Source organism: Dromaius novaehollandiae, chromosome 8 (genome assembly GCF_036370855.1).
Source record: "Dromaius novaehollandiae isolate bDroNov1 chromosome 8, bDroNov1.hap1, whole genome shotgun sequence".
In the NCBI taxonomy this organism is placed as follows: Eukaryota; Metazoa; Chordata; class Aves; order Casuariiformes; family Dromaiidae; genus Dromaius; species Dromaius novaehollandiae.
The window spans coordinates 41,260,939-41,332,406 of NC_088105.1; the positions used below are offsets into that span (position 1 = coordinate 41,260,939).

A 71,468-nucleotide genomic window follows, 5' to 3' on the forward strand; every position below is an offset into this window, starting at 1 on the left:
AGGGACTGTGCAAAAATGTTCTACTTAGTAATTTGAAAATATATCCTTGTAAGTGTTGTGGGATAATAATTACCTGCTCTTGAGATTGCTTCAGATTTGCGTTATGGAAATGAATGTTCTCCGTACTGGATGCCTCTTTATACACTCGCGCAGGCCGCCCGCGGTGCCGGGCTGTCGGCGCAGCCTGGGCTCCGTGCCGTAGGGTGCCCTGAGCTCTTGCCGCTGCTCAGCAGAGCACGGGGGCAGGCGCTTGGCTTGAGCGCTGCCCTGCTCAAACGGAAGAGGCAGCGTGCTGAACTGAAACGCATGCCTGTCCGCTTTGTTGGTTTAAGTCCAGTACCTTTTAAGATTAGGCCTCTAGGACACAGTTAAGGAAGAGTTCTGTTACAGCTTTCTGCCCAGCATGTCTCAAGGAATAGATAGGAATTACGGCTCTCAATAGTGATAAATAACTGAAACACCAAGGAAGAACCAGGAAAAAATCAAAGTACATGAAAGCTGTCGTGGTCTTCCAATGGATGTTTCTACAGAAAGAAGAATTGCATGCATGAACTGTGCAGTTTCCACGCTCCTTGCACTGAGCACACTGTGAATGTGGAGACAGAGGGAAGGAGCTGGGAGCACGGTCAGGCCACCCACACCCTGGGACAGGGCACGTGGCTGACCGTGAGTCCTGGTCCGGATCCCCAGCAAGCCCGTGGCTTTCCACACTGCCCAGCCGCCTTCGCGCCAACAGAGTTGCTCCAGTTGATCACAACCAAGTACTAGGTCCGATGTTAGTATTCTGTAGGGCCTTTCAGTAAATATAACTCTTATTTTAGTGTGTCTACTTTCTCTATGGAAAAAAAATCAAATGAAACCTTAAGAAAAGAGCTATTAAAAAGAGAATCAAATTCCTATTGTGCATGTTATGTAATGGCAGTTTCAGAAAATGTAAATTGCGAGCACTGGCGCTTTTTTTTTCCTGCTGCTGATGGTGGAGTAGACTTTGAGGTGATTACAATGGGAGAAGGAGTCACTTAGTGGTTTTTTGTACTAGCTTTGTTCAACAAAAGTGAGCAGAAATAAGGAGAGCTATTTGAGAAAAGAACTGAAGCATTTAAGTGGAGCTGAATCTCTGATGTGGGTGGCGGTGCTCGGCAAGGCAGAGAGGAGAAAAGGAGCGCTACGAAGTGAGGTCACTCTGGCTTTTCCATTTGGGATACCTCTGATTTAAGCAGGTCTGGATTATCTTCACCTTAGTTCTGAAACTGAGGGCAGAACCCAGTTTTAGCACTGCGTATTTCCTCCAAGGAAGCGTACAGATACCTAATGCCACAATCCTTCACACACCCATCAGTCTTACAAACTAAAATGTCACCAGGTTGTGGGTTCAGTCTGCTTCCCTTTTAGACCAGGTGTAGCACGCAGGCTGGTGCCTCTGCATGAGTGTGAGCGCTGTCCTGTCTCCGGAGGCAGGGTCTAAACTGATAAAGTGGTAGGTTTGTGTTTGGGTATTAGTGAGTACTGGGTATTGTAGTATTAGTGAATGTTGGCAAAGTGCTAGTGCTTTGGATCCCTTTAGTCAGAATGGATATTGTTAGTCACTTTTTGCTCACCCCTTGTCTTTCTGTGTAGAGTGTAAACTTTATGCAGTGTGTGTTTGCAGTGCTTGACATGATAAAGACAGTTGCAGCTGGAAATTCTAGGCAAAGATGAAACAAATAATAATGGCTGCAAGTGCTCTGACAGTATTTTTAGAACATTTAATGGACTTCTTAAATTTTGCATGAGATTCTTGGGCATTAATTTACTCTTTTTTTTTTCCTTTGCATTTCAATGTAAAATGTACATGAGCTTGATGTTGAAATACAGATTAAAAATTGTTCTTGGCTGTAGTAACCTGTAGTAACGGAGGGGCTGCCGCCCAACAAACGAGGGACACGGGGAGTGCCGTTCGTTATCGGAATGCAGGATCAAGGAGAAGAGTTACAAAAGATTGGCATTTTAAATAGTTATTTGCCACATTTAATAGCAGATAGACTGTCTGTATATCAGCATTCTTGCTGGCTCTCTACGGGGCCACATATTTTCACTGATGTCGGTGGGGTTTGGAGTGAAGCTCCTCATTCGCAGGGGTCTGGGGAGAAGGCAGGACCTGTGGCCCCGCGCTGCCGCAGCCCTGTCGCTGAGGGAGGGATCGCCGCCTCCTGCCAGCTGTGCCGGACCAGCGTCCAGCTGCTCCTTTTACAGTGTCAGCTGCGATCGTGACCTGCAATGCTGCGGCTACCGTCTGAGGTTGAGCAGTCGCCAAGAGACTGCATCTCAGTGCACTGACACATGTTTTCCTCTCTAGCTGGAGATGAGAGGGAGGGAGTTTTGCTACTCATTACCCTGCCCACACTGTATTTAAGTCAGCACTTAGCGGTACTTCGTTGCCCAGATGGATCGGTACACTCCAAAGTGGCAGACTGACTAATGCGAACAGTGGTACCGGGGTTGCTGAGAATCCCCTTGCTTCCAAGAATCATATAATTATCTTGAGTTCCACCCATGAGGCTTGTTTATTGCCTTTATTCTGATTTATTCTGTGTGCTCTCACAGAGTACAAACAGTTTGTCAAATGTCCGTTCCTGTGATAGCCCTGCTTAGTTATTACCCTGAGGAGGGGAAGTGGATCTGATGTGATGGATGCTGTGTGCGTGGTACGAACTGCCTCCTTTCGCTTCCTCCATACACAGGGTGGTTTTGCAGTAGCACTGAGGAAAGAAGCTAATGTTATAGAATAGCTGGGAAACAGAGAAAGCACTGAAATATGGCCTGACCTGCCGGGGAGGACGGAGGTCTCGGGCAGCTAGAGGGAGAATGCCTCAGCTTGGTGTTTGGGTCAAGTTTCATGTTTGGTATTTTAAAGTTAGAGATTGATGTTGCTTCTTCGTTGGACTGCAAAAGAGCCGTGTTGACCGATGGGAACAAGGACAGCTCCCCAGGTCTGGCGGCTGGCTGCCGCTCGGCACCCTCCGAGTCCGAGGACTTGTCCCGGGCAGTGGCCCCTCGAGGGTGGCAGCCTCCAGGGAGGGGCGGACAGCGGAGAAGACCTGGGGGGAGACCAGGGATCGTGCCCAGCACCATCCCTCCAGACCCGAGGGGAAGGCTTGCTTCCCTCCTGCAGCGCGGGCAGGTGCTTTGGGAGGCTGAGGGGACAGCGATGCTAACGGCCCTCGCTGTTCTGGAAAGGTGCTGGGAAGACGGCTCTTGCTGACGCTTTGGAGAGACTCGTGCATGTTGCGCAACAGCGGCCAAGGCTGTCTCGGCCTGCATCTGCATGGGGAAGTTCGCCGCCTCCTCAGCAGCGAACTGAAGATCTTTACTTTGGCAGCACACAAGGGATGCCTGGAGAGGCTGGAGTGGGTTGGGTGCCGGCAGGCAGGCTGGTGAGCAGGGGTGCTTCCACTCGGCGCAGGCAGGGGCTGGAGCTGGCCCGTGGCCTCGCGCTCGCGGGAATCTGACGCAGCGGAGCCCAGCTGCAGCGTTACTCACTGAATGGAGCCTTAAGGACAGGGAAATTTCCAAAAATGATGACAAACTGATTAGAAAGCTCATGGGATGTTGGCTTCCCAAAGCATCTCTGAAACTCCCAAAATAGAAAAATACTGGAAAATTTTTGGTGCAGGGACTGTAGAAGAGAGAAACCGAAGCCGTGCGGGTAGGAGAGGGGAGAGGAGGGAGAGAGGCTGCCGAAGCTCCCAGCGGAGGAGCGGGGACGGTCGCCTTGCGCTGGCCCCTGGCAGGAGCCGTGTCATGGGCCGTTGCTGGCGCAGTGGTGGCAGGGCAAGCCGGGGGCTGCAGGGCAGCGTCCTCCGACGGGCCCCATCCTCCGGCCTGAACACGGAGAGCAGAGCAGGTCCAGCAGCGGTAGTCGGGGACTGGAGGAGCCCGAGCGGGAGGCAGGTCTGCAAGTCGGCCCGCAGGAGGGCTGTGCCGTGGCCCGGGCTGGAGCGTGTGCCTGGGCGCTGCCCTCGCAAGCGCCGACCAGCCCCCTCCGCCTTCGCTTCTGAGAAATTCTAGCTGTTTCCTGGAACTGCAGCCCGCACCCTATGATTTATTTAGCAAGTGTTTCAAAGCTGTGATTCAAAGTCTCATAATTATATCATAGTTGAATATTTATATTTACATATGTCGTTATTGGAAATATCAGCTCCGGGGTGCAGCTTATTCTAGGCAGCCATGGCACCGTGGCTCCCGCCGGCCCCTTCCCTCCGCGTCCCGGGGCGGCGCTGGAAGAAGCCCCGTGCCCCGGGGAGAGCTGGGCTGTGGGCACCGGCGATGACGCCTGGGGCAGACGCCATGGGGCCGCTGCGGCTCTCCCAGCTTGCGCAGCCTGACAAAGCCCCGTCCTTTGAAAGCGGGAGCGCTCGGACAGCTTCCACTGGTGCTGGTGGGATTTACGGTGACATAAAACTGAGAACTGAATGGAAGCTGCATCTCTCACCTGCAAATTAGTTTCGGACACCAGAAGTTACCAATGATTTAGAGTGAAAAATGCAGGAAAGATGCAACAACAGAGGGAAAAGCTGGGGAGCTTTTAGCCTCGGGAATCTAAGTCATCTGGGAAAATTAAATGGTGCCTGTTAGGAATAAAATTACAGTAGTTCAGTGGAGCCGCAGGATAGAGGTTCCCTGCTGCTGTGCAGTCACTGTCCTGTAATCCCTGCAAGCAAAACAGGATTTAAAATATTTACGTTTACAGTACAAAACAAAAATCATGTAAATCTAATATTAATGCAGAGCTGAGCACGCAACTATTACCAACACTTTCAAAAGAGGTGAAATATTTGCATGTTTTTATTTATCATACTGCAAATCAAAGCAGTCTTGCTTCCACATGCTGTGAAGCAGCAGAAGGTAGCTGGGGTGCTTTGGCCAAGTCTGGGATATGAGTATGGGGATAAAACGCTCCCTGTGCCTTGGTGCGAATCCATGGAAAGTTCTCACCCTCAAGCTTTTCTTCGTCTAACTTTGTAATAAAAAAGGGGAAATGCATGTGATTTGTAAATCAGAACATATACCATGGATTTCAATCCCTGAATTTTGTAATCCCAGTATTTTTTTCTTAAAGACCTCAAAATGCACCAGACAGTAGCCTAGAGGGATTTTCAGAAGTGTCCCAGTGCCTGAGAGCCTTTAAAAGCCATAGCACGATTCAGGCTGGAAGCGACCTCAGGCGTCGCCTGTGCCAGCCCCTGCTCCGTGCAGCGTGAGCGGGGTGAGCCCGGAGTCAGGCCGGTGCCAGCCCCTGCTCCGTGCAGCGTGAGCGGGGTGAGCCCGGAGTCAGGCCGGTGCCAGCCCCTGCTCCGCGCAGGAGGAGCAGGGTGAGCCCAGAGTCAGGCCTGGCTCAGGGCTTGCTCTGCCCTGAATGCAGACCCCGAGCAGCTGCCGCGGCATCACTCGTGTGAGCGGCACTGCGGGGTCTCGCCTGGCGTTACAGCCGCGGAGCAGCCAGCCAGCGACGGGATGCGCCAGAGCCCCGGCCCGTCCTGTTCCCCGCTGCAGAAACCCCTTTTGGTCAGGCCACGGAGGGGAGAGGCTTTGCCCGGTGGAAGCGGAGGCTGGCCTGGATGCTGTGCACAGCCACACGCACACACACACACACACGCACGTGTGTGGCTTCGAGAAAAATAACCAGAGGGAAAAACTGCTGCTCCAGAAAATATGACAGAGAGACAGCGTGAGCGCCGGCAGCAGGGCTATTGCAAACAGGAGACGTTACCAAATAGCCTACATTTAATGGAAAACTGATGATAGGATTAATACGTAAATATTCCCTTATACATAACCATCTGTCTCCAAATTCCTAGCAAGGAACTAGAGAGAGCAATCATTTTCTCTCTTCTGGCTCTCTCAGTGCTGCTGTGACAGCCAGGTATCTGCTTTCCAGGAATGTAATTTAGTTTGTAGAAAGGAGAGCGTGTCAGACTAATGGAAAGGGAGTCAGGAAATGGTCCCATTTCTTTTTTGTGTGTGTGCGAGACATAATTCTGTTAGGAAATGCAGTGGCCATCCTTACTTACAGATGCATATCTGTCCTGTCTTTGAAGCTGTGGTGTATTTTGAAGTGGGTATTCTAGAGGATTTATGCCGTATTTCAGATTCATCACGTGAAAACCAAGCTCTCCGAGAGGAAAAGGCAAAGGCTCCTGCAGGGGACTCCTGTGCAAAGGAGGGCAACTCTGCTCCTCTTTATTAACCAGTTCTCTTTGAAAATCAGTTAGCTGGCAGAGGCAACCCAGCCAGTCTAATGGTAACTATGGAGACAGACTTAGGAGCCAGGGAAAAAAGTACAGCTTTTTCACCAAAAGTCGAAATTTTGTGTGCTAGTATTTTTAACCTTTTAGGGAAAATTATGAACTGTTTTAATTAGAAATGTTTGTCACCTACTGCAAAGTGATGCTGATTGCTGTCTAGACAGAAGAAGTCTTGCATGTTTTTCCTCAGTTCCCCACAGCTACGTTTATTTTCTAGCAGGCAGGAGGAAGTTTTAAACAGTCGGTTCCAAACCGACAGACTGACGGGGCACAGGCCGCTTAGCTTGGTCTTGTTTTCATAGTCCCATCTCCTGCGTCAGAACTAGCAAGGACAGGCAGAGGCTGAAGGTCAGAACATCTGCATGTAAAAGGACCAGAACAGCTGAAGGTGCGCCACGTCCGTCCGGTGTGTGCACGTATCCCACTAGCTTGCTCCAGTGTTACTTCCTCTGGAAGACAGAAACGAATTTATGCATAAAATGTGCTTAGTACTTTTTGTTCTCATTAAAATAACAATAATTTTGCACTGAAAGCCAAATGAGAAAAGCTGATGATTTAAGCATGAAGCATGATAATTAATGCCTGGTTCATGTCATGTTTCATGCAGATTCCTCCCAGCTCCTAAATCTCCACGCTAGCACCTGGGTATTTTTTTTTCCTCTAACCCTTTGCTATCTGTGATTAATCTATAGGTTTGACAGGCTGTGCTAGCAGCTCTGCCTTTACTTAAGGCTGTCTGATTCTTCCCATTTTACAAGCTGGGACCTAAAGGTCTGAAACACGCCAATGCCAGCTGTCAGCTGAGACCCCGATGGAAGTGGTTTATTCAGTTTGTCTTTAAGGAAGCCGGCAGGAGCATCCTGCTGCACCGTTCTGCGCAGTCCTGAGACGGGGAGTGGAGCACTGCTGAGCTGCTCTGCGGGCGCCCCGGGGCCTCGCCAGGCCCCTCGGCCCCTTGCGCAGGCGGCTCGGCGCTGCCCCATGCCGCCTCCCGAGCCGCGTCGCCTTGCTGCTGCCGCGCAGGTGGGTGACAAGTGGTGGCACACGCGCCTGTCACTATGGAGACCGTTACAGGCAAGATCGCAAACGAACCTTTGCAGAAAGCATCATTCCTAATTTCATATCTGCGCAGTGTAATTATCTGAGCCTCCACCAGTCTGTACGGCCCCGGCCTCCTGCCGGGGCAAAGTCCTGGGGGCAGTGAGCTGGCCCTCCCGGAGGGCGCTGGGGGCCGCCTCCCCGCCGCACGCCCCTCGCGCCAGCAGGACCTAGGGAGGCGATGGGGCGGGCAGCCGTCGACTCCTCCGACCCCCTTGGCTGGGGATGGGGCTGCGCCGATGTGAGAAGACGGTGCCGCGTCATGGACATCTTGCAACATCCATCTGCAAGGGGCTTTGCGACTGCTGCCCCCGTTGCTCCCTTCCTGAGGCAGAATCAAGCATATCTAGAGCATTTCTGACAGATAGAGACTTACTTAAAAAAATTAAAATAAATGAGGTTCGATAGTCTCCTTAGAGAGCCTGTTCTAGCGCTTTTCTGTCCTTATATTAAGAAAGGGAGGTGTCCACACCTCCAATGACCTGTAAAGGTGGCAATAGGCATTTAAAGGTGTCGCTGAGACCTGCTTTCAGAGCAGTCCGTGGTCTGGTACATACACGCTGGTGTATGCTTGCCCTTCGCAGTGCTGCAGGGCTGCGTGAGTCTGGTTCTGGAGGCAGAACAATGACGTAACCCTCAGGCAAAAAGTGTTTTCTCTTCTGGCAGGAATCCTGCAGCCCCGTCACTGGAGGAGCCGTGTCTGCTCCTCTCAGGCAGTGTCCTGCAGGCATCTCTCTTGGCCAGAAGAGATCGCCCCTCGCTTGGCAGAGGGGGTTGTGATTCGAGAGTCTGAAGAATTCTTTAGCATTTTCCAGAAGAAAACTGATCTAGTAATTGAGAAAACATTTTGTTTTAAACTTGGCAAAAATCTTTGCAAAATCTTCCGTGCAAAACAAGTTTGAAAGCAAATATCTTCATTTTGAAAATCCCACTGTAGAAAAAACTTCAAAATTGTGGTTGTTACCTTTTAGATGCCTGTATTTTACATTATTTGGTATATCAATAGTAATGTGCAACATGACATAAGAGTTCCTGATAATTTGGATGGTCTGCCTGTGGAATAGCTCTGAACCTCGTCCCCAGCAGCTGCTGGAGTGCGCACAAAGGAAAGGCTGTGTACAGGATAGCAGGGAGACCTTCTGGGGGAGAGACATGGCCAGCTCCGGTCCTGGAGGCCCTAAGGAGCTGGACAGTGTGGGGCTGTTTCTTGGAATTTATCAGTGACGCAATGTTGTGTCTGGGTTGCAGGCTGAAGGGACCAGGCGTGAGAGAGTGGTGAAGCTGGCTGCTGTAAGAGATGCTGGAGTTAGCATGGTCTGTCGTGGTGGGACCCCACAGAGCCACGAGAGCCACCTCTTGGCCTCTCGCACAAGTAGAAGTTATATTCTGTCATCCTTAGGATGGGAGGCTGAGTCCGGGCTGCCTTGTCACAGGAGTGGAAAAAGGAAGGGCAAAGGCAGAGAAGGCTGTTGCTCCTTCTGCCACTGAACGGAGATGGGAGGGATGGAGATGCTCGTCAGCTGCCAGGGTGGAACTGCTGGTTTTATAAACTGCTTCCTGCTGCCAACACATGAGCATAAATGTATTTGTGGGCATCTCGGGAAGTAAACGGGAGTAAGCCTTTCTTCTGCCTAGACAGCAATCTATGATTTCAGAGCAGGCCGCAAACATTTCTTTGAGTCACATCTCTGGGTAGCTATAGCTCTGGTCAAGGAAACGGCAGCCAAGCTACACGAGCTGGGGTCCAACTCAGCAGCTGGCTTGTGCTTGGTGCTAGGTAGGGGTCCGAGGCGGGACAGAAAAGGCCGGTAGTTCCAGCCTGACAAAGCTGATCGGTGCTGCGGTGCAAGAGGTGTGAAGGAGGTCAATGCAGAGGTGTGAGCGGGAGCAGAACTGAGGACTTTGCAGAGGGATTTAAAGGGAGACCATGTGTCATGGTGCTCAGGGAGCTCAGGCAGCCTCGTAGCCCGCCGTAGCACAGAGCCTTCTGCAGGAAGGGGACCGCGGTGGCTCCCTGCTACCTGTCACACAGGGCAGACAGGGATGGTACCAGACCACGCGCTCCTGGCAGAAAGAGAGGACTGAGCATGACCCTCCAAGAATCAAAATTTAAAAATCCAGTTCAAATCAGTAAATACCATGAAACTCAAACCGCAGCTTGACTGAGGCTGTAGCAAAGAACTGACAGTGAAGGTGACATCTCAGGGTCCTCTAATTATTCAGCCAGTGATTTCTACATCCATTCTGACTGCTTTGCAAGGCAAAGCATATTTTTTTGGCAGCTCACTTCCTGCATTTTAACCTAGCCATAGAAAATCAAGATATCTGATTCACACTTATACCTCTCCACCAGCAAGATACATGCTAGAAGCCAAATGTGAGTGACAATTTTGTTGTTAATGCAGGAGAACCACAGCATGGAGTTCATTTTGCAGATACAGGTCCTGAATCTATTCTCTGTTGCACACCAGTGTCACTCAGGAATACCAATCCAATCCAGTATAACACAGCTACCGGAGATATTTCAGCAGTGAGCAAGGTCAAAACTAGACCTAAGTTTGTCCTTGTAGGATTAAAATCAACAGATTTTTCCTTGTAAAAACAAAGTAGCTAGATATCCAGGAGGCAGTTGCATGTGCATTTCCAAGAAGATATTTGTAGACCCATTTTCTAGCAAACAATTACCCAGATTTACCGCTGAAGACCTCCTCAGGAATTTCAAGCTTAAAGAGCATGTGCTGCAATGCCTCGCCACAGCAGGTGCTTTTCTTTTTAACCAGGACAAGAAACTCAGGAAAGGGCCTATCAGCCCAGAAGCTTGTCTGTTTTTACTGTTGTGCTATTGGAAGTCTGTGGCCCTGAGCAGCTGCCTCCTTACCTGGGCCCGCAGCAGGCCTTGGAGACCGGGAGCGGGGAAACCAGTACCACTGCGGCTCGGCACGGCAGCCCCCCTTCCTGCTCCTGCTGCTTCCGCTGCGAGGATGCTGTGGCCCTCCCAGAAACAGCTTCTCCTTCTTGGAGAAACTTTTATTCTGGGATATCATTCAGCACTATTCTTGGTTACTGCCTGTGCTGAGACATGGGCCCAAGCCTCTCATCCCACCAAGCACAGGTAGGAAGCGGGGACCGCGTCACAGCTGCGTGTGCTGATGGGGCTGCTCCAGGGAAGTGTTTTGCAGGACATGCCCCAGCATCCAGCTGCTCTAACTGCAACACAGCTGCTCTTTACTGCGGTCTACTTTAAAACAATAGGAAAGGTTATTCTGCAAATGGTCATATGGCCATTTTCAAGGTTTTCACTTTGCTGGTATTATTTTATCTGCTACTGATTGCTTTTTGTTTGACTGCTGGAAGGAGCTCGGTACCTTGTCCTGCAGTGCTCCCAGAGGCTCTGCTCGTCCAAGGTGTGCGATGCCTCCAAGACACGCTTGTGTGCTCTGCGTGTCTCCAGATGTGGCGGCTTGTTAGGGGAGCTCAGAATTCACTCCAGCTGGATCACCTTCTTGTCTGGATTTGAGTGGCAACGAGAAAGGCAAAAAACTTATTTTTCAAACAAGAAAGCAATGCAAATACGCTGAAATGCTCAGCCCTAGCTGGTACCTGAAGGTATGCAATCAAGCCTCTACAGAGCCCTCTCTCGAAATATATTTGACAGAACATCCTCTACGGAAAGCTGTACTAATCCCCCCTCACCCTGCCTGCCTCTTTTTTATTACCTGCCTCTTTTTTATCTCAAACTAAGTAGAGAAGGAAGGCTCAAGGAAAATGCCACATTAAGTGCTCCTCAGGAGACACCAATTTTCTGCTGTGGGAAAAATCACTCAGTCCTTTGCTGGTTTCCATTTGCTTTGTTTTATGTGAAATCAATATGCAGCAGAGGCTTGTAATATCTGCAAGTCGATGAGCAAAAGGTGCGTTCAGTTAGTTTGTAGCTGTGAGTAAGGATCAAGGAGTCTCTTTCGAGCCTGAGGAACTCTGCTGATACAGCTGCTGACAACCAACACGTTTTCCTCCTCCAGCTCCAGTGAGTCTGGATGCACACGCCGCACGGTAGCCCTGAGAAGTCTGCTTGGGCCGGACTTTGGCTTTCTGCACAGGTTCTTTGCTTGTGTCGCCTGCTTGCTGTTAGCAGATCCTGCGAAGCAAAAACGTCCCTCCTCACAGTGGCTACGTAATTGTCTAGGATATACCTCTCTGGACCTCGCACGCTGGGCTTCTCAGAGCTGCTCAGCAACCTCTGTGGCCTTTGATTTCAGTGATGGATTTGCTGCACGAGAACTGGAGAGTGGAATCAGCCTCAGCTCGTATCTGTAGCTTTCTATCTTACCAGAAGCGATGGAGACAAGTTGCAAACAGTGCTGAAATGGGTGATTACATTGTATTGATGCTCCTGGTGCAAGTTTCTTCCTCAGTTTGCCACTTAGAGTCTGGTGTATTGACTTTCCGAATATCGCTAGTAACATCTTTTTCTGCATATTGCTGTTTTTGGAAAATCTTTCTGATTTCTTGGCTCCAAAAATATCAGTGAGGTCCACTGAGCAATATGTGGTGTTTAAAGGGGGAAAGAGCCTTTTTACCATTTTTTCCAGTTTTGTGCAGTGTCCTCTACTATTTCTGTAATGACCAGCATCAAACGAGGCAAATATATGTCCTTCTCTAGATGAGATTGTGCAGTGTTTTTAGGCTTTCATCTTGTCTTCTCCTCATGCATTCAAAAAACCTACTGTGCTTTTCACTCTCTTTTGGTATGCATTGTCCTTCTGCCCTTAATCCCTCTTACTGCCTGCCTGGTCCGCTCTAATTCTGCTGATGATTTCCCAAGAGAGAGAATGAAAATATCTGTGGATGTCTGTGGGAGGACAAGTTGCCATTGAGTGACAAACCTATGACATTTTGTATAAAATCTGCAATTTCATCCTCACAGATCACTCTTTTTTTAAGCCATTAATGAGTACATTCATATAAATCTTGTCCCCTTTCACTGTTAACCCTTTGTTATGATTTAACCTTCGTTGTTTCCAGCATCTTGTTTTCTGTCTCTCAGCCTGTACCCAATCCATTATGTATTTGATCTATCTTCCCATGACAACATACATCCTCAGCACAATGCTGCTTGCTGCTTTTAAAAGTAAGCCTCAAACAGTCATCCAAATTGAATGGATTATAGAAGGAGACCTCAGCACCTTCCCCAGTGCGCGCGTGGCAATGCCCTGGTGCGTACTGGAAGGCCACTTTCCCACTTCCTTCCTCCCTGTGCGTGGTCTGCAAGACTGTCTTTCGATCACAGAAAACAGTTGTTGCATTATAATGCAAGGCAAGAGAAGACTGCAAAATACAAGAGAAAATGGTCTGATCCTGAGTCTCATTTCCTCTCTTTCTGATGGTTATTGATGAATATTTAAAACGAACTGCTTGAAGACTGCGGGGAGTCACTCTCTTTTCGGGGTAAGCAGACGATAGCTGGCCATCGGTGACTGCTCCTTATAATTGCAAGACTTGGCTCTGGTTAGAGCTCATTCCGCGACACAAAGCAGGATTTGGGTGTTGATCTGTGGAGGCTTTTCTGGTACCAGAAACAATTAATACTTTAGACAGAGCCTTTGTGGTTCATATGCCTATAGCGTCCATTAGTCAGGAGGAAGTGAGGTGGGGGATGGCTGAAGGAACCACTCAAGACTTGTAAAACCTCCGTGGGATACAGTAACCTTTCAGGTCTGGTGCTTGCGGCCTCCCAGCAGCGTGGTACCGGGGCTCCGACCAAGGCCCACCTCAGCCCCTTCTGACGTGTGCACGGGTTTATTAGGAGAAACTCAGCTCTGCTGAGGGAAGGGCTTGTACAGGGCGATGCCCAGCACAGTGCCCCACTGCTTGAGTTTACAGGTCGTCATGTAAAGCCCAGGAGGGATGGCAGGATTTTTGCATGAATGGCAACACGAATGCAAGTTATATAATGAGAGCAAATACAGTTAAGTATCGAAGGGTATTACCAGGAATTGGCGCACATTATGTCCTTGGGCCAGCTTTTGATTCCAAGGCCACCAAGAAAAGAAAAAAGCTGCAGTGTGACGGCAGCGGTGTGAAGCAGCACTTGCTGGGGCACTGATGATTCGTGCTGCACCGCTATTGTCAGGTGGAAGCAGCTTGATGACCTTGCTGCAAGTGATCCTCCTGCCTGCTTTATTCTGCTAATTGCTTTTGACAGGAACTGATGATAAAAAATTACATTTTTTTGTGATAACCTTTTGCTACAGAATTTGAAACACAAAATTTCCTCATGAGCTTTATATCCTTTAATAATAAGTTGTAATTTTAGAGAAAAGCTGTGCAAGAGAAGAACCCCTATGCCGGTGCAGCAGGGGTTGTTGAGGTGGCTGTGAAGTGTTTGGCCAGGTCTCCTTCCGCCCGTGGCGTAAAGGTACCACGTGCGCGCGGGTGCCGCACGGGATGGAGCCTGCAGGCAAGTGGCAATCAGAGAAAACCATTTTAGTCTGAGGACGTGTCCTTTGGATTTTAAAAGGTTGAAGTGATAACTGGCAGCTTGTGGGAAGGACAGAATAATTGCTCTAGTAATGCTTGGAAAGATCCTTGTGGTGTGTTCTGGAGAGAGAAGGAGATCAGAGACTCAAACCAAGAGTTGGAGTCCTAAGCTGGGGACGGCGGGATCTGAGACCAGCTGGGTGTTGGGATGCCACACTGTTTACAGACCGGCTTTATCATAAAATAACGTTTTCCCAAAGGCCCCAGTTTTTTGTTCATTCTTCTGTCAGTTCTCTGAATCTACTCCAAATATTTCAAGTCCTGGCCTTGAATGTGGGATTGATAATTTTTGCTTTCCTCCTATCTTCTGTGTTTTTAATATCTCTATTCAAATACTCTGTCTATACTGTGTCTTTGAGACAGTGTAATACACCCATTTCTGAAAGAAATTGGAGTATATAACCCCCTCTGGGGAGCGGTAGGACCCCGTGTTTTTAACGTAGTAGAGACCAGGCAGTATCTTCCAAGGAGAAGGTGTTGTGACTTACATATATCGTTTTATCCTGTCAAGCCATTTTTCATTTGCTGTACTTGAATACCCCTCATATTATATATTGCACAGAGAGGGTGTACGAGCGAGCGGGAGAGATCCCGAAGCCATGTGTGCCGATGATGCGTGGAAACTGTCACGGTCTCCCAGGGCTGAAAGAAGCATCAGTGTCCTCTGCTGCGAAGAAGTGCATTTGCTGTGCTGGAAGTGTTAAACAGAGATGTCAACAAGCCAGATTTAAATTTGCTGCCAGAGGGCAACAAAAGGAGACAAACTCCTCCTGTTCACATGAAGTGCTAATTTGGCCTCATGGTTTTGGCATTTATTTTTCATGGGTGAGACTTTACAATCAGGCTTCAACAGGAAACACTGCAGCGTACCCGGGGCAAAAGCTCCTTCGTTTCCCCGGTCACTGCAGACCTTTGGCGCTGTGAGCAGCACAAAGCGCCCTAGCCAAGGAGCAAATGTGTGTTGCATCAAAACCCACCAGTATCTGCTCTCTGCGGTAGGTCTGTAGTCTTTGTTTTTTGCACACGATTAGGAAATTGGGAAGGGTCCTGCAGCTGTAAGTGGCGATAGCACTTTGTAGCCGGCTCAGCTTGTGGGAAAGCCTGGGTAAAACCAGGAGCTGAGTGGCTGTGGGATGAATCCCAACCCCGCAAGGAGATGCGAGAATCCATTTAACCCAACTTTTTCTCTGGTTACGAGGTTATCAATGAGCTATTTAAGATGAACTCTGGGGATAGGGAAAAGCTCTACTTTGCTAGAAAAAAGGAAAATGCAATGTGGTCCTTAATGTTATATAATGTAATATTGAATGTTTGCGCTGCAACTAAGTATTTGTGCCTGCTGCAGTAGTGGTTTGCCCTGGTCCCCTCCCACATGTGGTGCCCAGCTGAGACTTTGCAGGAGGACAAGGCCCTGGCCCCCGCGGCTGTCTGCTCAACCCCCTTCCCCTTCCCCTTCCCCTTCCCCTTCCCCTTTCCTGGTGCTGTCCCTGGAAAGGAGACGTCGCACCCGGGGCTGTGATTCAGCTGCTGTTTCCCCGCCGAGGGGGAGCCGCGCTGCTCCGTGGCAGGCTGCAGCCTTACAGGGTCCTCCTGAATAATTTGGATGCTGCAGCAATAGCATGGAGGGTGAGAAAAGGTTTACTGAGTTTTGAATTGCAAAATCAAAAGAGTGAATAATTCTGTATAAATAAATAGAAAATATTTATGATGGCTTTGCATTTGGAAGTTATGGTAGTGATTTAGATTAATGCTCTTGGCTGTCTCTCAGTGCTGATGGCCAGAAATAGTTCTATTTTATGGGCAGAAGAAAGAGCATATAAAACAAGTTAATAAAATTTTGGAAAGAATCCTTTAAAAATTAATTACGTATACCTTGGAAAAGATGATCCATTAGAAAGAGCTGCTCTGGAGAATGTCATGCTTTCTCTTTTCCTTGCTATTAGTTATGTGCCTAAATACTGTTGCGGACTTTGGGGCACTGAGATGGCTGCAGATGGGACAGGTACATAACTGTTAAACATTATTTGGTAGCTTATGTCTCCCTGGACTTTTAATCTCAAGCCTAAACGTAGGCTACATGTGCATTTCTGTTTGGGAATGCAGCCAGCCCAGGGAGGCATACTTTTATTGTTGTATTGCTGCAGCAGCTAGACATCTCGCCTTGTGTGAGTCCTGCTGTCCTAGGCACTTTGTATGTCTGAGAAGATGCTCTCTGCCTCAGATAATTCACAGCCTATAAGACTGCAGCCAGCCACTGTATAAAACTTATTACAGAGCAATGTAGAAAATTTTGTAAGGATGCTGGGAGCTAGGGAGAAGTGCTTTGTGCTCTGTCTCTTTCAGGAAATTTTCTAAAATTGCGTGAGAAACAGTGCACAACGCAGCAAAGTTTGAGCTAACCTGAGCCACACTATCCATCTCCCCCGACACAGGTAATTGCATCGGTATGGTCCTGTTTCCAGGCAGAGCAAAAGATTCAGGAGAACCTCACTAACAAAATGCTGTTACTTATCCGGCAGTCCCTGCTAGGTGAGCAGTGGCTCGGCTCCCTGCGGCGTGCAGATGTGCCCCAGGGTGGCTGCTTCAGAGGATAAGTGATGACGTTTGTCCGGGCTGGTCTGTGTCGGCCTTGCTGAGGAGTCCCCTATGCACAGCTTTTTTGTAAGACTAGGGTGGCCTTGAAAAAATAAAATGAAATCTGGAGTTCAGAGCTTGGTTTTAAAATAGGTGGACATCCAAATACGCACATGGTTTAAAGCTGTGTCTAGCACATTCAGATTTTGGTGCATGCACATGATTAGTTGTTTTATTTATTGCATTATACCAACCAAATACAAGCTTCATGGTGTGTTTGACTGAAAAATGATGGCAGGGACTTGCTGAACTTGTTAGCATTTGACAATTTATTCTGATGCTAATCACTGCTCACTTTTTATGCCCCTGATTTACCACCTTCCTCAGTTTCACTGTGGGGCAGCCTGTATAAAGATATGCAGATGTTTCCATGCATCTGAAGTCCAGTGCTGGCCCTAAATGTATTTCTCAGGTGCCTTGGGATGAATGTACAGTAAATCTGGGAAAAAAGAATGTGTTCCTTTGTTGACGTGGAGCTAGGCACTATTTCAGTTGCATTCAAACTGTCTGAGAATTGTAATGGTATTTGAGGGGAGCTCAGTGCTTCCTCATAGGGCTGGTTTCTGTCCGGGTAATGCCTGATGTTCCCCTCTGAGCTGCACATCATTTTTTTTCTCTTCTGAATTTTCCTCCAGGTGTTTGAAATGGCTTATGTCCTGTCAGCACTGCATCAGGACTGTTTTAACCAGGAAAAAAAAGAAAAGGTAGACCTCCTTTAAAAGTGGCGAATGTAAATATATAACACATACACACAGCAATGCCTCTCAGATACTGTAATTATACATACACATAAAAAGGCTTTCATGAGGTCCTGAACCAGACCTGCGAATTTCTCCCTGCTTTTTCATCAGGACAGTATGCTTATCCTGGCTGTGTTTCAATTTCTCGTTTCTTGAGCTTTGAAGAACATGGCAAAATGTGATTTGTCCCCTGGTCTTAATTGTCTTGAGGATTTATTACCTTTCTTGTCCTCAAAATATTCGCTGTGCTGGTAAACTTAGGTGTCTGCTCGTTTGTAAATTAGTCTCCTCCCTTTGCTCTCTGATGGTAATTGTTTTGCTGAGCGGAGATATGAAGCTCTACTAGCAGCTTTTTATTTCCCCTTAATAGTTGAAAATGCCTCTGGGGAAAACTCCCGCACAGATCCATGATAACGACGCACAGGCCAGGTAACACCAATGAATTATGTAATCTTAGTAAAAGCTGTTAAGCTGCTGCAGCTAAAACCCTAACAAATAGAAATAATCGCAGAGTGCCTGTGGTACGGACCAGGAGTTTCCGCGAGCTGCCCAGCTTTGCCCTCAGGCTCTGCAGGAGGCCGCAGGCTGCCGTGGATCAGCCGGAGAAGGGTCTGGCTGTCCCAGCCCACCCTGCCAGCAGCAGGGCAGCGACGCTTCGGGGGCCGCTGGCCGGGACACCGGGAGCTGCCTTGGCGACGGGCCGCGCAGCGGGATCAGTCCAGAGTCCCCAGAGTCAGTGGCATTCGAGATGCTTCCAGCCAAAAGCGTGGAGCACAGGCCTTGCGAGACGGCTGAAGTTGGAGGCTTGGTGTAACCAGATTAATGCTGTGCAGCAAATCTTTAGGGATACTGATCATATATATCATTGGGTGAGCCCAGAGAAGCCCGGGATACTCTGGGCCCGAGGCAGAGGACAGGAACAGAAACAATTCTGGACTACATCTCTGTGGATTCGGTACCATTTTCTGCTTTTTTAGCAATGCAGGGTAGACCTGCCCTCATTTCTGGTTGGATAAGAACTTAATGCAGCTATGTGAAGCACAGAGGCTAAAGAATATCTGACTAGCTTGATTCCCCCTTCTTCAGCTTTGCCTAAGGGAGAGAAATTTTCCAGACCATATTTGTATGTGTTATTACTTTCCTTCAATGAATTAGTGAACAGCTTGTTCACACATAGCATGATGTAATTCGCTTGTGGATCCCTGAGCCGTTTCCGTGCTTGCGACGTTGGCGACGCGCAGCGCGGAGCCGAGGCTGACAGCAGCACGCCTCTCAGCTGGCGTAAGGAGCTGGAGAGAGGGAGGAAGGGCTTGCTGCTGCCTTTTCCTGTTTTGATACCTGTTCAGAAATACAGGTATCTCTTCGTTAAGATGAATCTCACGGCTTACTTTCTGGTTTGTATTTTTTTGCAAGCTGCTGCTGAATCTAGTTCAATGAGACTTACCAAGACCTTCAAATGCAAGAAGCAAATGCTGTTTTTACGCCAGCGTTTGCAGGCTTTGTGACCTGCTGCCGGGCAGGCTCTGTGTTCTGCAGGAGCTGGCCTCCTCCCTCCTCCTAAAGCGAACTAACCCTGCGGACGTGGATGAGCACGCACCTTTCTGTTACTGCCGAGTGAAGCACTGCTTTCTGAGAGCCGGGTTCTGCCCTGTCCGACCGTGTGCTGAGCTCCCGCGGCTCTGTCCGCCCAGCTGCACGGCTCCGCGCTCGCTCCCGTGTAGGTGAGAGCAGAGCAGGGCGGCAGGCGAGGGCTGGCTGAGCCATGTGTGTGGCCCAGCTTCGCTGTTCCAGGACATTAAAAAATGATTTTGCCTTTTATAAAATTTATATGAGGAAGGCAGTTTCTGAGCATTTGTGCTGTCCCCGCACAGCTCTGGACACCTGTGCTTGGCATTTGTTCTGTGCTTAATTACGTCCTCCTCCTTAGATGTTGTGTTGATGGGCTTAGACCTGAGATCTGCCCTGCACTGGCAAGGTTATACTTGTATCACTTTCCACATAGGGATATGTTTGCTGTAAGACCTATTTATGGATTTGTCTTGTTGTGGATAGAGTTACATCACTACAAAGATGTCTTCTCCCAGTACAGACTGTTTTCCTCCTGGAAATGAACTGGTTTAGGCGATCCCTAAGCGCTGCTGTACTGCTGTAGCTGTCCCTAGTGAACGTGGTCAAACCAGCTGGACTTGCCAGCGTACACAGGTCCCAGGAGTCAGATGCGAGAGTTTGCCGTCCTTCAGTTGTGGCAGCCCTGATTTCATAGCGCTATGGGGTAGAGTGTATGTGACTTGTTTTCCAAGAGTTGGCCAGGCCTCTGATGTGATTTCATCCCGCTCTGTAAGGAAAGTTCAGGTGTGATCCACTGAAGAACGGCTGGGAGCATGGGCTGGTTTGACCCAGCTAGTCTGGGAGTTGCCAGTCCTGCAGGGCGCCTTCCGCATGCGGAGCAAGTTTTGTGCCCCGTGTCCTGGGGGGCTTGTGTCACCGTACGGAAGCAAGTGTCCTGGGGCTCTTGGGCCCCGGCGGGTGGTCCCGTATCCTGCCCAGGCAGGACAAATGCAGCTAGGAAAGGTCAAAGCTCTTCAGGATTCTCTCTTTTTGGTGAGTTTTTGAAGAACATGGGGTGCACGCAGCTGACACAACCCTAAAAACCCTGCCCTGTTTACTCCTATGGCACTACAGAATTGCATTTACGTTGCATTTTTGGGACAGTTAATGGAGAAAACAGGGACTGACCCGAATCCCCACCAGCCGCTGCTTGCCCCCTGGCCGGGCAGGTACCGCGGTGGCCAGCAAGCTCGTCGCCTGGCAGCCCCGGGGCTGCCTGCAGTGCCCTGGCCCGCGAGTGCAGCCGCTGCGGCTGCAGCAGCTTGTCCAGGTCTCGCTGGGGGCCGGCCAAGCGGAGCAGCCTGGTTTGCTGCCCCGGGGGGGAGCAGGGGGAGCCGCTGGCACCCTCGCCGGGCCGCCAGCACGCTGACGGGGAGTGAACACACAGAAACGCTGGAGCTGAGACGACTTCTGTTTGCTTAGGGCCTCACGTTTTTGGTTTCTGTGAGGGCCTTGCTTTCAGGTGCTTGGAAAATGTTCCCTCGCTCCCCTGAGTAATGTTATTCAGCACCATATTTCTAATAAACTGTCTGTGGAGTTTTTATTTGCTTTACGGTTTGTTGGCTTATGGATAAGAAAATAAATAATACTTGAGCATTCAGACTCCTCTCCCTCGCCCTGTATCTAAAGGCTGTGCTTTAAGGTAGATTAAATGCATGTCACCATTGTTGGCTGTAGTGAACCAATTCAGTGATAGGAAGAGTAAATGTTTAGGAAAACCTTCTTAAGTAGATGAGGCTTGGAGCTGAGTGCGGTGAGAGCACAGTACCGGGGAAGTTCAGAGAGCTGGTTTTGCTGAATTCGGGCCGAGCGCAGGGGGAGGATTACCCCGTGATGGAGCGCCAAGTCCAGCATGAGCAGATGGCCTCGTAAGGGAGCTTTTCTTAAAGGCCTGCACAAGTGCAGATGAAATGCATTTAGATCAGCGTTCTGCAGAGAGGAGAAATTCAATTATTTCAATTAATCAAAAAGACATCACCTTGCTTTCTCAGTGCATTAGATGATAGCACTATAAATTAATGCATACTACTTCAGCATGAACCGCTGAAAAACTTCCTCCTCTAGAGCAGTCTAGAATTTGGGGTAGATAATAACGTAACAACTATGCTTAAATCAGCATCCCTCATGTAAAAAGGCATCCTTTCTCCTGTGAGAAACACCAAGCGGGAGATGAACCTGGAAATTAATTTGAGATTGAAGCTGCCCGTAAGCAAGCAAAGCCTGATGGGCAGCAGAGGCGCGTGCGTCGAGGGGCTGCCTGGCCTGGCCGTGGTGGGGCCAGCCTGGCCGGGGACCAGCGCCCAGCCTTCGCGGCTGCACCACTGGGCACCTGCCACACGGCCCCCGGGGACTGTATCTGGCCCGGCTGTTTTCGGGAATGCTTAATGAAATGCTGGCACATGACTGCAATTAGGCAGAAGTCAGATTTGGCTTTCACTGGCATGAATAAGGAAATCTCCATTGATGAGTTTGTTTTCTTTGAAGCCTGAACTGTGCGATTTTTGTTAACTCGCCAATGAATCCAGAAGTCTAAGCTTCACAAATATGAGCCGTGACACCTTGGGCAATGTTACATAGATTTCAGTCCTAATTAAAAATTAAAAAAAAGCTTTTACCACATGTCTTTTTCAGGTGCCTCCTCACCGCTGGCAAGCTGAGTGTTTATTACACTGAATTTCTTTATGTTTGCCCCTGTGGTAAATGATAGCTGTTTCTTTCACAACTGCAAACAAACCCAAAACAACCACTTCTCTCCTTGCGCACAGGAAATCTGGGGGAAAACACCCGGGAAGCCTCAGCTTGCAGCAGGTCTGCTCCAACATCTTTGCAGCGCATTTGCACTATAGAAAAATTCGTTTTTCTATAATTTACCTATGAAGCACATAACCCAAACAGCTGTAAAGCCTTTCAACAGGATAGCCCAATGCAGGGCTCATGGAAGAAAGCAGAGCTGGAGAAATACACGGGATATAACTTTTTGTGTTCTGGAGAAACCTCACTGCAGTGCCCGCAGTCTGGAGGCTTTACCCGGTGTGCGCTCGGCCTGGTCTTAGCTGAGTGCGCTTGTCCTCAAAGCAGAGTGGTGCGGCGGGGGAATTTGGTATTGCTTTATCTGCTCCGTGCTGAACAGCAAGCTGTAAAACATTCAGCTATCGAACGAGGAGCTGTGTTTTTTCTCCTATGTGCTTCAAGCACAGCTTCTGTGGTTGCTTTGCTGCTTCTGCCTCAGAGGATTAATTGCGCCAAGAGTTCTTCTCTTCTGTTTCGTATCTTTTGGAGGTCAGTTAAATATTTTTTGGGCACTGAAGAATATTTTGGTTCCTCTCCCCTGTACTGCACAAGCCATATAAAAGGAAGAAAATATACAGCTTTAGGCAAAGTCTTTCTTCCAGAAGCTTTTTAATATTAATTGATAATGGCAGCAGGTTGCTCGGTATAGTGTTCTTCAGTATTACTGCTTGGAAGTGCTGCATCTTTCCACTATAGTTCCTTTATTTCCAATAGGTTTTCTCTAGGTGAATAACTTATAAAATGTGCTCAGTAACAGAGCTCTTAGTGTTATATATGCACAGAATCAAATATGTATATTTGAATTCAGTGCTGGTGTATTTTGAGATAATAGAAAAATGTGTCTTGGAAGCCAAAAGGGCTAATCTGAAATTGCTCAACTGTCTGCATGAGAAAACCGGTCAGTGGATCTGCCCGACAGCTGCTTTTCACCGCTCGTTGGCCTGGATTAGCCGCCAGGCTCGGCCTCTGCCGGGCTCCCATTCGGCGGGCGCTTGGCCCTTTTGCTGGCTCCGCGGGGGACAGCGCTTCTGATGCAGGGGACAGCACTTCTGATGGAGGGGACAGCCCTTCTGACGGAAACATGGTTCTGATCCACCTGAAGACTGGCAGGTTTCATAATACTCAGTTTATAATGTTTCTCAATCTGCTGGTGGATACTGATTGAAGTGCCAGTGCTGTAGAACTGGGCTGCACATGGATACTATAACTAAAATTTCAATTAAATAAAAATATCTCTAGAAAGAAGTAATCTTGTTTAGTTTAACAGTGGCAATCAAACCTCTAATTAAAATTAGGCATTCTCAATTGCTTTCTAAATGGATCTGATGACTCTGTTAATCTGAAGTGATGAGGCAACTCTGTCTTTGTAAGCATATTAAATATTATAAGCTGTACTGTGAACATGACGAAAAGGGGAGTTGCCAGTTGCAGCTCAGAAAAACCCGCACGGGTGGTTTAACGTGCAGACGCTGTGCCGCATGGCACTGCCGGGGAGAGGCCGAGCGCCGGCGCCAGCCCTTCGGCAGCCCCGAGCCGGGCCGGCCTCCGCTCCGCGCCCGCAGCCTGCGCTGCCGGTGACGTGTCCCAAGGAGGTCTGCAGTGCTTGTGGGGAGGGCAGCTGCGTTTGTGCAAAACCAGACAACAGGCACCTAGGAAAACATGATGAGAAAAAGCATTATATTGAATTAAGTGCCTTTTGATATAGTATTAGACTTTGGAAGTAAGAAAAAAGAGCCGCTGTATTTTGATCCGTCTTCCTACAGCTACTGGTTGCCTTCAGACCCAGCCTCAGCCAGCTACTAATTTGTCATTTGGGATTTAATTATCTGTCCCAGCATTTTGGTGCCTCAAATATTTATTTGAGCATGAAGAATGCAATCAAAGTCTGTAGGTAGAAAAGCCCTCCAGATACTCACGGGGCCCTGCGTCACGGTGATAGTTTTAGTTTTGCCTTTATTTGCTGAAGAACTTGTTTCAGTTCTCCACATAAAAGCAATCAAGGATTTATAACAAGTTTCTTCCCTTGAAAAGCAGGCTTCAAGTCCTGACAAAACGTGCAGGAGGACAGAGCATTTATGATTTGGGGTTTGTCTCTTCCGACAGGTGCCCGCCTGCCTGCGTGGGTACGCTGAGCTCTCCCAAAGCCTCCGCAGAAATCCTGGCTGCGCTTCGCAGTCGCACAGGTGAGCGGCCGTGGGTTGGGGGCAGCCCTGCGGGAGGAGGCCGGCGTGCCCGGGGGCCGGGGCCGGGGCCGGGGGGAGGCGGCAGGCAAGGCCGAGGATGCCGCATCGCCCCGTGGAGCCTGTGCTGCATTTCAAACCTTGGTGGGGCGCTTGTACCTGCTCTGCGCCACAGATTTCCCCAAATAGAAGAGAGAATGCAAAGAGCCCCCACAGGGAAGAAGAGCTTAAGAACTCAAAAAAAATTTTTTTCACACATAATTACTCTGTGCTAAAGCAGATCCGTGCTGAATTTGTCCCAGAAAGCTGAATCCCTGAGGGAGAGGTGCTTCATACCTCAGGCTGGCAGCTCCCGCCTGCTCTCCCTGCGCGTGGCACCCACCCTCTGAGCGCTGTCTGCTGCGGCTGCTGCTTGATACAGAGCTTTTGTAAGCTGAACTGTGGGCCAAAGATGAGACCCTTTATTGCCTGAAAGGGTGTTGAATTTAGAAGCACCTTACTCCTTTTGCAGAGAATATGGTTCGTTGTGAGGCTTCTGTTAAGTTTTCAGGAGCAGAAATTCCAGCTCGCATAAAAGTCCGTTTTCCTCAGACTGTTTCTTAATGCCTCAGTGGGGCAACCTTTCCTAAAGCACTATTGTGTGGGTACAATTATATGCAGTAATTATAATGGAGCTATTAGCTAGTATTGTAATAGCACCTATGGTTCCCAGCGAAGATTGACACCTCTTTGCATTAGCCACGCTACAAAGAGAGAGAAATGCTTCTGCTGCAGGTAGTTTATAGTCTGAGTGGGAAAGACAGGCTAAAGTGTATAGGAAGGAAAATAGCAATGCTGCTTTCAAGCAGTAGGACTTACAATGGGCTGACACATGTCAAAAAATTGGTAAAAAGTGGCCTTTTACCATCTTTGTAGCAATCTGATTTTTCTATGGAAAAAATGTTGACATTTCCTGGAAAGGAGGGGAAGAAACTCTTGACTCTCTGATGATATTTTCCACTTCTTGATTCGAAAAATCGTTGGAATTGCAGAACGTCGTGTGTGAGTATGAAGCATTCGAATGCCTTGTTCTCCCTGAACACTCCTCGGAGCGTGCCGACTCCTGCTGTGGGGAAGGATTCTGTAGCCGATATGTAATTCAGACGTGAAGCTTTTGTCTCTCTGTAAGGCTTGGGATGTAGGATGAGATTAGCATGTACTTCTTTTAAAACATCTCATTGTTGATTCAGGAGAATGTGAGTGTGTGACTAGCTTAGTGGAAATCTGATCCGAGTCCAGCTCTGGGAAGCAGTTTGTCAACATTTTTCAAGGGAAAAAAACAGACAGCCTAGACAAATAATGGAGAAAATTGTCATCTTGCTTGGCAATCCTTACCTTATGTTTACCAAGTTGAAGAGCTGGTAAGAAAAGAAGCCAAAGGTGCTGTTTATATTCTTTGACTTAGCGATACATATTATGTGTGTGTGTATGTGTGTATATATACGTATATATTCTTTACTTTTAAATACAGTGTCTTTCCCTTCTTGTTGGCCATCTCTAGCGTGATCTGCAGCGCACGTTGGGTCCTCTCATGGATTTCATGCGTGCCATTTTCTCCTTTGCAGAACTGCTCCGTCTACCTGTAGTCCTGTTCTCTCGGTATGTGGGAGAAGCAGCCTTTAACTTCAGCTCCTTTTCAGGAACTTTCTTCTGTGTGCATTATTTTATATTTATCTGTTGAATTTCATCTCCTGTTTTGTTATTAAAAGTCTGGAAACAAAAGACTACAGGTAAGATGGCTATAAAATGTAGTCTTAGCCTGTACTTAACACGAAGGTGCTTTCCCAGCTGTTTTAGGATGGCGTCCCTAGTATAAAATGCTTTGGAACTGACAATGTAGGGTTTTCACATGTAGCCTATGATGTGTGAATGAATTATTTCTCACTCTCCCCCTCTTTATCCGGTAGGCTTTCTGTTCTTATCCTAAATATAGCATCAAGGCCTCGTCTCACACTTCTGCACTGCGGAAGCTTTGCTCCCCACCTCTGCTGCTGCCTCCCGCAGCCTCATCACTTCTGAAGCTCACAGTGTTCCACAGGAAAAGTATTAATTTTCTGTACAATGGGCTAAGCACATCATCTCCCCAGCATTTTCCGTTTCTGATATAAACCACACGTGACACCTGTATGATATTGTTGTGGAAGATGGCTCTCAGACAATGTACTTTATTCAGCTGCTTTTTGGTATCACATTTGCTCCTGCCTAGTACATTGTCCCTGTAGTAGTTCTTGTGTTGTAGCTAAGTTCTGATGTCTGGTTTTTGCCGTGTTGAAAGGGTGCGGAGAATAAGTCCACAGATTGTTTGAGGGTTACAAAAGATGCTTAATAGTAAGAGGATTATAGTCTCCGCTTTATCAGAAAGACTGAGCGGTGACTTGATTAGAGTATATGTTTCTTGACAAGGAAAAAATACCTGGTACGAAATATCTCTTTATCCTCGCAGAGAGAGGGGTAATAGGAATCAGAGTCTGGAAGCTCCAGACAGACACATTCAAATTAGAAATTTGGAGATTTTTAGCAGCGATGGTGAGTAACCACTGGAAATGTTGGATTTCTCACACCTTCCTGGCTTCTGAGCAGGCATGGGTGCTCTCGTGGAAGACGTGTGTAACCGATCATAAGCTACATGTGGCTCGAGCGCGAGCTACTGGGCTCAGCGCAGGGGTAAGGGCTGCAGGTAAAATGGCCGCAGCACACAGGAGGTCCAAGTAACATCCCAGCGGTCCCGCCTGGCCCTGGCGCAGCTCCTCTCCCGCTTCGCGCCCCCTCGGAGGGAGCCCAGCGCCTGCTTGGTGGCCCATGGCAGCGGCAGGTCTGCATCCCCGGGCCTTGCGCTGGCAGGCCTTCTCATCGGCGATGGCAGCTGCAGCCCCATCGGGGAACACTTTCCGCACATTATCGAGTTTCATAGAGATATTCAGTCCTTTTGAATTTGCGTTAGGACTTTTTTCCCTCGCAGCTGCGCCATTGTGCTGTGTAGCTATTCTCATCACAGAGCCCTTTCTATTATCGTTATTTGGCACTGCAGCAATCACAGTCAATGGCAACTGTGAATACTCAATACAACTGGAAAGCAGGTCCGAGGTGTTTCAGATGGTGGAGTCCTTGAAAATACAGGCCAGAATCTTTTAATCCTAATGGAGAGTATTTTGATTGTAGCTTTAGACCAAAGTGAAGTGTCACCTGTATTTTAGATTTCTTCCTGTCATACAGAGGCTTTCATTTCCCCTCCAGGCTTTTAAAAATAAAAAAATGTGGGCTTCTGTCTTGCTGGCAATAATTACCCATACCTGGTCTTTTTTCTACAAAAGGTTTGTGCAGGAAATACTGTTTTCTCTTACAGTAGATAAAGTTTATGTATGCAAAGCTCATTTTGCATGTACAGTCTATATCCAGGTCAAATTTGAATGTGCAAATTCTGTCCTTTATGTTTACTTTTAATCCTTCAAGAATTTAGGATCTAGTTGTGACCCCTTAGAAAATGTAGCTCTTAGAATAACATAAATTGCTGCATTTTCTTACTTTGACATGTTCTTAATGTTCAGCATATCCTGTTTTATGAGAAATGTATATAATCTCTCTGTACTTCACCTCTAAGGGAAGTAAAACCCAAACCAGCTCTATCAGTACTGTAAGAATGAAGACTTCGAATGATGACTTTTCCAGGACATCGTGGTTAGACTGGCTGCACAGTTCAGGCTGAATTTCCATCTCTGTTTATCATAGTAAAAAGCAACATGAACAAATGAGAGGTGTTTGCTGATATGCGTAGTTATGTTTCAAAGGAGAAGATGTTAGGCAGTATCTTCAAACCTTCTAGCTGACCTGTTTTGTAATTTCATCACATCACAAATTTATAAGCAGATATGATTTTATTTTCAGAAACTCCAAGTAAAGAGAATCTGACAGCCTCACGGGAAATATTTTACCAAATCCATGTAGTTCTGAAATATTCATGCTAAATGAATATTGAAGACAAGCTCACCATTGTACCAAAAGTAGAGCTTGGAATCTGAACTGACATTTAACTTTTATTACGGACTTTAACAGCAAATTTGAGAAGTTTCTGCTTCCTTACGTGGATGGACCCTTCTGAGTTTTGCCTCTGATCTGTCAGGCTCGGGGCTTGCAAAGCCTTGGATTACTAAACTGCCACCTCTCGTGGTTCTAGTGTGATAGACAATCTTTTTGTCACAACAGATTAAAGTCTCCTTTGGCTCTTGCCTTTGCCAACCTCCTTGTAATATTTTGCAGTTTCTCAGATGGCCCCGGCCCGTGGAGTTGCCTGTCGGAGAAGCGATGCCCTCACCTACTGCATGCTCGTAAAGGCCTCAAAATGTGCTGTCATCTCTGCTGATCGCCGAGCTCGTACCAGCCCACCTTCAGCTTCCCCCTCTGCCTCCTCTGTGTACCCTTCCACGCTGAGCTGTGCTCTCTGTCACACGACTGACTCCTTTACTTGGCGAGAGGCTCAATGTGACACCTGCAATCTTTCATTGCTTTGCTGAGGATCATCACAGATTTTCGGAGTCCGCAGGAGACCTTCCTCACTTTGCTTCTACTTGCATAATTGTCAGAAAATTCCCCACTTTTGCACCTACCAAGAATAGCTTATGAATATGATTGTATCTCCCATAAAATCCACTTTGTAAAACATTTACTCACTCTACTGTACTCTTGATTTCGGCATAGGCAGGAAAAAGCCAATGAAAGTGTTTCTCTCATAGGTCTAAAATAGCTTTTTGGTACGGGAAGCATTTCTATTTATATCCTATGGCTCTGGTGCTGTTTTCTTTGCTCCTTCACCCTCGCCTTGTTTTTCCTTTGTTTAAGCGCTGCTGCCACAGCCCATTTATCTGGTTCTCCACGCTGCAGATTTCGGCTGAAATAAGCTTACCCACTGCTCAGCTGCACTTGGCCTTTGACTCAAATGCTGAACGCCTGAAATATAAAGAACTTCTGCGATAGGGAGCTCGGTAAGTAATTTGCTGGGTCCCTGTCCCCTCTGCCTGTCTCTGCTCCTGGTGCTTGCTGTGAGGTGGGACCTGGTGGCCAGAGCGGGGAACGGCGCTTGGGGCACACAGGAGTGGAGGCTGATGGCAGACGCTTTGCCCAGCGATGCCACCGCGTTAGAGCAGCTCGCTTGCACGCAGGTTGGGCTTGCTTGCAGTATTTGCAATATTGAACAAGCCGTGGCTCCGGACCCGATGTCCCAGAAGCGCGCTTTCCTCTCCTTGCAGGCTGGCAGGAGCTGATGATACAAAGTGTACTGCAGTATTAGGCCCTACAAGCTCGGTAGGACTTTTTGGCCATAGTGTGAACCCAAAGGATGTCGCTCACTTTTTTCCTTCGCAGAGAGAGGCACTTAGCTGTCTGCCCCCAGCTGGCATTCTGCCTGTCGCTCCTTTTATGCCCTCTAAATAGCATTACGTGTGCGTAAACGTTTGCTTTTCTTGTGGGAAAGCCTTCCCTCTCTTGCCATCAGCCAAACTGAAGGGAACGTGACTGCCTGCTAAACTACAGTTATGCTCAGATTTCTTAATAAAATAGAGCTTTATATAGTGACAAGACAACTGGGCCACTAATACAAATATTGCATTAACACAATAATATACCCATGTACGAACTATTCCTGGTAAAGAGGAATAGTTCTCACCTAGCTGGGTTTTGGGGTTTTCTAAGTTTCTGAGGAATACTCTGCAACTTTCCTGTGGTGTCTCTATAAAATTCGTTTCAATGATCTGGACATTTGGCATTGGTGAGTCATTGCTTCCGTATTTCTGCATAAGCAAGAGACGAGGAAGAGGTGCTGATAGGCTGTGTTGCGGGTTAGCGTTTCTCGTTTTATCCTGGCACCATACAAGACAATTATAAGATCTGCCATCTCGGAGAATAATTTTTTTAGCTGCGCAGAACAGCTCCTATGGAAGCGCCACATTTCTGCAGAACAGCAGGGATTCCTGGGTAACGCTAATAACATCTGCGGAGATTTTACTAAAGACAGCAAAACAGACTGAAACGGAGGAGGTGCCCTTGGAGACACGCAGGCGGTCAAGAATACGTGTGCCTGCAAAGAAAATGTCTGTGGAAGAACGGTCGTGATTTTTTTTCCAAAGGGAACTTAGATGAATGTATTCAGCTAATATAAAGCAAGATGGAAACGCTAATATAATATGCTAAATAGTGCCTGGAATAAGCAGAATAATCAGCTATTAAGGGCACCCTGGCAGGACTCAAAACTAATTTTCTTTCATATCATCTCTTAATGTGTGCCACCACAAGCAACTAAATATTACAGCATGTTTTGGACCACTTCTGCCAATGTGAGTCTTTTAAGGTTTAGCCCAAGAATTTTCCATAGCTTAAAAAGTTATATATCCTCATTGGGAAATCTAAAATTAAATGCATTTCTTGCTGATAGATCTGAGGCCAAAGCGTGAATTAAATCGTTCGAAAAGCCAGTCCCCAGACCTCGCATGTTCTCTTCTCTCTGCCTCTGCAATAGGTTGCTGCAGGGTAACCTGTGCTGAGAGCTCGGCGTGAATGGGAGATGGCATGGATAAACGGTGTTCCCCAGTCTGTCGGGGAGCAACGCAGGAGACAGCAAGAAAAATCCTTTCGAGCATCTAAGAAATGCAGTCAGAGCACAGAAAGCAAGACCAAGCGATTGTGTGTTCCAGGCCACTCACGTCGGCGGTGCCGCCCGGGTGGTTCCGGGGAGGACGGAGCAGAGCCCTGTCGCCGTTGCCTCCCCGCGTTGCTGGTGGAAGGGCCGGTGCCCGGGGCTGGCTCAGGTGGGCAGCCGTGCCTCACTCCCTGGGGACATGGCAGCTCGTCTTAAACTGGCTGCCTTGTAATTTCATTGCCGGCTTGGTTCAGTGCCAGCTCAACCATATTTAAAAATAAATTTGTCTCCAAGATCTGCCGCTGTCTAGTTCTGATGTTGTCAATCAATATTTTGTAGGCCTTTACCATATTCCCGTTACCTTTCCTTTTTCCAGAATAGAAGCCCAGTCAGGTCAGTGTTTCTGCAGGAATGTTAAGACCAAAATGGCCGTGACTCCGTTAACAAACAGGCTCTTTTAAATGCAACGAAAAGGCCGTTAGATCCTACAGTGAGCGCTGGCCTAGTAATCGAGAGGAGCATTGAAGCAGATCAAATTAAAAAAACATATACTCAACACTGCTTATGAAGAGGTTCTGGTCCTGGAGATGGTGTTAGGGAGCTCTGATTTCTGAGGCTTTGTTTTTACATCTTGTGTTCAACTAACTGCTGAGAAGAAAACCACAGGAAAGCTTTCAGCCTTCCCAAAGACCCTCTGGGCTGCTCTCTGCTGTGCTCACGGGAGCCCCTTCCACCACCCGGCAGCTGGGGCCTGAAACCCGCCGGGACGCATGGTCTCATTCCCCCGTGGGCAGTGACTCTGCCGTGCAAAATCTATCAGTCGGTGCAACGATGCTTGGCCAAGCCGAGGCGTGCGGGATTGTTATACCTGCTAATGCGGTATCGCCTGGTGTAGAAGATACACACCAAAGCCAGCCTTTGTCTACTGATCACCCTTGACAGTCGGATTTGCGCAGATGAGTGACAGATGTTTAGTTATAGTTGCTGAACGGATGTTTAATAGATAAATGGAGGAAACATTTGTGGCAAGGGCATTGAATTGGGCCTTTGTAACGTGGGTGTTATCCTCAGCTGCAACACATTCTCAGTTGGTGGCTCTCAGAAAATAAACCAACCTGCTATTTGCTGTCTGTGAAATGGGAAAACATTTGCCTAAATTGCAGTGGTTTTTGAGGATAAGATGCACCAGAGATTTTTCTTTGTTTAGTACTATGACAACAAAGGCCTTGATGGACCATAAAAGCCACCGTAGCGCACACAGTTATGAAACCCTGACGTCTTTATCTTCAATCCACCGTAATTTGAACATTTTAAAGAGCTCTGTCTGGGAGCAGAGATGGCTGTCGTTTTGTGTTCAGACTTGCTGCCGAAGGGATGGGCACGTGGTGGTGTCTTGTCAGACTGAGCGCGTGCCTGTGGCTTGGGTGTGGGGATCCACCAAGAGCCGGCGAGGACGTGGGTGCACGCGGTGCTGCAGGCAGCCGCATCCCAAGTCGCCTTGGCCATCGCCTTGCCATCGGGGGAATGAGTAAAGATGTCTCGTCTAGGAGCACTCAGCACCCAGCTCTGCGGGAGGAAATGAGTGACGGGTAAGAGAAAGGGAGGGCAGGCCCATAGCTGTGCCCATTTATTTCTGCAGACAACTTGTTTTCAGAGAAGTATCTTCAATAAAGGGCTGAAGCCTAGTCCTGATAGAAACATGTTTAAGTTTGTGTAAAGTGCTGATTTTGACCACAAACTGAACAACAATAGCTTTAAATAAATTTTAAGATCAGCAAGAGATTCGAAGGCATTCATTTTGTCCAGGTCTGATATTGAGTAAGTTGGTGATTGAAGTTTTCCCCCCTCTGTTTCAGGTGCTGATCAAGAAGGTGAGGGGAGAGGACGCGCTCTGTGCGGTGCAGGTGGAGGGACAGGCAGCTCTGCCCAGTGCCCCCAGCACCGCACCTCGTGTTTCGGCATCCCCGGTTCTAGCAGCGGCTCCACGGGCAAAAGGGAGAGAAGAACAGAAAGGGTTTCTTCTTCCAAGAGCTGCACGGATTTCAGGCCAGCATCTTCCCTTTTTCTTTTCTAATGACCCTGAAACCTTTGGAATAGTTATTGGAATGTAGCCCTCATTTGTAATTTCAGAAGCAACTTGCATTAAATAATCTGCCCTGCCTTCATCCCTCACTTGATAGGCTTGCTATGCCCCACTTGACTGTTTGGTTATGCACAATGAACCATCTGGGCCAAAGAAAACATCTCTTACAAAAGAATCTGTGCTTTATACAAATATCCAGATTGTAGATGGGTTGTGATTTTTCTTTGTGTGTGAAGTTGTTATGATATGCAGTGCTCGCTGCATTGTGTTGCTAACAAAGACCGATGCAGCAGGCAATTGTTGTGCTCAGGCTGCAAACAGTTGCAGCTCTGATGGTGTCCTCCATTCACAGCTTTCAACTCTGCAAAGAAGAAACTCCAAGGTACTTGTTGAGATTAAAGGGATGATTAAAAAGTAAGAATAAAAACCAGATTCAGCGGAATCTATTAAAAGGAGATTTATTTGTAATTACAGATGGCACAAAATGAGGTCCCAATCTGCTGTGCTGCAAAGTGGGAGAGTCCAGTTAAGCAGCAGATCTGGGCTCTGGCCTGCAGTAAAAAACACGACTCAGAGTGCAAACCCCAAGGACTTTAGTAAGGGGAAATGGAACATTATAGCAGATGGAGGGGAAAGGAAATAATCCGAACAGCTATACAGTCCCCTGCAGCTCAGCCCTGTGAACCGGCCGCTTGCGTGTCCAGCGCCAGCCTTGTGCCTGGTACTCCTCTGTGTGTGGACTGCTGAGGCTGTGGAGTCTCTCCCTGAGGCCAAGGCACTCGTGTCCAGCCCAGACTTTCACAGAGGACGTAGAATGACTGTCTATTTTTCGGAGAAAAATGGTTTCTTCAGCTACGATTTTCACCATCTATAATTAAATGTAAGTTTATCTGAGCAGAATGTATCTACCTGCTTATTATGTGTTGAAAAATGATACTACAGTTTTAGCAAACAAATATGAAGTTCTATATTTTATTATTTATCATGTCTGTTTAACTTGATCCTGACTGCCTACAACTGTGTTAGGCGCTGTGTGAGCACAAAGGATTTACAACGCCCCCCCCAAAGGATATTACTATCTGAAAACTCAAGGCAAGTCTGGGTTAGGCCCCTTGAATGTTATTCAACTTCCTAGTTAAAATCAAGGATTTGAATTTTAAGAACGAAAATTTAACAAGATTTGGAATAAACTGTGTGACAAGAGCCGATGTCCTGTTAGTGCATCACTGCCAGGTTTACTTGCGAAAGGAAACGAGGGCTAACGAAAAGGGGGAAGGATAGGAGGGTGGAAAAGAGGAGCAAGGTGGTGAAGAGCCAATGTGGGGGCAGCTGTGGTGGAGCCGGAGGGAAGAGCACAGGGGTGGCTGGTTGATGGGAAGCGTCCGAGGAGGGTGAGAGGAGACCATGGGCACGGGTCCCTGCGCGCTGCCCACAGTGTACCATAAGTTTCAGGCTGTCTCATGTTTGTCCTTCTTGTCTTTATACAGGAAGAAGAGCTTTTTAATTCTACTTTTGGCATTTTTTTTGGCATATCCCCTTTTGCGAAGGTGATAATTTTGTAACACATCTACTGTTTTTCTCACAAGTTTTTGAGATAAATGAAGGCAGAATAATTTTTCCTCTAACTGCATTATTGTTGCTTACTAGAGCCCAAGCCCCTGTACTGTCCCACAGCATGGAGAGGGAGTGCTGGAGGCCTTTGCTTGCGATTAACAGGTATATAATTGAATTATGTAAAAGGATGTAATTACGGCACACAAGTCGATACTTATGTCCATAGTGCTCAGATTAAGGACAAATTCTTGTAATCCTCCCTGAGCCCAGACACTTGTTCGAAACCTAAAGGCTGCTGCTGGAGAAAAGGCACAGAAGGCACAGGGGGAAGATGGGCTGTGCTGACCAAAACCAGCAGCAACCTGGAGTGCCCCACTGGAGCCCAGTAGGCCCAGATGGGCTGCAGTACCTGGGGCCTGCCGAGCTCTGGGGACCTGAGGGGGTCTCCACGTCATGTCCATCCCTCGAGTGCCGGGAGGAGCCCCGCGGTGGAGCGATGTTCGAGGAAAGCCTGCAGCCTAGCGCACGCTCCCCGCTGCGGAGGGCGGGGGGAAATTATAGTGGCAGATGCTCTGATTCCAGCTGGTAAGACTCCCCTTGATCTTCTTGAAAAACAACAACGACAACAACAGCCCCCCTCGATGCTGCTTCTGTGTGGGTACGTTGGCCATGCAAAAGCCTGGCCAGGCTTCTCCCTGAGGGCTGAGGTTATGGAAAGCGCTGTGTGTGAGCACCGTGTTTTCAATTGCATTTTGTTTAGCTAGGGAGCTGGACAGCCCACCCGCCTTCTGCAGAGCCTAAGGTAATGGAAAATAAGTTTGTGCAGCTGAAAATCTCACACACTTGTCAGAGCTGGTAGGAGATGAAAGCTGGTTTCTTTTTACAAAAAGTTTGTATTAAGCTTCTTGCTCCCGAGTTGTGGGTCAGGAGTGGTTGTCACTCTGGGAAAGTCTCTGATTTTAGAGACTGACTTGGGTGATGCCGTTCTGTCACTAACAGGCTTCTGTTGATAATGGCTTGAAAGCTGTAATACAGCTGTGTCCAGAGCAGCTAACCCAAGTGGCGGGGGGGACTTGGGCATGCTGCTGTGCAGGAGGGGCTCACACGCCAGATGCCAGGATTGGCAGGATCCGATGTAGGGCTTCGGAGCAGGGACCTGGGTCTGCGCTCAGTCTTCTTATTGTTCTTTGACTTTCCCTACCAGATGTATCCTGCATAATGAGTACGTTGAAATGAGCTTCCAGGTGCTCCATTGCCAAGCTGCAGAGCTCCCACTGGTGCGAGCAGATACACCTGGGTGCAGGTGCGTGTACATCACCTCTGCTCTGGGTCTCAACATGTGAGAGTTTCATCATTTCTAATTCCAATTGTGCTTATTACCTAATCCCCAAAGCCGCCTCTTCCGGTACGAGAAATGTTAGTTGGAAGCAGCATGCGCAGGGGTTTTCCTGCTCACTCACTCAGCCTGACTTTGAGTGATTGATGTCAAGGGAAATTTTTCAATCAACTTAAGCAGGAGCAGGTGAGCTGTGGCTTTAATCACTGTGCCGTGACCTCTCAGTTTTGCCACCTCGGTATCTACAGCAGGAGAGCCAAAAAATGGTTGTTTGTGAAATGCTCTGAGAAACATGGGCCCCAGCCACTGTACAGTGAACCACAAGGATTTGTGCAATAAAATAATTAAGGAGCTACTGGCAAATTGTTTATTCAGATTTACTAAAAGATAGCCTGTGTGGCATTTTTTCTTCAACTTTGTGAACACATAAATTCTATTCAGTCTATTAAGTAATTTTTCATTAAAAGTAATTTATTGAATAGTATTTGGTGAGAATCTTTAGGCATGATGAGACTGCAGCAAAGTGGAACAGATAAATAGTGCTTTTTGCTATGTTCCATTTGCATATAGTGATTTAGATCCTTACACCCTTTTTTGTGCTGCCTTTCCTTCACAATATAGATCATTTTTCTAATTTAGCCCTAGCAAATCAGTCAAGTGTGTAATCTCTAATTATTACAACTGCCAGGAAAATAGAAACCTATGCTGATATCAAAGGGAGAGATGCATAAAGACTCCATCTTTTTGCCTTATTACTTTTGGAAAATCATTAGAGGCAAATTGAGCTCCTGTTCATTTTGGTTGGCTGGCATGGATGTGCTGGTGAGTAGAACTGGGTAAAGCAGCACTCTCATTTTGATGAGACCTGCTGCTCTGCTTCATGATCCTCTTATTTGCAAACATTTTGAGGAGCAAGTGGTTACCTCATGCCATAAATACCTCAAGGAATAAACACTCAAAGGCTGTTTGCACATAAATGCCTTTGAACCCATCTGTCTGCAATCTTCCCATGGGGTGAGAAGCTCATCTCCCTGTGAGGCAGCACCATGGCACAGCCCAGGTGCCTGCAGGCATCGATCTCCCCTGGAGGCTGTAAGGGAGAGCCGATGGCTCAGGCTGCTGCCTGCTCAGCACAGAGCAGGTAAGGGCTGCCACGGGGTTGTTTCAATTTCAAATATCCAATACTAGAAATTTGCATTTAATATTCATGGGAAATATTTCTGGGAACAAAAAGGTTTTTTTCTTTCTTTCTAGAAACTTTATTTTAAATGATCTAAGCAGTTTCAGGAATTGTGGATAATACAGGAAAGGCAATTATGTGGAACAACTGCTTTTCAGTTGCCTAGGATTTTCTTCTTGCATCTTTTTGAGAACTCAATTTTTGAAGGAATTATTAGGATACAATAACAGTAATCAGAACTGGACACTTAATTAGCTGTCAGTTGGCTTATAGACTGGGAATTTTTTTCCCCCCCAAAAGCAGAGTGTGCTTATTTAAGGCCTCATCAGTTTAAAATAATCTGTGCTGGGTTAGCAAATTTAGCTACCCAGGACTAAGGCTGGTACTTTGCATACCACAAGTGAAAAGAGCTATAGATGGTAGGAAACTTTGAGTATGCCTATTTACAAATGAATTTTTCTGGGATTTTTACTTGATGTCGTCTAGAATATTTTCTGTTCTCTCTGCTGCAAATATAGAGAACAAAAGACACACCAAGAACTAACAACCTGTCTTGGCTTTGTTTTCCAGCTGCAGTCTGGCATGCCTTTGGCCTGCAAGGAGTGTCAGACTAAGCTAATACATTTGATCTGGGTTTCTCTTACAGCAGGTACCTGCCAAAGGTGATGCAGGGGTATGCTGTGAAGGGCATTTGGGCCAGACCCCTGGGGCTGAGAGGTCAATGTGTGTGCTGGACTTTGGTGAGAGGCTTTGCCCCTGGGTACCCACAGATGTTGGGAGGTGCTCTGCGTTTAAAAAATTTCTTACGGTCCCCTACCAATGCTGCATGTGTATTGATTGACAGCTGTCCTTCCTGAGCCGCTCATGGAAAAGCTTGTGGATAACGTCGCTGTTCCTTCTGCGGTAGTCGAGGAGGGAAACCCCTGGGCTGGCCCTGGGTCTGGTTCGGCAGCGGGAATCCCGGGAGTGTCTTGATGACCGCAGGTAATGCGTGGCTACAAGGCATTTGAAAATCATTACTGCTTTTTGAGCCTGCACAGAGATGTATATATATTTTTTTTTTGGTCAAATCTATTTCTAGAGCTCTTGTTTCTCTGAGAGAGGGAGAAATTTCTGTGTTGAGCATTGCACAAATGCCTTCTCCCCATTTATCATGAATTAGCTTGCAAAGAAACAGAGGACTCTGTTTTGCACGCCCACAAGCCCACCTCACCCTTAGGAGGTGGCTTTTTTTGTTCAAATTGGAGAGCATTGCTAGCAATTAGATTTGACCAGAAATTATCCATTTTACTCGTGTCAAAGAAAAATAGGACAGCATGCAAATTTTAATCATAAGCATAGGATCCCATGTGGAGGATTATTTTTTGTGCTGTAAAGTTCAATGGTAAGAATGCTAAGCCTTCCTTATCTTTGAAAGCATATAAACATGTTCTGCGTTAGATTAAATAATGCTGTTACCTGAGAAAATGGGATGATTTGTGAGTCTAGAACTGAGTATGTGATTAAGTGCACTGCTAGTCAGCAGCAATAAGCAATTTGCTCTCTTGCTTCATTTGTATTTATCATGGGTGTTAAGTAATGCCTGTAGTAGCTGGCTGAAGGCTCTGCTGTAGCTATGTAGAAATTTTGGAGGGAGAAGATGGGGCATGTGGAAGATGCTGGAGGAGATGAGCACACTGGGGTAACATGTTCTTTGCATGTATATATGTGATATGGGAATGTGATTCTTCCTCAGATATGGCGTGCTGTTTTAGCCTCTCAGATACAACTAATTTAACTCTGTACAGATTCTGTGAACAGTAACACTTACAAAATTTTGAGTGTTAATTGAGTTTGAGTGTAAAAATTCAATACTGTATTGTACTCCATCAGATGGAAAGTAACTTCAGACTAGTGGATCGTCCGCCCACATAAGAAATCAAAAAGACGTTGTTACAGAGTACAGCTTGGGCAAAGGAAAGGAAGGGCTATAACTTTGATCTGGGCAGCTCTAGAAAAAGGGAAAATCTGTCTGCACAGAGCTGTCTACACCTTGTACTGGACAAGAGAAAGCAACAGTGCAAACGGATTGCACTTGGAGAAGACAACTTGGTGCTTCATACCTCACATTTGGGCTCCTCTGGCAAAGACTGTGAGGACAAGCTTAACCAAAACTGAGGGAAGATTTTTCTTTTTTTAAAAAAAAGTCTACAAAAATTCCTGGCACAAATTTTTAGTAATAGTATTACCAAGAGGTAAGTGACATATGTAGCTGAGGTTTTGATTTTGCTCGGCAGCATTTATCCTAGATCTTTCTCAGTTCTGTCATGGCATTACCTTCCACTTTCCCAGGAAACAGAAACCTTGCAGGAGCCTTGTTAGACTGGGGCTGCTATCCCAAAAAGGATAACGGATCTTATACTAAATATGCAAAACTTAAATGCACACTTGTTCATTTCTGCTGGCATTATCAAGTCTGCTCTGTCAGCCCTGTTCTAGCCATGATTTGAATCGCGATGCTCTAGGGCTCATGATGCTATCGGTACATGATGCTCTAGGGATGATGTTGGGGACTGTGGTTAAATGCAACCCTACACGCTCTACACTAAATGCAAAGTGGGGTTTAGAAGCCTGCTTTTTAAAAGCCTGCTCACTGACTCATTCTACAAGAGAAACTCTGATCCTAAATTGTTCCTCTGGTCTGTGTCTTTGTTTCACAGCACAGGAAAACTTTCAACGTTGCTCCTTAGCACTGTCAAGGTGTGAGGCCTGCTAATGGCCATTCAGCCCCTGGCATGGGGAATAGATTCATCATTTCTCTTTCACCAAAATAGAAAGCAACAAAATAGGATACAGGTCCCAGTGATGTGATGAAGGCTATATAGGAAATCAATCCTGTGAAAATTTTAGAGATTCTGAATTATTTTCCTGCATTAAATTGTTTGAAAATTTGAAACTGGAAAATGCTGAACTCAAAAGAAAATATTGGCACAAGTCAATTCAAAAATGTTTTTTTTTGTGGGGGGGGGTCATGCAGGTAATTTCAAAATGTCATACTTCAATTTCTTAAAACTTTTTTCAGGTGTAAGTTTCTAATAATCGTTTGACTGAAAAAGTCAGAAAGTATCTGATCTTGATAAACATCTTTGAGTTGAGACTTTTACTCAGCCCAGTTTCATGACAGTTTTGGTCTATAATTGAAATCTTTGGGGGAAAAGTGTTCAAAATCATCTCCAAGTTTGACAATGGTATACACATCTTCCTCTTTAATTCACTTTTCTTTCTTTTTCAAATTTTTTTTCTAAACAACATCAAGATACATAGGTCAAAAATGTTAGTGGTGTACAATGCCAGAGAGCACCTTGCATACACAATATATTACTTTTATTGAGAAAAATAAGCATGTTCTTTCTATTAGTTCTCCCCAAAGGCACTAACTTTCACTATGGAAGTCTAAAGAATGCCCCAATTTGAAGACCTAATGGAGTAAAAATTAGGGAAAGGCTTCCTGGGCTGCCACTGAGGTAAAGGAAAGAAGGGAAAAGCCCTGCGGGGCAGCAGGGCCAGCCAGGGGCCGGCACGGCACGACATGGCGCGGCACGGCTGGGCCGCCTCTCGCAGGGTCCCGCGGCGCCCGGCGAGCGAGGGCCATGGCGAGGAGCACCCAAAGAGTCCGTCCTGCGGACACCGGTGTGAGCTGGGGCGCGTGGAGGGGGAAACCAGGGCTGCCAGGGCTGTAATCCAGCACAGACACTGGCTGCTATGTTGTGATGCTGGTTTTTGGTAGAGGAGAGGTTTGCCAGGGCTCTCGTTTGAGACAAATCGGGAAAAGCAGTCATTTCCTGAAAAAAAAATCACAGGACTGTGGAGACTAGCTCTGTAGCAGCAGACTGGATTAGAGTAAATGACTTAATAGGTCTTTTTATTACTAATATCTATAAATCATGTGAAGAACCGAAACATTTCAGCGATCTCATATATTGTAACTTGTCACAAATGCTGTAATACATCATTACGTTATCTGAATAGCATAAAATAATTCAACAAAGAATTAAAGGCAGGACACATCTGGTATGTCTAGACTGGGAAAATAGGTTATGTTTGAAAATGTTAGCTCTTCCCTAGAGTCGCTCATGACCAGTTAACGTATTTTTGAAAGTATTAAATTGCATTTACACTAGGAGCAAAATCATGTTTAAATTGCTATTAACTAACACATTTTCAAGCGTGGCCTATTTTTCTTCGTTAGAAGTGGCTGTTATCAGCTCAGCTGTCACCAATACAAGGGGAGATGTATAAAATATGAAGAGGTAGGAAATGTTAGAGGAAGCTTTTTTATTATCCCCAATATTTGGTTTGGGTTTATTTCATCTGTTGACTGCAGATTTGTATAATCTCTTTTACTGAAACCCGTGTGTGCCCCCACTGAAGAGGGCAGTAAGTAGGCTGGGAAACATGGGATTTCTTTGTAAATGCCTCTCTAACAAACCCCACAGAACAGATAAGTCTAGAAAGTCTTCACTGTTTCATCTCTGTTTTGATGAGAAGCTTTTTGTGGTGTTTTGCTGAACCAAGAAGAGTTTGCATCGCATGGCAGGTGGCCTCCGTCTCGCCCCGTCTGGCGGGCGTCCGCACTCCCGCGGCTTCCCAGCCCGCCCGCGGTGCTCCTGCCCTCCCCGGTGACCTGCCGCGGTGGCCGGGGCATCACCCAAAGTGGCCCCAAACCATCTCGCAGCCCCTCGGGGCCAGACTTGCATCCTGTGGGTAGCGGAGCAATCTTCCCCACCGTCCCCATTTCCCGCCTGTTTACAGGCAGGTTACCTTGACACAAGCCGAAATGCTGGCTGTGGATCAGTAAAGACAGTCGGAAGCAATAAAGAGCGAAGAGCTGAATTTCATTACAGCAGCAAACAGGCAATATAGGTTTGAAGAATTAAGCTGTCCGTTGGGATCCATCACCAATAAAGGAGAAGCGCCTGTTTGTGCGCGCGAGAGGCAGTGAGCCGGCACGGGGCAAGCGCTGCGGCGGCGGCTGGCGCAGGGGGACCTGCTGGATGAATTTATGGACTCCGCTTAGGAGGTCGGGAGGCCTAGGGGAAATCAAAAGCTCTTATTCCAACAGTTGCTGAATGAACTGAAAGTCTGATATATCTGACCTAAAATCTTTGCTGATCAGAGGTGAGAAGTGCTTATTTTTTAAGTTTCAAAATTGCCAAGATTTAGGACCCAAATTCCCGTTTGCTGTCAGTAGCGCTCACTGTCTCATGGTAGTAGGTACTGACCTCTGTGACACCGAGCAGCAACATACTGCCTAAAACTCTGCCTTTACTAGGATAAAGTGTTCATTTTCTATCATACATTAAATTCAAACCTTGGTTTTACCACCTGATATATGTTAAAATTATTGTTCACCTTGTCTGCAAAAAGACATAACAACATTTTTGTTAGCATTGCATTTAAATAGCTATTTAAATAACTATTTGATGTATAAACTGCCTTTTTTTCTGTTTCCAGTTATCCATGAAAATTACTTTTCTGTTAATTAGTTTTGTATTCACGTTAGACTGACAAATAATTTCTATGAATAAAATTTGTCAGTACAATATCAGTAAACAATTCCCTGCAATATGCTGTTACCTAAGGGCAGTGCATACGTTCAAGGCCGTTGCATTTGGGCATGCATCTGTTGCCCTTGAAGCAGCTTGTCTGCAACCTGCTAAGGGAATGCAAGTTTGAACAAGGAGCCCCTGAATCAGGAATCACAGAGTCAAGATCCTCAAAACAACAGGTTGCTCATGTACTCACATACTTAAAGGTCATCATCTGCGGTGGAAAGAAAGTAAAACCCAGGCGGGCAGCAATGCTCTGACTCAGGGACGGAGGCATCCCAGGGCAGTCCGACTGATGCGGCAAGGAATATAATTCTCTCTCCGATGCCTCATTGTGTCTGTTATTTCATTGTGCATACAGTGCTCAGGAGTCGTCCGAGGGTTTAATTTTGTTGTAGAAACTAAAGGTTGGAGATCTGGGAAGAGAATGAAAGAAAATAATGATGAAGAGTTCAATAGTTCAATCTGACCTCATGGGTTAAAGGACAAAAACCCTTTTAGTTCTCTTAACAAGAATTGATAGCTGTCAGAAGATGAAGAATTGCATTCCTCGCAGATGGTTCACTTGCACAAATAAAGTGAGCTACCTTGTCAAATAAAGGGATGAAGCTGTCATTGACCTGTCCGAGGACTTTACAGCAATTCGATGGCTGCATGTGCTCAGCTGATGACATATCCGAATACAAATTTTTATGTAGAAAGACGGCATTTAGAGAAATAAACATGGGGATGCAGGCTGGAAACCATCTGAGCTCTGACGCATTTGGGACATTGCATTTAAATATCCCTCTTTAATTTCTTTGTTTCAAAATAGGATGAAAATTAGTTAAGAATGTGTACGTGAGAATTAATTAATATTAGCTGAACCAATTCTGTTTAAGCAGTAAGTATTTTTAGCTGCTGCTAATAGTAATAGTTTTGTGAGGTATTTTAATAGTTTGACTGGATTTTTGTGATCTTCTGAGAAGAAGCACTGGCAGTGGAATATCAATTAGGTAGCATAGGGAAGGTTCAAGTGACTTTTCTTCCTGGAAAGTAAAGTGGCAAGAAGCCGCAGAGGGAACAAGATACAGGGCGGGGGGAACAAAAAAAGAAAAGCAGATTTTGTGGTTTAAGAACATGATATAGCTGACATTTTCAAGAGCTTTAATGAAGACTGTTTTTTGTTCCCAGATGAAATATGAATGGTGAAGGCCTTGTGGAAGAAGGCAGGGAAAAACCAGTAAGTCAAAATCTTTTTGGTCAGTAAAGCAAGCTGACTGCAAATGCAACCCCATGCCAAGAGAGCAGCACGGAGCCGGCGCGGTGGTGAGCTGCTTGTCCAGACACGAGCCGGGAACCGCTGGCCTCGACGGAGACACCCAGGCGCGAGGCTTCTCAGGTGAGCACGTCCTGCAGGAGCATCGTGCGGAGGTAGCAGCAAGCTTGCGAAGAGCTGAATAAAAGCACAGACTGGTGCATTTGGGTGTGGGGATTTCTGTGTTAGTTTTGGCATAGCTGTACAGTCTAACGTTTCTGGGGATTTGGGTAATCTATGAATTAATAGAAAACAATATAAAAGAAGAAGCATTAGCAGAGTTGCTGACTCTTGTTTTATTATATGTCTCAACATTTTGTGTTCTTTCTGGAAATCTATTTCTAAAGGCTACATTCGAGGGCTTTCTTTCGTTTTTGTTTCTTGTGCTCATGGCTGCACAGTAAGGCTTGAAAACCTGTGGAACAACAGAAGACAAAAAGAGCCAACAGAATATTTGTTTGGAATCTCAGGATTTTTAAAGCCAATTTCCTGCTTTTTATGTCTTGACTCATGTTTGACTGACTGTGATACCATGCTGTACTAGTTTAGAGAGAGTAAAAAAGTATGAAAGGGGTAGGTCAGAGACAAGGCGTGAAAAAGTATCTTAGACCAAGGCTGTGACTTTGTTAGCTACTGCATATGCTTCTCCTGCACTGAATTTAGCCTCCTGCGCTCGGTTATCAAACACCTTGGGAATATGGATCATCTGGGGTAGACTAAACCATCTAGTTAAGGCAAGAAAAGGAAGTCAGAAGAAGTAATTGTGAGCTTGGAGGTACTTCTTGAAAGATAATTAAACTGTAAATGCCTAATGAGGCTGTGCATTTGAACTCTTTTATAAATTGGCATTGCTGTTATATGTGTTGCTCTATATATATATGTTGTTGTAAGTGGTCAGATACTAGCAATTATCTCAAGACAAATCTTTGGTCTATTTAGCACCTACATCTACAGCTGTGTGCCGCTCAGAAAGACCAATTTGCTCCACAGGCTGTATTTTGTTCACACCAGGGAGTTTTCCTCCCATCTTTCCTACTGTGCAAGATGGCTCATTGCTTGTGCTCTCACACATGTTTTTGTCAAAGATTTGCAAAGGCAGTCTTAATAGGTCTCATTTACTGTTGCATTTCTGCCAGTTTTCCCCGCTGTGATAATCCTGGTCAGAGCTGTAATACAACATGGCTTACGGAATTTCACTATGTTTTTAAAGTTTACAAAATGTTGTTCATATAGAAGGGTGGCTGCTTTTCTTTAAGACGTTATGAGTTTTGATTTACAGGGTGAGTAGGAGTTCAGGAGCGCAAAGCGGGACAGAGGAGCATGGCTCCGGTAGGAAGCAGCAGTGAGGAAAAGGTGAATGTCTCACCATGGGTTTGTCTTTTGCTTCAAAACACACAGGAGGGGTCATCAACACGTGGGTTTTGGTGCAGAAGACATTTTAGCATTCTGGCGCTCTCTGTCTATGATACGCTTGTGCAGCGCCTGGGCTCTTGTGCCAGTCTCTATGTGCAGTGGTAACCATGAGAATTGTGGAATCAAGATTTTCTTAACAGCCGCGAAACCACAAACCTTCTCTAACTCATCGCAGCTGACGTCTTTCACTTGGCTGCATATCTGAATTACATAAAATAGAAGAAAATCAAGAGGCTACAAGAGAAAAATGCAGAAGGCTTTTGTGGTTGTAAACTCGTTCACGCTCCGCGCCGTTGTTTTCCTGCGCTGCGAGGTGCGTCGCTGTGATGCTCTAAGCAGCTGCTAAGTCCCACCCCAGAACCCGCTGGATTTCGCTGCTGAGGGAGGTGCTTTTCAGGAACTCGGGGAGATTCAGCCCACGAACACAGCAGCTGAGGATCTGGAAGGACACTAGGGAAAAATTACATCTCTTGGAACTTTGTTATTGACAGCTAATTTATTTGCTGGTGCATCAGTGCTCAAGTCATTACAGAAACATTAATTTGGAATGACCGAGAAGTCCTTGTTGGTGCCTAGTTGCCTGCAGTCCTTGGAGCAGCACCAGCAATATCTTTTTGTATATGGCAAACCTAGACTTCTGGTGGGAGTCTCAGAAATGTAGATTGCCAGAAAGAATTCCTCCTACGTATGTCTATAAATGATCCTCACAGCGTTAGGTATCACAGTCGTGCAGGCAAGCAGAAAAGTTTTTTGATTAAACTTACTGGCATCTCTCTGTGGTGTGGGCGTATTTGAAATCTGCATGCACAATATTCTCTCTAGCTGAGCTGCTGTGAGCTCTTCTGCATATGCTACAACTTTCATGTGAAGATATTGCCCACGTTTTCTAAAGCTGCAGATATTTTGGCCATGTTGCTGGCAGGACTGTGTCTGTCTGTATGTTATCATTGCAAGTTTTCCCAAATAGATGCACATATGCCACAACTGAGATAATTTTGCAGGATTATGGCTACTCAGTCATGATGGCATATTTATTAAAGACAAATTATATACACAACCTGTAGGTATAGGATTTATTGTACTTCCCACATGTACCATCTGGCTGTCACTCACAGACAGGGTAATGACCCATCTGGATTGGTGCTGCGAGCATGGAGCTTCAGAGGAGGCTTCTCCTTGCTTTAGACGCTGCTCTCTCCATCAGCAGACCTCTTCGGTTTGGTGTTGGTGCCAGGCCTGCAGCCGCGTTAGCCGAGACCAGCTTTCTTAAGCTACGCCCCTGCCAGCAGTGGTGTTGGCAGCACTGCTCATATGTTCACGAGGAGGGGACTAAAAGGACCTGGTGAAGGAGAGGAAGCAAAATTCATGAAGCGAAGCAAAGTTTTGAGAACCTCTACATTCTGGGGGTTTGGGGTGTGCCGGTGTCCCCCGGCCGCGCTGGCAGGCTGCCGTCTCCGCCAGCTGCATGCGCAGCCCGGCACAGCTCTGCAGCGCGGCTGTTTGCTTCCCTGCTCGCCAGGAATTTTCCATTGCATGCATGACTCACGGTTGCTTCGGAAAGCCTGGGCACGTCCATAATGCGAACAACAGCAGAGCACGTGTTTTATTCATTCCTAGCATTGTTCTGCAGGCAAGTCCCTGTCAGCCACAGGTTGCAGAGCTCCAGTTTCGTTGTTTTATAGCCCCACAACCTGGATGTCAGCCACGGATTAGTTATTTTCTTGCCATTTATTTTCAGAAAAATAAATATTGGTTACAGAGATATTTGTTATTTAAAGTACTCTCAGCACAATTTCCTAGTCTTTTGAAAAATAGAGAATTGTTAGTCTTCATCCATTTAGCCAAGCAGAATTTCACCCAAATTTCCATTTATAAACCCTGAAGGTTCCCTGACCTGTCCTTTCCAAATAATGTCCTCATATCAATAGACTGTGAACCCCCACACACACACATATTACAGAATAAAATGAACCTTTTTGAGACTTCAGTTTATCAGAGGGAGAGCTGTGATTTTTGTCTGCTTTACACAGCATATTTCAGGTGGACAGAAGCATTCTCCTGTGCGGTGGGGAGGCAAAGCGCATATGTCAGCATCATCATTTGCAACTGGAAAATGGAAACCTGGGGAAGGTCTGGAAGGCAGAGCTGGCGCTGGAGCTGGGATGTGCATCCCCACGCAGGTGAGCTGTTGCACATGTGTTTGGCTGAGACTATCCCAAGGGTTTCGGGTCACAGAAAGACCAAGGCCCTCTGGCACACCTGTGCTAATGCTGCCCAGATCGATGAGACTGGAGGACTCCAAATATTGATTGCCTTATTTTAATTTTGTAATCATTTAACCATAGCTTATCTCTCTCCTGAAGCCACTGGCATTTCAAGAGAGGACAAGAATGAAAATGAGTTTGTCAGGACTTTTTTCAAGTAGGGAATTCTGAAAAATCATTCTAAATGTTTCCACCTGCTTAACAGAAGCACTGGGTACAAGTTGCAGTGGTGGATTACAAAATTCGCAGATGCCCTTCACTCACCTTCCTCGCTCCAAAAAGGCCTAGCTCTAACACAGAGGTCTTGACCTGAGCCTCCCTAACCTTGGAGGCCATTGGGTTGCAGGGACGTTGTGATGGGAGCTGGGACTCCCAGTACAACTGGTAAGGACTGTGATGTTTTGGAGGATGCCGATTGTGAAGTGCTCCTACACTCTCACGTAGGAATTAAAGTGAACCTCTGTCTAATCAGAGCATCCCTGCCTGTGGGGGTAGGGGAGATCCGGGCACCGTGGTTAGCTCTCACATCTGAGCTCAGCAGCAGCTGGGGATGGGACCTCCCATCGCATTGTGTCTCAGGCTGACAATTTCAAAGCAGACTGGGCAGCATGATAAGTTTGCGTATGCTTTCTTGTTGTGAAGCATCACTAAGCACTTTCACAATGAGAGCTAATCTGTCAGTCCCCAATTGCTTTGCTCTCGGAGGAAGACAAAGATGAGCTGCTGCCTGGCACTGTGAATTAGTGTTGCCTCTTCCATGGTGCTGCTTCTGCTGCCCTCTCCTCTGGTTAAAATCTGTAGCAAAGCCATAAAGTATGTCAATAAATGTGTGAAATGCACTAAGTTTTTGAAATCCAGAGCGTGAAGATGTTTGCAGCCTATGACATCTATCTCGTAGTTAGTGAAAGCTTTAAATATCATTGAAAATCAGGAGGAAATCAATAGACACATTTAATGACCTGCTGTTGAAGGATGACTTGAGCTATAGCAACTATTGACTGGGCTATAACGCTAATAAACTAATGAAACCTAGCTCTCCAGGCACTTTCTGTAGTAGCTGCTTGCAGGGGATTGTGGGACATAACCTCTATTGGTCATGGAAACAACATGCGCTTACTAATTGATTACCAGACAACAGACTGAAATACTTGAAAGCATCTGGCCATGGTGGGTGAGATCCTGCTTCCAGTAAAGCTTAGAGGAGTTTGATCTCTTGCTTCGACGGGACACCACAGGCCAAATGGCTCGTGGTCAGCACGCACCAGGTGTGGGGAACATCCATCTAGCTAATGCGTATGGAAAATGTTTGCTCCAGCCTTTGTCAGAGCCCTTCCTTTGAAGGTGTCTGTGGCAACTTCTGGCACTTGTAGAATTAGACTACACGGTATTAGGGTAGGAGTAGCAACAGACAAACTTCAAACTGGAATGTATAAAAATCAATCTTTAAGACACGTGGCACAATCCCTCTGCTGCACTGAACGCTGGTGAGACCTTAGCTAGAAACCCGCAACATGCTTTTTTCACCACAGGATGGTGGGGCAGATAGAGAGGTTCGGAGGCCAGCAACGAGGATGATGGAGGATACAGAAGTGACATGGATGGAGCTGCAGAGAAAATGCAGAAGCATTGGGGCTGATGTATGCTGAGGATAAACGACTGAGGGGCAGCTTGTGATACGTAACAGACTGCTGTGGAGAAGGAAGGAATCATCTGTTCTCCATATCTAAAATGCAGCAAGGATGATTTAGGGCAAACATCCGGGATATTTCTCCAATGGTAAGGAGAGTTTTAATCATTTGAATAGACTGTTTAGGGAGGACTGGGATTCTTGGGGAATTTTTCTAAATAGGTTAGCAGACAGTACTAAAAGAGGACAGACAGAGATGATTGTAACCAAGGACTAGATGACCTTTGCAGTCCCTTCCATCCTTGTTTTCTGTGACTCTAAGAGGACAACATAAAGAAACTTTTCTGCTTGTCCCAATTTGCAGAGCAGAAAACTTGTATTTGCAGTAGAATGTCAATTCTGCAAAATCCAATAGTTATAGATTTCATCTGCCTTCACTGAAATACCCCTTTCCTGAATTCCAAATATTTGATTTAGTTTAATTTGATTTGATTCTTTTTATACTTAACTCCCTAACGCACAGACTTTAAAAGTCAGACTTAAAGATTGTCAAAGAAAGAAAACAAATACACTTTAAGATTAATATTAACATGTTAAGCAAAATCCAAGTGAAGTCACCCACAGTTCTTTTTTTAGCTCTTTTATTACTTGTTACTTGTTGTGACAGTACTGTTCCTTCCGCTTATCCAAGAATAGAAAAAAGTCTCCCAGGAACATAAACTGAAAAATGTGCTTCCTGAATCTTAATAACAAGAGTCAACTTTGCAGGAGTCTGTGAAGGGGAAAAACACCTTCGGCGTATTTTCTTTGTGTGGTCTTTACTGACCATGACTTGTAGTGTTTTTTTCCTTGTACTGTTACCCTTTCCACTGTGTAAAATAGCTATAGACTTTATCTGTAGGTAGGAGATAACTTAAGGCTAAATCCAAAGCTTTCTGAAGTCGGTGAAAAGAGATCCATTGCATCAACCTGTCTAATTTTTAATACAGATCCAGGCAGGGATGGAACTGATGCAAGCTGCTCCCAGAGGAACTTTTGCATGTTTTTTCTCCTGTCATGCAGACTTTCCTGGAAGAAGACAGACAAATGGTTCCTGCTGTTGAAAGAAGATAGGCTGCAGATCCTTACCCCCAGCTGAAAGTCCTCCTCATCTCCTCCGTGCAGAGGCTGGGGTGGCTGTGGGTGAGCACCAGCAGTGCAGGCCCAAAGCACTGGCACCACAGTTGCTTTCAATAGCAAAAGTTTCAGGTTTCGGAAGGTGAGCAATGATGTACGTTTCTGCAGATCTAGTGGGCTGGATGACCCAATACTACTGGCTTGGGCAGGACATTCATTATTTTGGTCTTTTGAATATAGATAGGCCCATGTACTGTGCATCAAACTAGTGTTGACCACTTAGTTCACAAAACCGAGAAAGTCAGGGCATGGTTGTTTTCTTGACTTGCTGCTCGGTGCCTATGGGCAGCCCTTGCTCATCTCACCTCATGGGCGGGAAACAGGACAAAACTCGCTCACATAACATCCATGGAAAGTGGACTGGCTGGAAACGTGAATAATTATGAAGAGAATCAAAATGCTCCAGAATATTTTAATCATTCCAAAGTGGCAAAATGTGTCGCACTGGGATATCATTAGACACATATTTAAATTGATGTTCAATGTATCATGTTCAACGATATGGAAACATATTCTTTCTGGTGCTCGGATAGTCAGGAGACTTGAAAGTATCACTTTTCTCAGCTTTACTGGTTGTTAAATCATGCTTTGCCTCCTGCTTGTCAGAATCTGCAGTATTTCCGCTGTTTCCTTTTGAGGAATTCCTGAACGGGGAGAGATTTTCATTTATTTTTGTTTATGTAATAGCAATAGATTCACAGTAAATTCCATGTCTGATGGCAAGGAAAAACTGCAATGTGGTGGTGCACAGATGTCCCTGACTCTGTCCTATCACACAAAATGTCCAAAATGTGGAGATTTCATCAGCACCTTGCCACTGGCCAAGAGCTGAGCACCACTTTTTTGTGACATCCCTGTCCAGCACACCAGCTCAGCGAGCCCTGGGTCCTGACACATGAATGTCACCTCAAGTTGAAGAAAGGTTTGCATAGGCTGGTCTCCTGTCCCTGATGGTGACCAGGAGAAGACCAGCTGCTTTTAGGGGAGGTGTAAGAAAAGCAGCAAGTAAAGAGTGATCCCTACCACTTACGTTGTATCAGCTTCCAGCAAGGACTAGTTTAATCTCTGCGTCAGAGGTTGCATTCGGGCCACCGCATTTGCATGTGTGTGCGAAGACGAGGTTACTTGGGCTCATTCATCTGCTTCCATAGATTGGCCACGACAGTCTCTGCTCGAAACTGGTGGCAAGATGATGATGCTCACATAGTAATATATTTTCTTAAGAAATAATATATATAAATATATATGAGTATTTTATACATGCAGTAGTATATGTAATATATACAGTAGTGCAAGCAGCTAAAACCTTCTTCCTTTTCATATCATCGTTTCCACATTTTTAATCCAATGTCCAGCTCAATATTATACTTTGCTGGATTAAATTTCTTTTTTTTTTCCCACTTTAGTTTAGACTAATTATAAGAGCAGACCAAGATGATGTGGCCACCACTGAGCGCTTTGCCTGCCTGGGGCAGCAGATCAACGTGCAGTGGTGCGAGGATGCGTCCCCGGAGTGGCCCCGCTCGAGGGGGGGCCTTTGGAGGCGCTCCAGCAGGGTTGGTCCCTGCTGCCATCCCAGGAGGGTGCTGCATCGTTGTCCCGGCGATCGGCGAGTGCAGCCTCTGACAAAGCATCACCCTGGAGGTATCGTTTCCCCCTTCCAGTCGTCTCCTCTCTAAACTTGGTGCGGGATCTGTTCTGGTCAGGATGTTTGCCACATTCGTTGTTACCTTACCTAGTTCTTCTGAGTCTTTTTGCAAATAGGACTGCGTACACCGGGCTCTATTAGGACAGCTATATCTGTGTTAACCAGATCTGGCATGGTATCTTTGATAAGGATTCACTGCTGTACAGCTCATAAAAGGGTTTTGAATTCAGCAAATTACTCAGGATTGCAATTACTCGGGAACAGATAAGGCCAGACTGACTTGATCAGAAAATTGCTCTTATTTGTTCTTATTTTTATTTGAGTGCATTCAAGCCTTAGCTACACTCATCCAGATGGAAATACGAGGCTTCTCTTCCTCCCATGTTGCAGCCAGCATGCTTTGCCAGCATCTGGCGTACTGTGTAGTTAGTGAAATGGATTGCTTCTTAATTAACAGCATGGGGAAATACTAGGTGATGTGACCTACTTAGCCATCATGAACGAGAGAGCAGCACAGGGCCGCGGTCCCTCCCTGGCACTGTGGGAAGGGATGGGCCTTGCGCTGCAGAAGGGACTCAGGCCTGGGACCTGTCGCTCCTCCTGGGCTGCAGGAGGTCTTCATTGGCCTTTCCACCGGGGGAAAGGCCTTACTAGGCGTAGCTGTATCCACAAGATAACACCATTAATAATGTCACGGCAGACACTGCTTTACTTAGCAGGATGGCGTGGAGAAGTCACTCCACTTAAATGTAGCTGGGTATGAACAGATGATGTAAAAGCCCCAGAAGTGAAAGAAAAAATGCAAGCTGTCAGACATGCTGCTCTCAAACATGCCTGTTCTTATGGCACAACATCTGTCCCCACTTAAAAGAATAGCAGTTTTGCATTTGATGCAGTAGGATCAAATCTTAGTAGCCTTATTCATAGCTCCTCATAAAAACTTCACTACAACTGGTTGTATTTCATCCCCAGATTTCAGGTACATTTGAAAAATAACAATTTCACCATGTGAAATTTGACTTATTCTTGACAGCCTGACAACTACTGTATTGATTAGATGAAATAATTTTGCATAAATGTGGTAGCCGCAAATGACATCTTACACAAAACAGGTTAAAATATTTTAATAGGTTTTTTCCCACAACTATATTTTGACTGAACTTGCAAAGATGTCATCTTCATGGTCAATAAACTAAGCTATTAAGCGCTTTATACTTACAACCATAACTGAACTTTATAGGAAAGCACCAGTTATGGAATGCCAACATTTGTAAATTAATTAACCCTGAGTGCATAGCCGTTTGCAATTGGAAACAATATATAGCAGCAGCTATAAAGCCAGTTTTATGCTTCTGTGAGTATTTGTGAACCAAAGAGCAGAAAAGTCATTAATACTTATTTTCTGCTAGCTTTTAGAGCTTAGAATTATCTCATTAAGCACTGAAGGAGAGATGAGTTCACACTAAGAAACCTCAGCTATCTAAACTTGCAAATAATTGTAGGAAGCAAGGTAGATATTCTTAATGCTTTCTAAGGACTTAATATGCATTGCTTAGTTTCAAAGATATCTTTTCCTCTGAGTTCTTTTTATTATAACTTGTCCTTTCTCAATTTTTGTTTTCTTTTTCAGAATTTCAGGTTTTGTTTAAACTCCTTACATTTTAATAATTGATTTTATATCTTTGGATTTCTATCTTTTACTTCTGGCTACCAGTACCACTAATACTTATATTCTGATGCCTGTATGGTATGCATGTTGAGATATATCGAAAAGTACCTCACATCCTGTAATTTATTTTGTGTTTGTGCAAACTTTAAATCCTTTAAGTTAATGTAACTTTCCTAAACATGCTGGCTACAATTTGAAGAAGGTCTGTGAAAAATGTCAACAACAGTATGTGTGTGAATGGCAGACTGAAGCCTTTATTTGAACATGATCTAACTGCAGCATTTTGGGTGAAAAGACTCCTTGGATATATCTGTGTTTAACAGAGATACCACTAAGAAATACCTTTTCTTTTTGTAGATTACTGGTGCCTGTGGCAAATTTTCTCTTATGGATGTGAGCATTGCAGAAGGTTATCTCATCTGATGGTGACCACAGAGCTGTAAGTACATCAGGTTCAGTGTTACCCCGGTGTTAGTGCAGAGGAGGGACACTGATGCTAGTGGAGATACAGCACTGTGAGGTTGAGCTAAATGACAGCATGTCTCCAACTTACTCACCCTTCCTTTTTGTGTTTTGGTCACAATAACTCAGGCTTTGTAGGAATTATAAAAGACTTCTCACAGCTTGACAGAGCTCGAGGGCCAGGTAGAGTCATGCATTGGCCTGCTCTTTCCCCATGCACTTGGCAAGTTATGCTGAATAAGTTCTTCAGCACAGAGCTCCGGCACTCGGCTGCGTGTCCCCCTGTGTTTCAGGGGATTTGTCGGGGCTGGTGCGGCTTTGGAGCCAGCCGTTCTGTGTAACTGTGCTCTGAAAACACCCCAGGCATGTTTCCACGTGAGCGCAGGATACCGCATGAACACGGGAGCCTGGCAGCAGGTAGAAGAAGCAATTTCTTAACAATTTCTTCTGCTTTAGTCACAGTACAAAATAATTGCTTCATGCTACAGGAGCATTTTTCAGGTCAGGCATCTCCTTTGATCTAGTTTCTACTGCATGCTCTCCCCCACATTTATGATTTTCTTTCACTTGTTTTAACCTGGGACCATCAGCTCATAATGCCAAGACTTCCCACTCAAAGCCTGCAGCAGCAGCTTTCAGCGCCGGGCGGCACCGTCGTCAGTGCAGACGCAGCACAGGGAAGGGCACGAGGCCACGGAGCTACAAAAGCACGATTTCTGACAGATGTTGTTCCAACGAGCTGCTAGAAAATGGAGAATTGGTTGTTCTTTTTCTGACCTCTTGTACTTGGGATCACTATAAATTAGCATTGCCAGGCAGACTTCCTAAAAAATAAATTATCCTGCAGAATACCCTGCTCAGATGGACCCAAATTCCTCAACTGAAATGATCACCTGGGGCTAATTAAATGGGGCCTCTTCAGCACTCAGCAACATAGTTGTGGGACAACACCAAGGACTTTTTTTTCTTTTAAAAACACAGGCATGATGCTGCCTGTTTAAGCCCATATTAGCAGCATGTTAATGTGTTAAAAAAAGATTCAGCCACTAAAGCCATAAATACCTGATAACGAACCTTCTTGAGTAGCAACAGAAACTGTACAGACTGCAATGGCGGATGTCCTTGATTTGGCCCTAGAAGGTCTGTTGGGATGTAGAAGATCTTTGCTCTTCTCTCTCTGACCCTCCTCAAGCCTCTTTTGCCGAGTGCTGGACAAGCAGAATCAATTTTTTTTGCAACACCAAGCAGTGGTTGACTGTTTTATCCTCTGATGGTCTAAGCAAACCCCCCATGCTCCCAATATTGTTTAGAGTCAGCTTTCTGATATTAATTGTCAATATCTTGCATTTAAAATGCATTTATGTGACACATTCTTTAACAGCTGAAGTTGTTGACAGTGAACTCTTTTGCTAGAGCATTCAGAGCAGAACATACCAAGAGAGGAACACCAAGAGTTTCGTAGAAAAAAACCAACAGTTTGAGAACAGTCACAAGCTTGAGATTTTGCTCAATTATTTTTAAAGGTCTTGCCTGAAACAAAAATCCTCCCCCTCGACCCTGAGGAGATAATTGTTATTAGATAACCTCAGCCCTTCTTGGTTGCAGACTGCTCTCACAAGCGTGGATGAACGGAAGAAAAGTGTTGGAGCTGTTGGGGCTCTTCTCCCTTCTGCTGGGTGGCAGCCAAAATCAGGGCTTTCGAGGCCAATTTCCTGCAGGAGGAGGAAGGGAGGCACCGGATCCACCCTTGGTGTGACTGCGTTACCTTGCGCTTTGGTGATGGAATGAAGATGGTTACAGGTGGAGTTGTCATAATTCTCTTGTAATTCTTTCTTTTCGTAAACTTGACCCAGCACAATTCCCCCAAGAATGTAATCTTCTTCGGAGAGCAAAGGCAGCTTTCTAGAGACTCGGTTCTTCCCCTCCCACCGTAATGCCTCACTCAATCAGCGAGTACTCGACATAATTGGATCCCAGTACATAGTTGAAGTTTGTAGTGCTATTGCAGTGCAAATAAACATCTTCACCACAGCTGTGGTACTTGCAAGATGAGAAATGTGCTTACCTCCCACGAAAAAGAACATGGCAGATCTTCTGCATTAGCAGGTGATTTCTGCTACAAGAGAAACTGGAAACAGTTCTCTCTTTTTGCTGGCTATTGACTCTTTTTTTTTTTTCTTTTTTTTTTTTTAGCAAAAGAGGAGAAGCAGGCTAGCGTCAGTACACTGACAGGGCTACAGGAAGGTAGGTTATATTTTAAAGCAGCATTGAGAAGTCAACTTTTGTCAGTTGTCACCATGCCTTCTACTGCCTTATGCTGACAGTAGGCAAGATGTGAGATGACTGGTAAATGTTGATTAAGTCCAGTCACTACATACCCAAACCCCTCTGTACAAAAATCAATGATTATGACAAATGCATTACAGAGATCAACTGTCAGGAGCAAAAAGAGTAACCTATCGATCAAAGATAGTACAAAAGTAAAACAAAAATTAGAAAAGAAAACCTTAATGTATTAATTAGAAGTTCATAAAAATACAGTATTTCAGAAATGTTGTTTTCTCTTACTAATTTTGACACAGCTTTTTGAAGGTTATCTTGAAAGGGAATAAGTGATTTTCTTGAAAGCAGGTTTTGTACATCATCATTTCTTTAATGCATGTTATTGCAATTACCATTTACCTAATGAACTCTTCAAATTTAATTAGCATAATATGTGCCAATTTTGACAGGAAAAATTCAACCTGCTGTAATAAAGTTTTGTGAAATTCACCCATATTCTGCAGATGGTTTGGGATGGGAAACGCTTTTTTGCAAAATCTCAACAGCAGAGGCAACAGTTAATGTTTGTCTTAGTTTTTCCTTTAGCACTGCTGACAGTTTGGCAGTGCTGCAGACCAGGCTTGGAAGTGCTCATGCCACCTTGGTCGTGCAGACTGTCTCATCTAAGTTGCTTCAGTACAAGCAAATGGTCATATTGTTTTAGCTTAGTCACAGACACTGAGAATACAAACAAAATGAGTTTGAAACGTAAATATCCACTTGGAGAGAGGCCAGTGTTGTTTTTTAACAGAACTGAGGGGTCTGCACAATATGGAAGTCTTCTGATACAGTTTTTGAACTGACCTGTAGTTTGTTTTCTTCCTACAGCCTTCTGTTGCATATAGATCCAAATTTGTAAAACATTTGTGCAATCAGCATCCAAAAATAGAAGACATCAGTAGTCCTAATAGGATCATAATAGGAGACTATTCTTAGGGATCGCAATGAAACACGTTATTTAGAGCTGGCGTTTTGCAGACACAGGTTGTGTCCTGCGTGCCATAGGTGCTTCCCAGCCCTCCAGGGGATGTCGGTCCCCGGAGCTGACAGGGTTTGCCAGCTTTACGGCAGCGCTGGGGATTGCTTTTGTCTCCACATGAGATGATTCATGCAAGGAACTGGCAGAGGCTGGGTTACAGTGACACAACTTGTAATTTGCTTTTGTTGAGAATATAAAAATCAGTTTTTTATTTGTGTGTGTATATATATGTATGTATATATGTTTGTGGTGTGTGTGCATACACACACACACAAACTGAATGCCTGAATTCCTGTGGAAAGCAGCATCATGCTTACAAACACAGTGGAGTCCCAGTCTGCTTTTAAACCTAAACACTGTAATATCTGAGCATGTCACAGTAAAACTTGCATCTGCCTTTGCAACATGTTGATCAGATGAGGACATACTTCCATCCCCATTTTATAGTGGTGAGAAACCAATTACAGAAAGGTGGTATGATCTGCTCCTGATCTATATTGGTCTGTGTTGGAACTCTAAGTGAAATTCAAACTCTCTTAACTCCATGTGTCCTGATCACAGGAGCTTTCTTCTGCAGTTCAGCCATCTGTATAAGATGCAGTGATTTAAATTTTGAACCTGCCCCTCCCCAAAACTGGTATGTAATCCACTCATGAAACTGTTATGGAGGTTCTGGCCAATATACAGATGGAGGAATTAAATGCAGCTACAACAAACATCCTTTACATCTGGCACATAAGAGCTGACAAGTATTTCCAGCTGGATTTTGAATAAAAGCTTTACTAACAGAACACAGAATCCTAATGAGGGGCTGAACTGAGCCGCAGTCTGAGCCTGGGTCCGTCGTGGGGTCCCATAGAGCAGCCGGCTGCCGCCGCAGGGCTGGACCGGCGGGGAGCAGTGCTCGTGCGTCTCACTTTTCATTTCTGCATGTAGCAGTTTGGTGAAATGGTCTGGTAAAGAGGCGTACACCCGCCAAAACACACGGCCTGTTAGCTTACCTGTATCCCATGGGTTTTTTGGTAAATTTAACTACATTTGAAGTATGGTTAGCATGATATATGCCATGGGCCGGGTGCCATACTACCACAGTTGGCTGTGCGGAGTGTACAGAGAGGAGCCACAGCACACAGACAGGCTAGGAGTTATTAGGAGAAACATAAAACATTCAGTTGTCATTTCACAAGGATCAAATGGAACCTTTTCCTCCGATTTTTCCTGCCAAATTCTATTAAAAACCTCAGCAAAACAAAAGCAAGATTTTTGACAATGTTTTATATTATTTATTTAATAATGATTAGGGAAAGTGCTGTAAAAATGTGATTAAGACAGAAAAATGTTGGGAAGAATTCATTTCTTTGTCTGGTAGATAAATCCAAGTAATAGGAGATAAATGTCCAGCTGCCAGGTAGAAATGGGAGCCTGGGGCCATCCTGCGCGTGGTGGCCCAACGGCGCCCAGCGCAGGGACAGAGCAAGAGTTGCCCGGGGGGATCAGTCAGTGACAGGATCAGAAGTAGTTTTGTCTGCAGGAGATTTGGCTGCCGGCGTTCGGGCCCTGCCGACTGTGCCGGCCCCTCACCGGCACTCCCAGGGAACTTCGGACCGTAACGGATTTTGCAGCGTTTTTTCTAAGTGGTTATTGATTATCTTTGCAAAGTTAGATTTGTTCTGGTATGCAACACGGGAGACTGTGAGTACTTGAAGAAATGGAAAACCAGCTGTTTGACTCAAAAAATGTTTCAAAGTTTGAGGGAAGTTTTGCTAGAACAAACACCCAGCTGCAGCCAGTCTGTGAACAATGAGGCTTTCTGTGACACGGCTTTAATTAGAAAAGCTGTTCTGCAGCCAAAGCCTTACTTCACAACACCCTTATTTTGAATAATGCTTTTAAATGTATTTGACTCTGTTAATTTTGTTAATAAAATATAACACAGCAGAGCATATGCTGCTGCAGAACAAGATGCATCTCAGAGGGCTGCCTGTAGATGCTGCAGAGTAACACACGCTTTTGCATGTTTTACTGACATTTCAGTATCATTAGCTTTCCATTAAATAAATTCTTCTTGATATGTGCTTAAATAATCATAGAGATGACATCCTTCTACTAAAGAAGTCATTAATTTAATAGAAAGCATTTGATTCTGACATCCCACAGACCATTTTTCAGAAACTGAGAAATACTGCAGTGAATTGCGCGGTCAGGAGAGCCTCTGCGATCTCTCGCACCGGGTCAGACCAGAAATACATTTATTTACAGGCATGATGAATTGATGCATCAGTATGTAGGAATATTTTTGCTCCATAAATTTAGATCAGGTCTGTTTGTCCTCTCTCCTCCCTACAAGACTGAGGACTGGAGTCCTTTTTTTATATTGAATTATCATTGCTCAGGGCCTTATAAGCCATAGTTTTTATGTCTTCTGCTATTAGCTTCTGAACTGCTTTTCTTCTTCTTAGCCACTAGTAGTTAAATTTATATTAAGCAAAACAGGAAAAGGTCCTCCTTTCACCAAAGTATCTATGACATGCAAAAGTTAAAGACAATTTTTTTATGTTTCTGGGAGCATAGTTTAGTCCCATTGCTGGGAAGAAGACGTCTAGTCTAGGACCCTTTTGGGAAAGAGAAATTCCCTGTGCTCCGAAAGGGCCAACTCCACGGTGCTGCTCTGGGGAAGGAAACCTCTGCGCAGGCTCAGCTCGAAGCCCCGGAGCAGAGCCGTTTACTTGAGCAGTTCATGTTCAGAGTTACGTGGGTCCCTGGGAGCTTTTTTGCGTTGTCGCCACCAAGCTCAGCAGCTTTTATCCCCTCATCTTTCTCAATGAGAGAATTTGCACCCTGAAGCTGCCTAGGGTAAGATGGGGAGCTGGTGGCCAGGGTACCTACCTGCAACGGGCGAGAGAAATTCGTGTTCAAAATCCCGCTCTCAAAGCGGAATACCAAGACTCAGAGCTGGATTAACACCCAGCTCTAGGTGCAGCGGGCTGTGGCACTGTCCTTACCCTGCTCATCTTTGTTTTCCAGCTAATGAACAAAAATTACTGAGCAAGAACTTGCCTTAAAGTTTGAAACTGTAGAATGCAATCCTGTTACGGGTTTTCCTTTCTTGATCAAATGGCTTGTGTGAGTGACAGTTTCCCTTTTGACCTGTTTGCCAAGAAAGCAACACAGATCTCGCCACATCTGTTTTGAAGAATCAAAGACGAAATACATTCAAGTATTTTTGCGATAAAGAGTTGTGACCGCTACTTTTGCAAATTACCTGCTTCGACTGAGTAAGGCTGTTCCACATTCAGTGATGGAATGAGTAACTGTTGGCATACAGCAGTATGCTGAACTTTTCCCACTCCTAATACGCAATTAAATGCTTTGTGAGGCATTCTGAGACACAGTTATGTGGAATGCATTATAAAAATGTGAGCAGTTTTTGCTTTTACTGTTCTTTAGTCAAAGGTCTTTTGCATTCTTTGGGAAACTCTTCACCTAGGTAGGCACAAGCAGCAGGGGAACCAGGGTGGCATTTTCATAGGCTTGTTATTAATGCACAGTAATTCTGAGCATCTTTTTTGAATACAGGTGAGATTCCAGATCCTGCACCAAGGAATTAAAAAAACGAACAACATGCTTCTCTTTATTCTGCAAGTTCAATGTTTTTGTTTTATGAGCTATCTCAACAAGAAATATGCTTTGGAAAGATAAGTCGTCATGTATGGGAAACTAATGGTGTTTTGTGCAGGATTTTCATTTCCATTAATAAGGAATGCATCAGAAGATCTTTCCTATGTTGACTGGTTTTCACTGTTTTAGTCCAAATTTTAGAAATCGTTACATGTTCGTGTGTGCTTCCTATCAGTTATGGGCACAGGTAGCAAGACATCCTTCCAGCTCCTCTTTGGTGCTGCACCCTCGTGAAGGTGCCCGTGGGAGAGGACTCATCTCCCGGGGAATCACTCATTTCTCCAGACTTTGGCATCTTTGCGCAGGGCCTCGTCCTGTGGTCCCACTGGTGTCAGCAAGTCTGTCCATGGAGGAAGATCCTTCCCAGCATGAGCAAAGCTAGGAAACTCTGCCCCATATGTTTATCTGTCTGAATTAGTTAGAGCCGCTTCGAGTAACTGTTTATTCCTTCCTGGCCATAACAGCTATAAATTCTGTAAATGAGAGGAAGAGATTCATGGTCCCACCCAAGGCTTTCAAGACATTGCAACGAAGTGGTCAGAGAATGACCTCTCTTCTCTTAAATGAGAAAAAATATTAGGATATAAAAAATCCCCCAAATCCTTCCCACTTATTCCTCACTTCAGACGATACCTTCGCTCAGCGTCCTCTCAGCAACAACCGCTTCTCCCTCCTCGCTCCGAGGGCGGACGAGGGCTGCTGTTCTCACGTTGCTGCGGCGGCCGGGCCCGTTGTTAGCAGCATTTCGGTAACTCAGCCCGAAAGCGAGAGGTGCAACCTTCCCGCAGGAGGGCAGCGATGAAGCTCGCTCCAGTGCATTAACCTGACACATGGCACCAACCTGACAGACCCGGTTAAGAAAATTGGCCTCCCGTAGTACAGCGCTCTGCTGAGAAATGAAATCCCCTTCCATTTGTGTGAAGCCTCAAACCTCCTGTGCCGGTATGTGCTGAAAATGTGGACTTCTGCATCTGGGGATACTAGTCGAGCTCCTGGACGCCAGCAAATACGGATGCTTCCTCCTGTTCCCCGACGTCTGCGGAGCCCATCTTCCCCAGAGCTTTGGGGGAAACCTGGCATCTTCGCGAATGTGCTTCATTGCTGTTTCGCTCTGATAGAGTTATTTTCCTTGTGGACTGCAGAACAGTTTCTTTCTGTCTGGTAGCACAAAAAAACAAAGCATCAGAGTTTAACGTGTGTGTAATCACCATAATGATAAGGGTGTCTGGGATTTGATGTTTCGGTTAACCCGAGCAGGCCCTATTACAAAAATCTATACCTGTATCTAAAAATTTCATTCTCATTCCAGTGTCCTGATGAAACTCTAATTTGTGTAATTACCTTGCCAGCCTGAACCAAGCAGCGCTGAGAGCAGCACGACGTGCCGGGGCAGCTCCTGGCCTGGTGCTTTTGCGGAGGACGGGAGCAAGGCCGGTGCGCTGCACGGGGGTCGGCGGCTCGGAGCCCGCGCTGCCCCGGCGAACCCACGCACGGGCACGGCGGGGCTTCGCGGTGCGGCGCCTGAACCCGGGTTAGTGGCAGCGAACGACTGTCTGAGCATAAAAACAAGAGGAGCCTCTCAGATGACGGCTTTCAAAAATTCCTTTCGACCACGCAACACAGCATGGCCCTCCCCAAAATGAGAACTGCCAAGGGTGTGTGATCAGCTAGTGCTTGTACCCTGCAGCGGAAGACGGCACGTTGTTTTTCACTCGTGGTCTGCATGACCTGTCGTGCAGATTTTATTAATCTTTTAACGATTATTTGATCAATAGTTCATTACCTATTCTCTACACATTAAGTGCTACTTCAGGCAGGTCTTTGGTGATGGAGCCGCTGCAGTCGCCGAGCGGGCCCTCCCCGCCGCGCTCGCTCTCCTGTTGCACGCTGGGTGCGGGGAGCGGAGCAGCGGCTAGCGCACGGGCCGCACGCCCGCGTTTGTGCTTTACCGATACGGGTCACGTTGCGGGAAACGGGAGGAACAGCCTCAGACGAGGCGACGGGAATATTGGCTCTGAGCGAGCTACAGGAATTAGTGTCGTTTCTCATTTGTATTGCATGCAGGAAGCGCACTTCAGCTCGTGGCTTTGCTTTCTGAGGCTGCTGCAGCAGAAGAGGGGGCAGCAGTACCTGGGCGAGGGCAAGCGAGTCCTGCTGGACGCGGGGACGGGCGGGGAGGCCAGCGGGGACACGGCCGCTGGATGGGTGCTGCTTCCCCCCCACCTCGGCTGCAGCGCTCTGAGCCGCATCCCTGGTGCAAACGGGGCTCCCTTCCTGCACCCCGGGACCAGGGCATTGCCCCCGGGGTGCCAGGGAGAAGCCCCTTGAGGGAAGCTGCCTGTTCCTAAATTGCCCCGGTCCCTGCCGTGGGGCAGCTTGGAGCACGGGCCGAAGGCGATGCCCTGCCACGTGCCTGCACGGTCAGGGGCTGCTGGACCACTGAGCGTGGATACGTCCATAGTATCTCTATATTATTGTTCTTAATTAAGTCTTCGGAGAAGGGACGTGAGAGGAAGACACAGAGCACTAGACAAGTGTGGCTTGCCTGGGCTGCAGACCGTGAAGAGAGGCAGCGATGGAGGCGAGCAGACAGGGTGACGCTCGGCAAAGACCAACTCCGTGTTGCCTGGAGGAGCGTTTAGCAGGAGAAGGCTCTTATCGAGCCCCTGCAGCCCTCGCCGGGGACGCGAGGCTACACGCCTCCCTCGTCAGTCCACAGGGATCGCTTTCCCCTTTTCTTCCCCCGGAACATCTTACATATTAATTCATTGCAGCTGTACATCAGAATGGAAACGAGGGCTGTGTTGCTGCAGGGAGCAAACGCCAAGCAGCTGACAGTGACACTGCTTCGAGGGGGCACGTTGGGGAGCAGTTTGCCTTTCGCGGGTGCTGCGTCAGTGGGTCGCTCACCGGGGGAAGCGTGCGGGGCCTGGCCGGGCTGCAGCGATCCTCCCCGCGCGCGGGCGAGCTCGGTGGGGGGGTGTCCCTCCCGGTGCTCGCCTGAGAGCAATCGCTTTGAGGCACAGATACTTACCCTCAAGAAATGTGATTGCCACTCGCTCTAATTCTGAGGCACTTCAATTATTATTCTTTTAATTAATTAATTTTTTAATTAATTTTCTGTTGTCTTTTTGTGTGTAACTTAAATAGAATAGAAAAGAGGAAAAAAAATTAGAGTTCTAGGAGCCCGAAAGATCTGTGAATGGGAATCAATATTTTATATTGCTCCCTTCAGCACAAACATGCTGAGTAGTACCATTTGGAAACAGAGAGTCCAGGGGAACACAAGCGGCCTGGTCCTGGCTCTGCATTTCCTTGCACGCTTACCTGCGGCATCGCGACTGCCTCGGCGGGTTGCGGGGAGGACTCTGCCTCCCCGCTGGCAGCAGATCACCTCTTGCCGTCGTTCGTTATACACGGTCTGGGCATAACAGAGATGAGGACCATTTACAAACCAAGAACGGTAAAAAGCATGGCCAGAGCTAAGTATTAAAAATGAGATTGTCTCTGCTCTGTATAAAATTAAATTCCCAGCTGAAGTGATTAGCAATATTGCTAATAATTTACTTGTGGTGTATTTCCATATATTAGTAGGCAGCATCACTTAAGAATTGCATTTCCAGAATAAATTAATGCCCAAGGCCTAATTCTCCTGTCCTTCATAATGGTTCTGCACTCATGTATAGCCGCTGAAATGGCTGTTAATATATCAGTGTAGAGCGCTGGGAAGGGAGCGCAGGACGAGGGCCTGGCCGCCCCAGCCGCGTCCCGGGCCTGCGTTAGTCGGCTGCAGGCGTGCTTCCTCTGATGGCAGTTCTGGGTTTTAGCAGGTCTTCCCAAAAGAGACGTACGTGCTCCCGTGTGCCGTACACAACGGCTCCGGGCTGCGGCGGCAGCGTCTGCAAGGAGCAGCTCCGTCCTCAGACTCGCCGCAGCCGTGCGTGGTGGTGCGGTACAATAAGTCTTCCCTTAATGAGCTTCTCCTGAGAAGGCTTTGGCTCCTTCCCGTTCACTGAACGGACTGTTTTCTGTTTGCATAGCGGTCTCAGGTCATATTTAGGTGGTTAAATGCACATTCAGCCCTTGCCTGTAAGGATTTCGTTCCAGACAAGTGCAGTGCTGGACTTGTTGATGTCACGGGACATTAAACATGCAACCTTTCCTTTTTTTTTTTTTTTTTTTAAGCTCTGTAGTCTCAGTTTCTTACAGCTATCCAGTAGAAAAGTAATACAAACATTGACTTTGTTTCTTATAAAGCAGCAGGCTCAATGTCCCTGGGTCCGAGAAGGCTAACTCCAAGGACTGCGCATGTGCCTGTTGCTTCCAAAAGCTGTTTGCATCACATGTAGCCTTGCCCTAGACTGGGTATCTTGGTGTGCTAACTGACCACAAACTGGCAAAGAATTGCTTCCGATTCACCTTTTCTACCCAGGTCCCAGATGTCCGCAGAATTTGTTTTTCAAAATCAAATAAAACCAAGCTCAAGTGACAGCCTGAAACAACCGAGAACTTGTATAATATGATTTTTTTTTTCCCTCTCAGCTCTCGAAGGTGAGTGTTTGCTTTGGTGAGCCACGGCAGTGTGTGATGCGGAGTTTATAATATATGAGCTGCCATTAACACAGCGATTCGCATGCTTATGGTTTCCAGGGAGAAGAGCTCCTTCTCAACCAATGCAGGTAATTTCTCCAAAGCCTTCATTACCTTAGGTACTGCACCTGCAATGATGTTCAGGTACGGTTTGGTACATGAGAAAGCGGTAATGCCTTGCATTAGAATTGCAGATTTCCTACTAGCCAGCTCTACATGCACGAATTGCTGCTTTTGATCTTCGTGTATTTTATATGTACTTATAGAAATGAATGTGAGGCACAGAATACCTGAAGCATTAGAAGTCAAAACAGTAAGATGTTTATCCTCACAAGCAGACGATAATATGTGCTGTTTTTATTTGATGCACATATCCATTTACCCCTTCAACATCCTAGCTGAAAATTGCCTGTTGCCATCCTATCCCGAATATTTGCAGGCCCCAGAAGGGACTCTGAGCGGCTTGAATCAAACACACAGATAGTGAATTATTCAGCTGGATGGAGAAAAACAAACCAAAAAAGAAAGCACAGTGTCACTGAAGAAATTTAAGAACTTTTTATGATGCTTTGTGTCATAGATCTGAACAATTGGCTGCTGAGACTGAAAACCACAGTCCTAAGAGCAGAGGAGGGAAGTGGACAGCAAATCCGAAGCCGTGTGTGTGACACGAAACCTTCTCCCACCACGAGCTGACCAAGACCGGGAGCAAGGGCTGGCGGCGAAGGCCTCCGGCACCCACGCCGGCAGCAGCTACACGTCTGCAGCGCCCGACCCACCCGAGCCCCTGAGCCAGGCACTGCAACGCGAATGCCCCATTATCAGCCCCAGCCATTCGGTGGCTTTTCAGCTGCAGTGTTGTTTATTAATATAAAATTTAAAGGTAAGTTGCTTTTAAGCCAAATGTTCATCTCAGGTCTCCCAGCAAAAGCACCTGAGGTCGAATTTCCGTGTTCAGGAGAATCCCAACTCCAAATGCCCTTCGGTGGCTCCTTAGTTTCTGTGGTAACAGTGCGTTTCCACGGTTTCCGTTTTAATATTCTAAAAAGTTATTAATAACGGTGGATTTTCTTTAATATGATTTTTCATTTGAAGGATACCAGCTTTATAGTTAAATTGGCTGGGTCTTTTGCTTGCCCCAAATTCAATCTTGTATTAACGGCAGATGAAGTTTCTGCAATTAGGAGCCTCCCTGGTGGGATCCTCTTTGGCTCTTAGAAGTTCCCAGGTTGCGTCTGTGTTCAAGTGGAGACCAAAGACACATTTGCTTGCTACTGTCAATAACTGCTCTTAATTCTGCTGTTTACGTTGCAGCCGACGGCAGTGCCTGGAGGGTAGCGAGCGTAGGACGCTACCCAAGCTCTTCTCGGAAACGTTCCTAGCTTGTGGTGCTCTTCACTGGATTCCTACAAATGCCCATAGACAACCGCAGAAAGAAGTATGTGTATTCCCGGCTTGACCTTCAGACTCCGCTATCTACACTCAGCTGTTTGAATTGCTGTTATAGAACAGCAATAAAATAAGCTCATTCATCCTAATAACCCTTTATTGTGTTAGCTGACTACAGCTAGAAAAGCTGAGATTTTTTTTCTGTGACCTGAAATTAGTGGTTCTATTTCTTCTGTAATTGGTTTATAACCGGTAATAGACAGCTTTGTTTTTCCCGTCATGTGAAACAGTAAGCTATTTCTTTAAAAACTTAAATAGACTTCTCCATGTACTTATTATTCAACTCTCATTCTCTCCTTATCTCGTTTTAGGGAGAGATTTCATGGCAGAAGTGAGAAGCACTTGCAGCTAGCAGGTTAGCTGAAAACGCTCCTCTTGCGGCAGGACTCGGTGCCTCGGTAATTCCGACGCTTCTGGTGACAAGTGGCTTCGGTGCCCCGTTCCCTTCCGGCTGTTCTCCAGAGTCGCTGCCAGTCTTCTGGAAGCTCACTTTGATAAACTGTGAGGGTATTTTATTACTTGCTGAGGAAGAAAACGTGGAAAGTTTTGCTACTCAAACATGATAATCTGTCTAATTAGAGCAGGGTATTTGGTAAGCGGGCAAGGAAGGCTTGTCAGACGGTAACCTGAGAGGCCGATGCGATGATAACTACGTGCTGACAGTATCCAGCTGTGGAACATATTGAATTAAGCTCATGGGGGAGAAAGGCTCAATTCTTTTGTTTTAAAGTAACAGTTCCTTCAAGGTTCCCAAGAAAAAAATGCATCTGCAGCAGTGATGAACTTGCTCGTATTGCATCAGGCACCCCAGCCCTGGCGGACCGTCGGAGCAAGGCAAAGCCAAGGCAGCCGTGCCGTGAGTTTAGGCAGATGGCAGTGAATAAACGTCGGCAGCTGGGTCGTAACTGGCAGGAGCACAGGCAGGGAGCCTGGACCGCGGAGGAGGCTGGGGCTGTCGCGGCCTTTGCGGCCTGCCCAGGCATCTGCTTCGGTCCTCTTGCCCCCAGAGGGGCAAAACCGACACCGCTTAAAGCAGCTCTGAGCGCCCGTGGTATGCCGGAGGAGCTCAGGTTGTGTCTCTTGCCTGCAGGCTGCCTGACTGCTAGTAGAGAATCGGATTTTGAAGGTTATGCTGTTTTTACCATCTGAGATCTTGGCCAGGTGGGGTGAAAATGGACAACGACAGGATGAGATATTTATTGTATTTGCTTTAGTTCTGGTCATCTTGAGCTGTCTCAATATAATTTTTATGAGTAAGTAATGGCTTATACTGTAGCCTTGTATATTCCCATTGATTTCAAAGTGAAACCCACTTAATTTGGTTTCCATGTAATCAAGTTGTTAGGTCTTAGTGCAGATTAATAAAAGATCCTTTTATTCTGTTTTGGAGTTTACTAGAAAAAAAACAGCTATATTCAAAGGTTTCAGTAGATGAGACTTTGGAGTATAGAGCAGAATTAACAGGGTATCAACTGCAAAGCATAGGTACAAGGCAACGTGCAGTGATACAGAAAATCATCTAAAGGGCATCTGTTGAACTACAGAAACCATCTATTTTGCATTGGCAATATAGGAATTGGCTTCTAATTTCTATGCTAAAATTTAGAAATTAGCAGTGCACTTGTTCAAGATAACTTTAACCTTCCTTATGTTGGTGCCCAAAGGAAGTCAAATGAGTTAGTCTAACTCTAAAGCTGTCAAAAGCCGCTTGCATGCCCGCGAGCGCGCTGGCCCGTGCCAGTGGCAGGAGCCCACGATGCTGCACCCGGCACGGCACGGGCCCCACGCGCCAGACCCAGCTCTGCGGGACAGGCTCCCTTCGTGGCTTTCTTCTCTTCTGGCTGAATGAAGCCACCTTCTTTCTTCCTCCTTCTTCGTGTCTTTTACTTAAACTGTAAAAAGAGCTGGAACTTCTCTATCTGACATGAGGTAAAGTAAGGCAAACCCTACCTCAAGGTACATTTGTTACAAGCATATGTAAATATTATACAATATGTACAAAGCAAATGTACACAAATGCAGTGAATTCAGTGTGCCTTATGCCAACATTGACTGCCTGAATTTTTTTTCCCCCCTTTTTTGCGACAGGAGAAGGGCGACGGCTCGCCCTGCGGCACAGGAGGGAGCCCGGGGCATGCACGGTCCTCGCACGTGGCATCTGCGCTCCCCGCACTCACATCTGAAAATTCACGTCCGTGAGTAACTTGGTCGAGTGATGGATTATCTGCGGTGCCTGCGCTACCTTCAGAGCAGGTTTCTGCGCTCTCCAGCAGCACGGGGCGATGGGGGACCATCACGGCAGCGGCCGGCGGGCAGGGAGCTCCCACGGGAGCCGCGGCTCCGAGGAAACCCTGCGCGCTGCCCGCCCCGGCCTGGCACGAGGCAGCCTGGGCTCATTAACAAAGTTAATTACTTTTAAAGTGAAAATAACTCCTGAGTTCTACTGTCTCAGCCTTATGACTTGAAAGGTCTACCATAAAAAGCAATAGCTGTAATCCTTTCCTCAAAAAAGGCTGTTAGCTCAAAGTTCATCTATGCTTCCCTGGTGCTATGCAGTCTGTTTAAAGTAAGCAACAGACCACTGTTGTTAACCCTCTAACACGGCAGTGGCCTTCATAAACTCGCCAAGTTTACTTAAGAGAGCAAGCCGCTAGTATTTTTCACCAGAAAGGATCCTCTGGCTTTTTGAGCCTACTTATATATTCAGAATAATTGAGGGAGGCAGAAGTATGTCTATATAAATGTCATATAAAACCTGCTTAATGGAATTAGCAGGAATAAGACAGTGAAACTCCATTGAAGTCAGCTGAGTTGCTCCCTCTTAATAGGTGAATTTGTCATCAAATACTTAATTTCCTCTATAGAGGGATGGAGATATGCTACATATTCTGTAAGCTAAAAATAGTCAGTCTACGTATCGGTTCTCCATCATTAATATAACTCAGAAAAGGAATTTTATGCAGCCGGAAGAGGTCATAAATCCCATGTGAAGAAATTTAATAAGCATTAATTAAATTCTGAAGAAGACGCTCTCCTTGTTAGTGGTGTGCTGGCTGCTTAGCTCATGCTGATGGTGAAGCCCAGCAGATTCCCCGGCTGCCTCTCAGCCCATCGCCTCTTCTAGTTTCCATGGGAACCGCGAGCAAGTTAAGAGCAGTACTGTTAAACTGTATGGCAATTTCTGCTTAGTCTCTCTGAAGGAAAAATGTCATTGGAAACTATTTCTGCACCCGCTATTGTAACCAAAGACTCTTTTTTTCCTCCAGTGCTTTTCTGCACCTGAGCAAGCTCTTCCAGAGAAAACAGAAGGACTTTTAGATAATGACTTACTCCTCAGCACGGGGCTTTTACCAGCCACATGAAATATTATGTTAACTGGAAAGCTTTGCAAATCAATGCATTATCTAGTTAGGAAGCGTAAAATACAGATACAATCGGGGCGCGCGGGCTGGAAAGCCGCTCCCGCGTACCCTGTGCCCACGGTCCCAGCCGGGCCGGAGCCGCGAGGGTGGCAGGCGCCGCGGGAGCCGCTTCCGCCAGCAGCACCGTGGGGCTGGAAGTGCTCCGGCCGGGAGGCGGGTTGGTACCGCTGGGCCGAGTCTCTCCTCTGCTGCAGCAGGCAGTGGCTCTGCCACCCTCTCTGTTAACATACCAGCCTGGTGCAAGACAGGGGAGCACCAAGGCCACTGCGCGTGTTAAACGGCACTTCTGTTTCCTGGAGTTTGATAACGGCTAGGAGAGCTCCTTCGTGTTTCAACGTCCGTGTGTACAGTGGCTACTAGTGTTGGTAGAAGCGTTGGCTGCTGCGTTCGATCATGGGCTGAGCCAAACGCAGCTCCGCGCTGTGGTCTGTAGCTCACGATGGCTGTTGTTGCATGAGCTGGTTGCAAGGGCAGAAGCCTGCCCCACACCTGCATGCAGGCACGCTTTCTGTTTTCACAGGCGCATCAGTGCAGATGGTTCAATAACCACTAACTGCGCCTTGTGCGGGGGAGCTACGCGCGACGCTGGTAGCCGCAAGGTGAAAGCTGCTTCTCCGGCCTCGCGGAGCCCGGCAGCGGCAGGTATGGATGCGCCGCCGCGCTCGCACTCCTGGCTGGGGTGCTGCACCTGCGCTGCTGAGAACTGGCTCGTGCGTGCTCCCCGCTGCTCGGGGCAGGCCAGGCAGCGCGCTGCAGGCTGTCCCTCCTCCCACGGCTGTGTCATGGCTTGTGAAAGTCGTGGCGGGCTCACCCCACGAGAAAGGGCGAGTCTGCGCTGTGACCTCGAATGGGGCGCTCGCGGGAGCGGGTGACATCCCTGCCCGCCAAAATGGGGGCTGTGCTGCGGGTTCAGCTGCTCCCTTTCGCTGCCTGTTAATATTCTGTTTATAACTGCACAAGCTATTTTTAAAAACAGAGCAGACAGCCTCGCTGCTGAAAAACAGTATCTCTATTTCCACAAGACCAAGTGGCAATGTGGGTTTTTGAGTATGAGCAGTGACTCTATACGGGAATCCACCTGTTTTAACAGCCAAGCAGTCAAGCTCTTGCAGGGCAGTGAAAAACCATTCCCGCTTTTCTGCTCTGCCTACATAGTTGGTGGGTCAGTGATGGCTGTTGGAGACCTTGTCTCATGA

At 46.5% G+C, this 71,468-nt stretch overlaps 2 long non-coding RNA genes across 2 annotated transcripts; both read left to right on the forward strand.

Annotated features, from left to right (window-relative positions):
* Positions 1 to 23,237: 23,237 nt before the first annotated feature.
* Positions 23,238 to 35,862, forward strand: LOC112982264 (uncharacterized). The gene is made up of 8 exons (XR_003258941.2): positions 23,238 to 23,283; positions 23,795 to 23,874; positions 28,165 to 28,655; positions 28,744 to 28,886; positions 32,392 to 33,498; positions 34,106 to 34,165; positions 34,266 to 34,334; positions 35,377 to 35,862. It is a non-coding gene; the product is annotated as an uncharacterized LOC112982264 (long non-coding RNA).
* A 1,678-nt stretch (positions 35,863 to 37,540) lies between these two features.
* Positions 37,541 to 51,566, forward strand: LOC112982283 (uncharacterized). The gene is made up of 6 exons (XR_003258948.2): positions 37,541 to 37,672; positions 43,450 to 43,657; positions 47,017 to 47,166; positions 48,780 to 49,026; positions 49,940 to 50,135; positions 51,460 to 51,566. It is a non-coding gene; the product is annotated as an uncharacterized LOC112982283 (long non-coding RNA).
* The last annotated feature ends 19,902 nt before the right edge of the window (positions 51,567 to 71,468 follow it).